The sequence below is a fragment of the Perca flavescens genome, chromosome 11, assembly GCF_004354835.1.
Source record: "Perca flavescens isolate YP-PL-M2 chromosome 11, PFLA_1.0, whole genome shotgun sequence".
Taxonomy (NCBI): domain Eukaryota; kingdom Metazoa; phylum Chordata; class Actinopteri; order Perciformes; family Percidae; genus Perca; species Perca flavescens.
In genome coordinates, this window is record NC_041341.1 from 29,695,526 (window position 1) to 29,767,614 (window position 72,089).

Sequence of the window (72,089 nt, forward strand, 5' to 3'; positions counted from 1 at the left end):
TAGGCTAATCTCGGAGATTATTCCTTCACAGCGCTGTGCAATGCGAGAAAATCTCAGAGCTGAACCGGGCAGACACAGCACTTTTCATCAGACTCACCCTGGGTTAATTAGGTCTACTGCTAACTAATAACATTACCGTCGCCAAAATGCCTACTTCTGGCTGAAATGTTAAATTTGTTAACGATCCGACACTAGACAACACCGTCTCTCTCTTTCCCTCTCTCTGTGCACACGCACATGCACACGCACACGCACACACACACACACACACACATGTACATTTTCAACGGGCACTGCACTAGTAAACCTGAATGAATCTTCACAATACCACTTTTTTGCTGTCATTTGCAATACTTACATTTTTTTTTGTCATTCACTTGTCAACTTACTGCCAGAGGCTGAATGGTTTATAGTGACAAAAGAATGTCTCTGAAAACTGTGAGATGGGTTAAATTTAATAATTTTTGTCATTTCTTTTTGGTACTAATGGTAAACACTACCCTGAATAATATATAATACATGCTTGGTACATGTGTGGCCATTTGCAGAGTGAAGTAGGCAGGATTTCACATACAACTATAAAAGGGAGAGAGCAACAAAATATAACACATAGGTAACTTTCATTAATATGTCATCTAAATATTTTCCTATCTTTTATATAGTTTGTTGACTCTTTGTTAATGTGTATATCATTTCTTCCTGATGCAAATAATGAAAGATCACAGTGCATTCTTGAGTGTCCATGCACTCCTTTGGTTTTTGAAGGGTAAATCGAAAAAGACTGCTTCAGTTTCAGAGTAAACTCCAACTCTCCACTCCACTTAAAATGGAGTCAGGGAATCAAGGTGGACCGGAGAGGTCAGTGAGGATTTTACAAACAACAACTGGAATCTGCTGTACCTGTGGAATTACACAAGGGATCCTTAACACTCTCTACTCAACGGGAAACACAGAATAACTGTAATCCACACAGAGATTGAGTATAAATCTTTAGCAGATTGTGCAGAATATCATAAAAAAAAAAAATGAAAGCAACAAAAGCCAACGGCTTTATTCTAGTCAGTAAAAACAATATGTATTTTGTCTTCATTTCACCAATACTGATAAGCCACAACTAATACCTCTCTACTAACAGGAGCAGCTTGTAGTTCCAAACGCTGTCAATAACTCTCCAGAAATGCCAATACAGGCCTTTTAAAACACCTGCTTCATCAAATCTAGCTGCTTTTCTTCCAAACACGACTGGTAATTCTATTTGAGTCATCCAAGATCTGCAGGAAATACACACTGTATGACTTTATTGTAATATTGCTTTGACAGCACCGGAGGGATTTCCTGCACGTTATGACGGGAAGATCAATTCTTCCAAACCCATGATAGCTGAGCATTCTCCAGAGAGCACAGCATTATCTTTTAGGAGATAAGCTAACGTTGGCACATTTGAACACTACAGGTTAATGTAATTCAAAGTGGGACAGAGGAGCAGAGGATAGATGCTCGGCCATGCAAATGTTGCAACCATGATAAGCGGGGGAAGTTGCTGGTACTGCAGTAAACTGTTGTGAGACAACAGAGTTTTTCTTGTAACCCTTTTGGAATAATCTAATAATGTTCCTCTTTTCCATTATCTTATTTAATTTCAAGATTTCAGCCACCCACACAAGAAGGGAAAAGGCTAACAGGGCGTGTGTTTGTGCATCCAACTAACTTAATTAAGGCCCAGGGTTTTAGTCCTGTCGTGAATGCTCAGCTCATTGATTTGGCCCAATAGTCCAGCACAGAGACAAGTTTCTTTCAGACTCAAGTGACTTTTTTTTAATCCAAAATAGTGAAAAGCCAGATTTCTGACTCGATATTGGGGCCACAGTATGAATGCATTCTGATTTCTGTAGGTGAGTTGAAAGGGTCTGCAGGCTGTAATTTGTTCTTTTGTCATTTCAGCTGTCAAATGAAAACACTTTAAGCTTAAAGAAGATAGTGAAGACTCATAGAGGAATCCATGTATCAAGGAGAAGTAAAGTCGCTACGTCTTTGACTTTGACAATTTAAAATGTTCATTTCTTTTTTCATTTTGGCTTCCTTTGACATCAAATTCCCTTTTTAAAATCACTTGCCTTTTCCATATTGTGCAATAAGATATTGTTACAATGCAGGACTAAACTAGAATAGAATAGAATAGAATAGAATGCAATGCAGATTTTACTGTGCCGCAGGTTTAAAGAAGGGATAACCAACAGGAGATAGCAACAGCTCGCTGTATATCCTTCCACCACAGTTTAAGGTGCAGTAAGTGGATAAAACAGATTAATGGTATCCAAGCCACAACACAGCAGCCAATCCTGTTAAACCATGCCAGGCGGCAATAGTTCAGATGTGTATGGCTTCAGTGATCCCTCGTGGGTCTCCTCCTGACACTGAGGATCCCCCAGATGACTGTTATTGTGTCTGCCTGCGTGTGTACCGTCTCCCCATTGTATGTTCCCCCGTGTGTCTTTTTCCTTCCTTAGTGCAGACTATTGTGGCATGACCGTGGACATGTCCATGTTTTCTGTCTTTCGTTTCCCACTTTGTTTCCACACCGATGGTCTTGCTGTAGTCCATGGCATGACGCAATGTTCCTCCTTTATGGGTTTGTATTTTGACATTCCACTGTATCTGTGTCATGACGCATTTGGTAACTAAGTGAGATAGATTTGATTCATTTGAGCCAGATAAAATAAGTTTAATCTTGAGTCGATCGCAAACCATTCCATCCTACAATCCTATTCTTCTCCCAGACCACTAATGCTTAACCCCCCCCTTTGCGATAATGATACATCACTCACTGGACTATTTCATCCAGCCACACAGATGCTCAATTCATGGCACATCCATATAGCAAAATAATCCTTCCTAGATTAATAGCAAAAACCGGAACAGTTTGCTTCTATTTCACTCAGTCCTTTATCTGATGTTTTTCATTAGATTTGGCTTAGGAGCTCAACACAAGAAGATGAAATGTGTTATTTCAGTGGATTAGGTGTAGACTTGTTTCTGGAGTCAAATAATCCCTTTCAGCAAATTTTGGTCCCCCCCCCCAACCAGGTCCTGAAACAAGAAATGCAATACATTTTGTATGTCTAAGCTTCAGAGAATATGTTCCACATTGAATGCTTGTTCACAATAATGCTGCTCAGGAACACCCGAAAGGGACTAAGGTGTGGAGAACACTTCCTGCAGCAGAGTGAAAGTCCTGTTGCAGTGTGATAAACATGCGGCTCTAATCCACCAACAACACCATACACATTAGTGCACAGAAAGAGAGCTCAGGGAATGACAGCGAGGCGGGAAAGACGCTTTGGTTCTTATTTTCACCACAGTGCAATCTTCACACCAGTTGTGAGGAGCATTACTATGGTAACAGCAGATTATCATCTATAACATAACTGGGGCCGTGCACTTAAAACAACTGGATGAAGTCACATTGTGCTGGTTTTGTTGCTAGGCAGTACAGATTAGGCTACATTAGTTTACTGATAGATCAGTTAAATAAAAATAAAAAATTGTGAATATTTAATCATAATGCGCGCATTTATTGTGCCTTCTCATATGCAATAAATGTCCCATTACAATACATTTGACAGATCCTTCAAAATAAAATGCGATTAAAATCAAGCAATAACTTTGCAGCTCTATTTGCACCACATCAGTAATCAACCTAACCCCTATGAGATAAGACTGGAAAGCATTTGCAGAACAGTACATGGATGCTCAAATATTCCATTTAGTCTTCACTCATTCCTCGCTATTTATAATGTGTTTGTTTGTAAAGCTCTCGCCTGTTGAAGGTATGGTATGTTGTGTTTCAAAATGCTGACGGCTCAAGCCAATTAAGAATGCATTTCTTTTAATTACTGCACTGGACAATGTACAGAATTAGAAGCTGAGTTCTGGTATGCTGTCTTTTAGATATATTCACATTATAACAATTGCTTACGGTCAGAGTGTTCTCTCATTATGAAGCTAAACCTGTTTCATTAAAGTCAAGACCATCTCCTACATGCATGCACAAACGCCTGCAAACACCACAAGCTGTGACTGTAAATCAGTGCCTGATTGTCTTAGAGGATGCCATTTGAATATGAGAGCCACTCATGGCCTGCATGATTCATCGCCACAGCTAATCACATAATACTACACTACTAAACGTGGGCACATATTTAACGTACACGTTTGCACCATATTACTTAATTATAAAACTAAAGGTAATTTAAACTCCCCTTACACACACACACACACACACACACACACACACACACACACACACACACACACACACACGAAAAACAGTTACACAAGCTCAGTACAAGTGCCACTAGTCTGTTGACAGCATGTGGGAGAAAGGAGCGCTCTAATTGGATACAAAGATACTTTAAACTGTGGATAGAACGTATGAACAATATTGTGATTTTAATTGAATGTGTTAAATAAATACACATGGGCCATTTTTACAGATGTAATTCTATTGGACGGATACATTCATTTCTGAATAAAGCATGTTGTGCTCACCTCAGTACACAGAAGGAGCCACACAGTGAACACCTACAGGGAATTTTACAGAGCACTCCAGTCAACAGTGAAATCCACCAGGGCAAGTGTACCCCTCACTCCTAATTACTATGTTCCCCGGTGAAATTTAAACTCATTTATTGCTTTTGTTCCCTGATAGCCCTTTTAATGCAGAGCCCCTTGAAACATCTTAATTGTGTTTTCAAAGCAAGAATAGCAATTAAGTAGAGAACTGGTTTATTGACAGCGGGGTTGAACCCCATGCTACAACAGGACGTTTCATTTAAGCAATCTGTTTGTCAGAAGTGTGCAGCTGATCTAGTTAGCTCTCTGTGTAATCATTACCATAACTAAGGAATATGTTCACTGCCATTCCTGCTGCTCGTGGCACAACATCACGTTTCCCATTACTCACCGTAAAATCAAGAGTCCACTGCCATGGTAGCGCCTCTGTGACGTTGTACAATACTAATATCACCAAGCTAACATGCTCACAATGAAACATGCTAGCAGGTAAAGTTTACCATGATGACCAACCCTGTTCGGAATGTTAGCATGCTAACATCTTTCAATTAGCAGTTTTAGCAAACATAACTAAGCATAAAATACAGCTAGCAAAAATCTAAGTATTGTGCAAAAGATAAAACAATTTTAAAAACAGATTGTGGAGCTTGGCTAGATGACAAAGTCAAGTGACCAGAGGTATTACAATTCTTCCTGAGGGGGACACGAATGTGTGCACCAATTTTGATAGTAATTTGTCCAAAAGATATTTTATCAAAAGCCAACCACTTCAACCTCACAGAGGAAGGAAAGGTATGGGATTATCAAAGTCAGTAGGACTGAATTTGTAGTTTACATGAATATCTTTTTTTTTTTTTTTTTTGGGGCTTTTCCCTTTATTATGTAGTGACAGTGGACAGGCATGAAAGGGTGAGAGAGATGGGGGACGACACGCAGCAAAGGAGGAGGTCGGATTCGAACCCACGCAGCTGCAGGACTCAGCCAACATGGGACGACTGCTCTTACTGGGTGAGCTAGAGGCCGCCCCAATGTGAATATCTTTATTGGATAGTTCATGGAAATCCTTCAATACTGCTTGAGGTATGTCACTAGTCTGGACCAAAATGGTGAACCAACCAACCAACGGACAGACAATGCCATCCCTAGTGCCATGCCGCTAATAGTGTGAATATTGCTGCGTTATGGCTGTGCTGTTTTTTTGTAAATGTCATTAAAAAACTTTTAGCCACAGATTTAGCCAGTAAAGCATTGATTTCTCCCTTTCCATTCAGAGACAGGTCCTCATACTGGAATATCTAGACACAGACCTCAGCAGAACGGAACAGAAAAGCATAACAGTTTGTGGCCTGGTTGTCATAAGCCCGTTTGGAAATGTTCAGTCCCCGACTGGGACCATTGCTGCACCTGATACCACAGCTTGGTTAAATATTGAAAAATCTGAACACGCTTTGTCTCATGATGGAGTTTCACTACATTTGACTCTGTCTCACTCAGGTACAGCAGTGGAGGCAGTGAATGGCATATGAGTCACAGTCAGTGACTCATTTGGATTCAGTTAGCAGCCCTTAAATAAAATTCTGTAAAATATGGTTTCACTTGTTCCATTTCTGTCATAAATGCATAGTGAAAGAGTTAAAGAAAAATGCAAAGAGAGAAGGCATGTGCCAAAAGGTCACAAGCTTGGATGCGTGGTTTATGGTATGAGACAGTGGCCGATGCAGCAGAACCAGAAAGAAGTGCTGATGATACAATGTTTATATGTTTTCATTCTGCACTTCACAATCACATCCATAGTCAGCTTTACATAATTAGGTAGCATTCATAAGCTGTTTGGCTACCAGCTGACTAGAAACATCCAATCTTACTCTGCATATACCACTACATCAACACCCCAACCCCCTCCCTTTGTGTTATGCTTTTGTTATCAAGCATCTAATGTCAATGGAAGTTAGACTAGACTAGTTTTCCTAGCAGAATATTCAAGGGCAGAACCTTTTCTGTCAAATATAACTATGATCATTTGTTCTAAATTACAAAATAAAAAAATGATTCTCAATTGATGTTCATGTATCTCAAATATCCAATAATCCGAAAGCATTTCTCTAGTACGATATCAATAGACAACAGTGAAGGGAAACACTGGAGTAGACTGAATTGACGTCAGCATGAAAGAAGAAGCAGTAAGCAGGCGGGCAGTTGAAGCAGAGCATTTATTGGCAGAAGGCAGCTTCAATATCATTTCTTTGCTGCCCACTTCTGTCTGGGTATGTGTGTTTTAACTCTGCAGCAAAATACCAAAACTCATTAAAAAAGGTAGTTAATGTGGCTGATTGGACCTTTTCCAGGACTGTGTGGGTGTGGTTAGACTGAGTGATTGACATCTTCCTGAGTCCACGGTTAGTTTTCTTGCACCTGTTAGGGTGGGACAAATGACACCTTTGTCATCCTTATTGGTAGAAAGAATTTGTGACCTAATAAATTCCCATCAAAGCTCTGGCCCACCTTCAAACTGAAAGTCAAACTGAAGAGTCTAATCAGCCAGAATAAATACAAAACACCTGTGTGGGTGTTCAGAGGCTTTAACAAGAAATACAAACATAACCTGTGTGCATTAATGACAATCAAAATCATCTAATCAACTTACAAGACTCAGGCATCATGGTTAGGTGGTAAAGAGTGAACAAAGGGGGCCGGTCCTTCCCATGAAGGAGTGTTTGATTTTAACTTCCACTTCTCAGGGGTGGTCAGGTCACCTCTGTTTGGGGACTTTTAACACACAGGATGTGCTACAGTATATACACCTTTATAGCCAACTCTCATAGAACCAAAATAAATCGATCTTCTACGTCACACTTGTCAAACTCAAGGCCTGCGGGCCAAATCCGGCCCCTTGCAGATTTTGATCCAGCCCGCATAGGCCTATCAATTTTGGTTCACAATAAATTTTGGCCCCCCTAGTTTTTGTTGCCTTTTCTACGTATTTGTCTCTTTTTCCAAAGTTTTTCTTGCTTCTTTTTCAAAATTTTTGTTGCTTATTTTTTTTTGGATCTTCAGGGCGCTTTTTTTTCCTGATGGCTGAGGAACTTTTTTACTGACTTTATGTCGACCAAACTTTAAGTGAGAAGACAATATGAGACATGCAATAATACAGTCAAAGATTTTTGATTAAATAAAAGCATGTCACTAAACTATACATGTCTGGCACTTGATGTGATTCTCATTTTCCAATGTGGCCTTTAGCGATATTGAGTTTGACACTCCTTTTCTACGTGATGATCCTGAAAGGAAGTCACTGTTTGTTTGTTTGTTTGTCTTTGAGTAAGGAGTAAGTAGCGCAGGTTCTACTCAGCAGGGTGAGTGAGCTCAGCAGAAGAATGGCAGACTACATCCTGTCACGGTGAGGCTGTTGCTAATTGTTTCCCGTAGACCGGTGGCACACCAGACAGCCAGACCTCATTAGAGTTTTCAAACAATCCAACCTGCCAGATGAGGATGTTCAAACCCATTCTGTGAGCGGGGACACACAATGACTTTGCAACGATCTTGTCAGAACTGTACAGTCATACACCAAAATGTATTAAAACATGTCTACACTGTTACATAATGGCCTAAGAGTGAAGGCTGTCTTGTATTTCAGTATTATCCTGTGCAATTATCCATCATGGACATATCTGTAGCTTTATTTAACTTTTTACTTTATTTATATTTTTGCCAATCACCTTTTTAACTTCCCTAGGGAGGTGTTCCAGGCACGTCCAGCTGGGAGGAGGCCTCGGGGAAGACCCAGGACTAGGTGGAGGGATCATATCTCCGACCTGGCCTGGGAACGCCTCGGGATCCCCCAGTCAGAGCTGCTCCCCCCGTGACCCGATACCGTATAAGCAGATGAAGATGGATGACCTTTTTAACTTTGCTTTTTGACTCTTGAGCTGCTGTAACAAGTTTTTATCTTATCTTAATATATACAGTGAGGAAAATAAGTATTTGAACACCCTGTTATTTTGCAAGTTCTCCCACTTGGAAATCATGGAGGGGTCTGAAATTGTCATCGTAGGTGCATGTCCACTGTGAGAGACATAATCAAAAAAAAAAAAATCCAGAAATCACAATGTATGATTTTTTTACTATTTATTTGTATGATACAGCTCCAAATAAGTATTTGAACACCTGTCTATCAGCTAGAATTCTGACCCTCAAAGACCTGTTAGTCTGCCTTTAAAATGTCCACCTCCACTTCATTTATTATCCTAAATTAGATGCACCTGTTTGAGGTTGTTAGCTGCATAAAGACACCTGTCCACCCCATACGATCAGTAAGAATCCAACTACTAACATGGCCAAGACCAAAGAGCTGTCCAAAGACACTAGAGACAAAATTGTACACCTCCACAAGGCTGCAAAGGGCTACGGGGAAATTGCCAAGCAGCTTGGTGAATAAAGGTCCATTGTTGGAGCAATCGTTAGAAAATGGAAGAAGCTAAACATGACTGTCAATCTCCCTCGGACTGGGGCTCCATGCAAGATCTCACCTTGTGGTGTCTCAATGATCCTAAGAAAGGTGAGAAATCAGCCCAGAACTACACGGGAGGAGCTGGTCAATGACCTGAAAAGAGCTGGGACCACCGTTTCCAAGGTTACTGTTGGTAATACACTAAGACGTCATGGTTTGAAATCATGCATGGCACGGAAGTTTCCCCTGCTTAAACCAGCACATGTCAAGGCCCGTCTTAAAGTTTGCCAATGATCATTTGGATGATCCAGAGGAGTCATGGGAGAAAGTCATGTGGTCAGATGAGACCAAAATAGAACTTTTTGGTCATAATTCCACTAACCGTGTTTGGAGGAAGAAGAATGATGAGTACCATCCCAAGAACACCATCCCTAATGTGAATCATGGGGGTGGTAGCATCATGTTTTGGGGGTGTTTTTCTGCACATGGGACAGGGTGACTGCACTGTATTAAGGAGAGGATGACCGGGGCCATGTATTGCGAGATTTTGGGGAACAACCTCTTTCCCTCAGTTAGAGCATTGAAGATGGGTCGAGGCTGGGTCTTCCAACATGACAATGACCCGAAGCACACAGCCAGGATAACCAAGGAGTGGCTCTGTAAGAAGCATATGAAGGTTCTGGCGTGGCCTAGCCAGTCTCCAGACCTAAACCCAATAGAGAATCTTTGGAGGGAGCTCAAACTCCGTGTTTCTCAGCGACAGCCCAGAAACCTGACTGATCTAGAGAAGATCTGTGTGGAGGAGTGGGCCAAAATCCCTCCTGCAGTGTGTGCAAACCTGGTGAAAAACTACAGGAAACGTTTGACCTCTGTACTTGCAAACAAAGGCTACTGTACCAAATATTAACATAGATTTTCTCAGGTGTTCAAATACTTATTTGCAGCTGTATCATACAAATAAATAGTTAAAAAATCATACATTGTGATTTCTGGATTTTTTTTTTTTTTTTTAAGATTATGTCTCTCACAGTGGACATGCACCTACGATGACAATTTCAGACCCCTCCATGATTTCCAAGTGGGAGAACTTGCAAAATAGGGTGTTCAAATACTTATTTTCCTCACTGTATGTGTGCTGTTGAAGCAAAATTTGTTATCACAACAGGATTTGGAGCTTAGTGTTTCTTAGCTAGACATTTTCAAAAAACATAATATCAAAATGATGGTGGATTATTTGCAATATCTTGTTTGTGCCTGGTCTCGTCTGTTCTCACATAATGTCTGTCCGTCTCCCTCTGCATGCTAATACAGAAAAAGAATAAAAACAGACTCTAGGAACTCCCATTTCTCTTTTCACCTCTAAAAAAATTAAGTGTTATAATCACCAGAGACTCTAAACTGGCTTTGGCACTCAGTAAACATTGGTGGGCAGCCTCTAAGCCACAAGCTGTATGCCAGCTGTTGTGTGCCATCCTGCCGCATGTCCTTTGAAGTGCTCCAGCCAACCAGGCCGCATGAACAATGAGCCAAGACGGGCCGAGGATGCCAAATGGCATACCACCGCCATGTCAGTGCCCTAGCAATAAAAAGTGAATCTATCTTTGAAACAGCGACAGTGTTATGGATAATATTGCATTACATGTCTGGCTAGAATTTTCCCCTCAAGGACTTTGAGCATTATTAGACAGTGCACACGTGCATCTGGTGAGTGTACGAGACTGCCGTGTTCAGAGGAAATAGAAGTAGGCACAGCGGTTTCCACAACACAACAGGACCCCTCTTTTCAATTTCCTGCTCCAGTTTCCATTCCTGCTTTATTTTTCGTGCGGGGACCTGTGAAGTGGGAATCGCGGAGGAAGAATGCAACATTTAGCCGATATGGCACCACAGAGGACAAAACAAGGAAATTGATTCTGTCAAAGGTAATATTTGTGATAATGATCTCACTAAAACCATAGGGTGATGTCAAACTGGGTTAGCAGGATTCCCTCAGGAGATTTTACTCCTAACACAGCAGTGGTCACTAACTGGCTTTATAACAACTTCAAACTTAATACCAGCCTGTTACCTGATGTGTATTTTATTTCCTTACGCAAACTAAAAGCTTGTCTTTAGTAGTTTGACATCAGGCCTGTATAAGTAGTGTTGACGTACTTTTTTATAGTTTGATTTAGCAGCCAAACAATTCACGTCTGGGTGGCAGATGTCTTTACGTCCAAAGATGATGGTATCCTGTTTCCTGGATTGTGTCGGTACGGTCAGTGAGGCCTTCTTTCAAACCAACATGTACATTTACAGGAAATTCTGAGCATTACAACAATTTAGAATAAAACTAAGATTATTGTCCTGAGTAAGGATCTTAAAGTGACTACAATCAATATTTTTTATGATAACAATGTATCAAATGACAATGTGAAAACAATGTGACAATCTGAAAGGGGAAGTTATCACCTAAAACTGCAGCATCCCCTTGTTTTCACTGAGCTTTATAGTCAGTTTCAGCTCATTGTTTACTCTCACTGCTCTTATAGTGTCGTCTTTGACCGCGAGAAGGTAGCTGTTTTCAGCTAAAAAATGTCTAAAAACCATCCGTACTCTACCTAAATCCAAACATCAACAGGGGGGCAGACACAGTCATTGACTAGCTGGTAAACATAATGAAGCATTTGACAGCTAAAGAGACAGATATTTCCCTCAGGAATTGATAGAGACCATTATCAGGCCTAAAATGCCCAAAAAAGAATCTTAAAATATATACAGTACTTACGCTGAGCTGATATTGGCCATTATATCGGGCCGGCTGATTTAGCAGTCTAGCTTTACAAAAGACAACACTCAAGGCATCAACTCAGTTTCCTTTACGTGTGTGTGTGAGAGAGAGAGAGAGAGAGAGAGAGAGAGAGAGAGAGAGCATGTGCTTCACTAATTAGACTCGTAAAAGTAACACAGCAACATGTTCACCAACCTGGATTTCCACATCTAAGGTTGCCATGGGAAACAGACACAACAACACCCAACAACCATTTATAACTAATTATTTACAGATTTTTTGGGCTTTTTATCACAACTGAAATTTTCCAATGCATTGATTGGAGTCCTACTCACAGTGACACCTTGGGACAAAGCAGTAAGTTGTGCGTATTAGGACAGGTTTTGTTTACGTTTTGATTCCCTGAACTGAAGGTAAAAATGATTGACAGAACTTTTTGTGCAGTAGTTGAACGTTCCTGATTATTTTCTATTCCTGTATGTGACTAATATTGTACTTTCAAAGATTGACACCCAGTATATTGTAACCTTATGATCTGTGTTGCAGGCGGTGCTGGCTCCAACAGCCTTAGCTCAGCTGGAAACATTCCTAAAGTATCATATTGCTATTATGGGAATGAAAATACCCCCCCCCCTCCTCCCAAATTTTGCTAGTCTCCAATTCCAGCGTCCCATCCCACACGATTCTTTAACGATAATGTTTTCCTGATCTAGTATTTCAACGAGGAAGATCTCGGCCTCTTTTCCTGGAAAGAAAGAAAGCGTGGAAAAAAGTCCCTCTTTAAAAAAGAAAAAAAGAAAAAAAGAAAACGGCTTTTGCAAAGTGTAATGTAAGCACTCGTTGCATGTCAGACTTGATTAGAATATCAGAAACAAAAACTCCAAGTCGAAATGTAGAATGTAAGTACCCGTCACACACAGCCAGAATGTAGAGCAACAACAAACACTTCAGAGCGAAGTTCTAACTATTTTCCTTGCTTTGAAAAACTCTTGACGAGAGTTAACTGCTCCATCAGGGCCTACTAGGGAGCAAGGATGGCATGCAGCAGTTTGCAATCACCATCATTCTGCCTCCATGACACAAAGGGGAGACTTCCACCCAGCAAGCATTTGATTAAAACAACAGCAGTACATCAAGTCTCATCTTTGTGCCAATACCATGGAGAGCCAGTGCAGAGCAGCAGATGTGTAGAATATTGCCTGTGTTTGTTTGTCTGTGCACATGAGATTGCCATGGACACAGACAGATGTACAACAAGTGTCTTGAAGGGCCAAAGGCATAATATTATTATAAGATGGCATTTAAATGTGATGCAAAATAGTTATTTTCAGAGGCTATGAGTGTATCATGGTTTATCTGAGGACATCTCAAACTGTACTGTACTGTTTTTGTCTTTTTTTTTTTTTTAGCAGATTGAAAACATGAGCTACTTTCTATTTGGACTGGGGTGTTCAGCTCTAAGTTACTCACTCATTGGTTGACTCTGAACTTCAATTATGAAAGCACTTCATAATTAACTGCATACATACTGTATATCATATGACGTTGTGATGTTCCTTATTAGAAAAAGTATTTTGTCATTTCTGTTTAGTTGCACTGGAAAAGACAAACACATCACTCCACTCCTCTTCTAGATCACCTGTGTTGGTTACCGGTGAAATATTTATTTTTACGTTTTGTTTTTAAAGCCTTAAATGGACAAGCTCAACAACACATTACTGACCTGCTAACTCCATATTCTGCCCCCAAACAACTCTTTTTTTGGTTGCTGCTCTCAGGCTCTGGAACAGCCTCTCGTCCCACATTAAGTCATGTTCCACAATTGAAGATTTGAACTCATATTTAAATCCCTACCTTTTTTTCCACTCACTTTCAGTTCCATTTGAGGCTGCTTGGCTTCTGCCAATTCCCCTCTTGACTTATTTTCAATTCCCTATACTGCTTTTTAATCTATTGTTGATTTGATTCCTTCTCTCCTAACTTCCTATTTCTTTACTTGACTTTGGCTTATCATGTCAGTTGTTTTATATTACATTTTGTATTGTTGCTTGTTATGTACTATGCAGTTCTTAAACCATCTGCCTTGACTGGAAAGCATTCTGGGTCAACTTCTGTTGTTTTCAATGTGCTTGATGAATAAAGATGGCTTGATTTGACAATTCAAAATGCAGATGATTGTGTCGCAACACAATATGTAACAAAGAATGGCCTGTGTTGTCTTAAAGTACAGACACACATACATCCACACATGCAAATTGTTATGTAATGCTGCTGGATTGTAATGATGGAAAAATTGTCGAGTTGAAGTTGATAGTCTGCATGCAGCCTGTCATGTTTTCTATACTGCACATTCTGGATGCAATTATATAATAACAATTACACTTCCTGAGTCTTGACAGTGTCTTGTACGAGTGTGCATAACCCACAGATCGGCAGGCACTCCTACATGTGCAAGTCATCCATCTTTTATACAAGTTAATCCACTTGACCTAAAAACATTTCATGGAACTATGAGCGAATATGTTTTCCTCCGGTCTGACTCATACCCCATCCTGACAGACTCTGGGGTTTCAGATATTGAACAGACCCCTTGTTGATCAGAGCTGTTGAGGCGCAAGCAGTGGAGCGCACGCACAACAGACATCCTCCGCGCATTACCGCGTACATCCTGGTGAGACGACGGGTTGCCCTGCAGACCAGACGAAGGAATTACAGCAGGAGTGTGGAGAAGATGCGTTGTTGCCCTGCGAGCCTCTTGTCGGAGAAGAGCTGTTTGTGTGGATCGTGTCATTGAGTGGGGGAAACATGAGTGACTGGCTCCTCCAGGCTGTGATGGTTTTCTAGCCTGATTGGTGGAACCGTGGCAACCTAAAGCCTAGAGATGTGGTCTTGTGTTCTGAGACTCGTAGTTTCCAATCCCCAGACCGGTAGTAGGAAATGTCTAGGTAAACAAAAAAGAATGTACCTTCTCTTTAAGAACTCCTACTGAGGTGCCCCCAAAGCAAAGCAATTTTCTTTTCTTTTTCAAATTCAACTCAGTGGAGCTACTGACTGCCCAGCAGTTTAAGACTGAAGATGTACCTGTAAGCTATGAAATACATTCATGAAATGCTTTATTAGTCCCATTGGGAAATTCTGTAAGCATTGCATCAGCATGAGGCAGGTTATAGGCCTAGTGTCAGGGCTCACAAACCCAACAATGTATGTATCTTTAAAGTTATCAGGATCCTTTTTTTCTTGAATACTTTACTTCCCTTGACCAAAATGGTAGTAAAAGAGCAACCTGTATGCATGCATAATACAAGAGACAATTTTGCTTAAAATGGATGCACACCCTGTTAAATAGCTAAATATGATCTTTATTTTCTTGATTTGTCTTCTTCAATGCAATCCCCTTCTTTAGCCTTAGCTTTAACTTCAGTTGAATATTAATATTTATAAATGTAGAAACTGTATAGCAACTGTCAAGTGTCCGCGTAGAAAATGATTTTCTGGCGCCATCCAGAGGTCATTCACTGACAGTGACACAAGGATCTGAAAACCTCACATGTATAGTCTTTATATTTAAAAATATATAGAAAGCAGCAATGATCACACACTATTACAATGACAAACCAGGGGACACACAATTGAATCCAATATTTACAGATTTATTTCCATATAGCAAGAAGTAAAGGCACAGAAATGGTTGCCATTACCTTTTAGAGTTCACAGCCTTTAAAATTTCACCAACCTAAAATCTTCATTTATTTACAATAACATTTTTTTTCAATCATCATTCAAGAAATTGAATCAAACCCTGAATACATCTCGGGCCTTTTGCTTTATTTCTGCACTTGTGGCAATCAGCAAATGTTCATACGTAAGTAAGTTGGTATAAAGCTCTGATCAGAATAAAGGTCAATTGACCCAAAATCTCAACACAGTTGTTCTACGCAGTGTTGTAATGTAATGAAGTAGAAATACTTCGCTATGTACTTAAATAGAATTCTCATGTATCTGTACTTTACTTGGTTATTTATATTTCCAGAAACTTTTACTTTTACTCCACTACATTTCCCCTAAGCATCTTGGTTACTTGTTACTGGAAAGTACACTGGAAAAAAGCTGGTTTGGTGAATCATTGCTACTAGATAATGCACCCTCCATTCCAGTTGGTGACCTTATGCCTGTTTGACCTATATATGATTCATTCATTTAGCACCTAAACAGGCATCCGTTCATGTATCAGATTTCACTTCCTTTCAAAACTTTCCTCACAATCTCTCCATCTTAACAGATTCCACCACTGCTCTCTTTAACTTCCTTCGTGTTTTCAGGAGACGATGTGCAACAAAGATGATACCAAGTACACTTACAAATAGAATTACAAAGATGACATAAAGTGCAACTTCAGCATCGGGAGTTGAAAGCTCCAGACCCAAGAAGTCCACCATGTACAGGAGCAGAACAGGGACGGTTGTATGTCCGGTGTTCTCTGGTGTGGTCACACTGGGGGCATTTGTCACTGTGGAAAGAGAGGAACAAGAACCAAGGAAAATGTAATGATTTATTCATGATAACCTTATATTTTGCATTTAGACCAGATCTAGCCTCCGTTTTAGAAGTGTGTTTTTGTTTTCATAGTTTATGATCTGCATGCTATAGCACGTGTGTTTCCACCATAACAAGTTTCCACGCTGCAGAATTAAAATCTAGAGGAAGTTCCCTCTTCTAAATCTTGTTTTTTGAATCGGTCGACTGAGCATTACCTTCAGGTTCAGGGTTCAAACAGTCATGGGGCCCGAGGGCCGGGTCTGGGAAGCCATTGCAGGTGATGATGGAGGCGTAGCGGGAAGCTGAGTTTTTAGGGATGCGGGGCAAGGTAGGATTGGAGCGGTTCATGTAGAAAATCCCAAATCGCTCGGAGTAGCCGGAGGCCCACTCAAAGTTGTCCATTAATGACCAGGCTGTATAGCCTCTCAGATGAACTCCATCCAGAACATGGGCTGAAAGAGCAACAGTAATAGCTACATTTAACATACATGTGCATCATTATTTATTTTATAATGGGTGAATGAAATCTCTTTCAGACTTTAAAATATATAATTTAAAATGTAAAAGGTATGATAAATAACCAGGACAATACAATTTTCATAAATCCATCCAATACTTTTTTTTTTTTTTTTTTTATTGGCTGTGGTACCTTTCAGGGCTTGGTTAATGTAATTTTCATAGTAGTACTTTCTGTGGATGTCATTCAAATTCACTTCTCCTCGTTCTGAGATCCCATTCTCTGTGACATACACGGGTGGGTTTCCATACTCATCCTTGATAAACTTGAGGATTTTCCTAAACCCAAATGGAGTGATCTTTAGCCAAAAGGAGCCGGACTCAATCCAAGTGCGGTCATGACTGGTTTGAGTGCCCCTGGATATTGGAATGGACATAAGCTCTGCATTAGTCACATATGTGATGTATATTTTGGCATCTACCTTATGTGGCCATTTAAACAGGCAGCTGAACAAAGTATGGCATTTTTTCCCCCTCTTGTGTCATCAATCTTCTGCTCATCGTATATCGTATAGTATTTCAAAAAGAAAAGACCATACAATTCCCCACACACACACATTTCACCTCTGTCTATTCTATATCAAACCAAAATGATTTATATTTAATAATTTTCATTTACCGTGATTCAGGGAGACCTGCAGCAAGGCTTCTTTTACAAATGATTGTTTTCATTAAGTCAGGGTAATCGCTGTTGAAGATGGGATGGGCAAACCAGCCAAGGAGGAACTGCAGACATTATGTATCAGAATTAATATATCATGTGATTATTAAGGTGAATTAAGGTGAAAGAAAAAAACTGTATAAAGTGGCAGACCCAGTTCTGGTGTCAACATTTTATTCTACCTGCAAGTAGCGTTTGGCTGCATCCACATCCTCCTGCTTATATGGGTTCCTTGGCTCCACCCAATCAGAATGAATGGTAATGGAGATGATGCCACCCTGTGTTGCACGGTACTTGTCATTGTAGAGGTGCCAGGCCTCAGCATGGGCCTTGATGATGTTGTGAGCTGCAATATACTGCTTACGTACAATGCCTAAAATATTTGTGGCGTCATTAAGATTGCTGTCATTCGTCGTCATACAGTGTAAGGTTTTCAAACATTTGATACATTTTAAAGAGCCCCTATTATCCTCCTTTTCAGCATCATATTTGTACTACTGGGGTCTAAATGCTTTGATGTTCAAAAAACATTATGTTTTTCATACTGCCCATTGCTGCACCTCAACTGCTTTTGGCCCTCCTTCCCAAAAAAGCCCAGTCTGCTCTGATTGGTCAGCTGGCCCACTCTGTTGTGATTGGTCAACCAAATTGAAACCATGTCCCGTTCTTGTCCCGGGTTCATTTTATAACCCCAACCACGATCTTTTCCTAAACTTCACTGTCCCGTTCTTGTACCGCGTGTCACTTAAACATACATTTTATAACCCCGCCCACAACCTTTTCCTAAACCTAACTGTCCCGTTCTTGTGCCGCATGTCAGTCAGTACGTCCCGACCCAGAGCGTCAAGGGTAGAGGAGACTTTTAGCGTGAATAATAAACGCCAAAGGACGCCAACAGTCCTGACGCTAAAGGAGACTTTTAGCAAACGCCAAAGGCACATGACCAAGCGTCCGTATTTTACGCGATGTGACAGTGAGTATGCATTGGCAGCACATATGAAAAACTGGGCTGGAATCCTCTATCAGTGACATCACTAATTGAATTTCAAATAGGAATGTGGGAGGCAGTTGAGAAAAAGGGCTGTCTGTGATAGAGAAAGCTCCATTTTATGTAACACACTAAAAGACTGGAAAAACAAAAAACAAAAAAAGCATAATTGGGGCTCTTTAAAACCAATAGAGTACATCATATGTTTTTGTATTTTTAAATGTGATTTAGTTCTGATCTAGTTTAGTTAAGTTTGATTAACTTTGTAAAAGTTTCTCACATACACTGATAGTAGCAAACAGATTTGATTCAAAAAGGGGATACAATTTTTTAAGTTTCAGTTTACATGACACCATTTTTTGTATGAAATGGTGTCATATGTCTACACCTACTCTTGTACATGAAGCCTCTTTTCACTAGTTTTGTGCGAACAAAAAAGGGAAATTATGGGATTTCTACAACTTTTAAACATACAGCAAAAAAATGTTTTCTACACTGTGGAATAAAAATTGGTTAATATTAGAAGTTTCTCAAGAGACAGTTTACCTGGAGCAAAGGTACCATATCCATAACCAAGGTTGGCTACAAAATAAGGTTCATTTATAGTAATCCAGAACTTCACTCTGCTTTCAAGTCGGTTGAATAAAACATCGGCATAATCTCTGAATCTCTGAACAATGGTTTCATTCTCCCAGCCCCCCACCTTCTGTAGAGCTAGGGGGAGGTCCCAGTGGTACAGGGTCACCTGAGAAACAGAGGAGAAGAAATGTGTACAACAGTACTTTTTATAGAGGTGATTATTTTTCTTTGAAGGCAAATGTATTTTGCTATGGCAATAATAATTTTGGTGACATTTACTGCTGATTGTTTCACTATGAGCCCAAGTTCGAACATTTTAAAATCCAGTACTACATATACAAACAACAACACTGCCTACCTGGGGCTGAATATACAGTAGGCATGTTCCAAGGCATCCAGTAATCTATGGTAATAGTTCAGTCCAGCTTCATTGATGTGGTTGTTGGTGCCATCAGGAAGCACTCTGGGCCAGGATACAGAGAAGCGATAGTGGGTCACCTTCAACTTCTTTAGCACCTCCACATCCTCGTTGATCTTGTTGTAACTATCACAAGCAATATCGCCATTCTCGCTGTTGGACACTCTTAAAGGAGTATGGGCAAACTTGTCCCAGATACTCAGTCCTTTTCCATGGGCCCTCCACCTCCCTTCAATCTGAAATGAAAAACAAGTTGTATTACAGTACAAGTAATGGTTAAGATTTCCTGTGTGTTTCCTCCCTGTGTATTGATAAAATATACCTTAAAGATAACTGACACTCCACCATGCAAATGCACTCTGACATTGTAGAAGAATGAATGTGCCACCATTGCTTACCTGGTAAGCGGCACTGGCAGTACTCCAGTTAAAGGTTTTGGGAAACTGTCCATAAAACCTCTTCTCGTCATCTGTTAACGGGAAGCCATTGTCCTTTATGACTTGGTAATAATAGTGAGCAGAGCGTTTGGGTGTCCTTGGCCGGTTTGGATTAGTAAAGTCCACATGGTGCAGACCAAATCCTACTTTGTACCCATTTAGCCACTCAAATGAGTCCATGAGTGATGTTGCTATGTATCCTTTCACCTTCACACCATCAAGATTATGAGCTGTGTGAAATATGTTAGGATGAAGATAACATGATTAGGAATTAAAAAGAGTTGAGTTTAGCTTCAGCATGCAACATTAAGCATCATAATAAAGAGTATATTCTAAAACATTAGTAACTGATGAGAACACTAACCCTTTAAAGTCTCATCAATGTAGGTTTTGTAGTAAAATACTCTGTCAGTGTCATCAACTGTGGTCTTTATGTCTGTAGCAACTCCATTCTCAGTTATGTAAATCTCTGGATCTCCATACTCCTCTTTGATCCAGTTAAGGAGTCTTCTCAAGCCCCATGCTACAGCTCTCTGGTTACTGATGGCAGTTGTTGGTGAATCACCTTCCTCAGCTTCTAGCATATCCCGGTCATATTCATAAGATTGAGGGGCAAGCCTTAATGTAGCATGGCTTACTATCTTCGTAGTGTAATGATTTACACAGAACAAGTCAGCAGTTCCCTTGATGAAGCTCTTTTCTTCTTCAGTGAAGGAAGGCAGTCTTGTCTCTGTAAGACCCTGGAGTTCACTTTTGTTTCCAACTTGCCACTTCATTGCATCAGGATAGTCCCCGTTCTTGAAAATGGGGTGTGCAAACCAGCCCAGTTGGAACTGCAAAGCGCGGTCAGCAGCCACCACTTCACGGGGAACATGAACATCTTTAGGTTCAATCCAATCAGCATTCAGGGCAATGGATACTAGACCGCCTTGGGATTTGCGATACTTCTCATCGTATGTGTGGTAAGCCTTGGCGTGTGCTTTTATAAGGTTGTGTGCAACTCTGTATGGTCCAATTCCTGGATTCTTAACATTTGGTGGGATTTGTCCAAGTCCATATCCTGACCATGCAATTGTGTGAGGCTGGTTGAAGGTCATCCAAAATGTCACTCTGTTGCCAAAGGTGGCAAAGCAGAAGTCACAAAAGTCGTTAAAAATATTAATCATCTCTACATTGTCCCAGCCACCGAGGTCTTGTAAAGCTTGAGGAAGGTCCCAGTGGTAGAGTGTCACCATGGGAGTGACGTTATATACTAAGAGGCCATTAATGAGTCTATTGTAGTAGTCAACACCTTTCAGTGAGGTGTGCCGACCATCAGGAAAGATCCTGGACCAGGACAAAGAGAATCTGTACGACTTTACCCTCAGAGCTCGCAGCATGTAGAAGTCTTCATCCAGTCTGTGGTAGCTGTCACAGGCCACATCTCCATTGGCGTTAGCAGGAATACTGCCAGGTTTTTGAGTGAATGTATCCCAGAAGCTGGGCCCCTTCCCATCAGCATTCCAACCACCTTCAATCTGATAAGCCAAAGATGATACTCCCCAACTAAAGCCTTGCGGGAAAGTGCTGTAATGGTTTTCTCTCAAAATTGGTTTGACTGGAGAATTTCTTCCAAACATCCTTGGCTTTGGAAGGGACAGTGGAGGGTGGGTTTAAATACATTTTATTTGACTCTTTGCTTTTCAGTTCTGGTTTATAAAAGAACAGTTTTTTGAAAGCAAAACCATTGTTCTCAATAACTGTGGAGTAGAAGTAGACAGACTGCTTTGGAGTCCTGGGTCTGTCAGGCAGGTCAAAGTTGACATGGTGCAGTCCAAAACGTTCACTGTAGCCTTGTGGACCTTCAAAGCCATCCATGAGCGACTGGACAGTAAACTGCTGTACATTTACTCCATCCAAATGTATAGCTGTTGAGAGGATAATGACAAACCAAAAACTAAAATAAGGAATGCAAAAGTATTTACGTGGTGTCATCCGCTAACCTTAACATATAATCTCCAATGATTGGGGCAAAAGCCTTGTCTTCAGTATAAATACATATGAAAATACATAAGCAACTACGAATTTCAACAACATACCTTTCAGGGCCTCATTGATGTAACTCTTCATGTACTCTATTCTACTGGCATCATTTAAAGTGTCCCCACTGTACTCAGTGGGCATACCATTCCCAGTAATGTGGATGGGCACTTTGGTAACATTTAAGTATTCTGCAGAAATGTAGTTTAGAAGCCTTCTAAGTCCCCAAGGTGTAGAATAGATCCATGCAGAAGCTGTAGAGGACCATGATGGGTCCACATGTGCCTGGAAGTCGCCTACCCCCTGAGGACCAGGGGTGCAGCCACCAACACTGTTGTTGACCAACCGGGAGGTGTAGTGGTTTAATCCCAAATAGTCAGCTGTTCCACGTATCCTCTGGCTCTCTTCAGTAGTGAAAACTGGAAGTCTTGCTGGATCAGAGAGGGGACACTCATTTCTTTTCTGTTCAAAAAGAAATATTGAACAGTATTGCAGGATAATCTCCATTTACAAAGATGGGATGTGCAAACCAGCCCAGCATGAACTGCAGGTAGCGATCTGCAGCTGCTATGTCTTCAGGTGTGGAGGGGTCCATGGGCTCAGCCCAGTCAGAGTTCAATGCAATGCCTATCTTCCCTCCTTGTGTCTTCCTGTACTTGTCATTGTAGACATGAAAGGCCTCAGCATGGGATTTGAGCATATTGTGAGTGACCTGCAAAGAAAAAATAAATAATGACATTAGTAAATGCAGAACGGCTGTGCATCAACATGTATTTAATATTAATATTGCTCTCACCTGATAGGAGGCAACCACATAGTCTTTTACTCCAGGGGGATGCTCACCAGTGCCATACCCAGCATGGCTCACCACCCAGGGGCTACTGAATGTGTTCCAGGTCTTGACCCTGTCTCCAAACCTGGAGAAGCAGAAGTCTACATAGTCCTTGAATGCTTCAACAATGGAAGCGTTGGTCCATCCACCATAGTCCTGGAGTGCCTGGGGCAGATCCCAGTGGTAGAGAGTGACAACAGGTTGTATGTCAGACTCAATGAGAGCATTGATCAGCTTGTCATAGTAGTGCACCCCTTTCTCTGATTGACTGCCCTGGTGGCCTGAAGGGAAAATACGGGCCCAGGAGATGGAAAACTGGTAGGTGTTGACATGAAGACCTCGAAGGAGGTAGACATCATAATCCACCTTGTGGTAACTGTCACAAGCTAGATCAGCGGTCTGATTTTCAAAGGCTAGGCCCTCATGACCAAAACGGTGCCAAATGGTCTCTCCCTTACCATCTTCTACCCAGCCTCCCTCAATCTTGAAGGATTCACTGGAACTGGCCCATTGGAAGCCAGAAGGGAATGATTCATTGAGGAAAAGATCTCGTTCTGTTGTGGACTGGGCCACAAACTTATTCCACACATTCTGATAACTGTTTCTAAATGTTTTAATTCCATTGTATTGTGAAATGCCATGACTATTGGAAAAGAGAGGGACATAAAACAATGTAAACATAAAAGTAACAAACTGTCATTACTGTACATATTAAACTGTACATTTCACCAAGATAAACAGTTACCTGGTTGGGAAATTCTCCACTTCCAGCATAGCCAACATATCCATCATGTCACATCCCACAATATTCAGGTCATTGTTGTCCAATAAGGCTGTGATGATATGCAAGACAGAGTTACTGACAGTTCTATTATCAGCATTAATGGCATATGCAGAAGTAAAAAGGCACATTCCTTTTTGATATATATTAAAAAGCACCTGCATCAATGCTAGCAGCTCTGTTAGGCTGTACTTAGCATGATGCATAGCAGATATAGTGACCATTTTCAAACAAAAAACTGGCATGCTCAACTCAATAGTTGTAGGATAATGTTAATGTGTGCCTATCCCAAAATCATACAACTGGCAAGTGAAGTTGCCACTCACATGTAAGTATATAATACTTGTACATGTTTTAATAATTCACAGCAGAAGGAAACAGTGTTTTAGCGTTAGTGACCATGATCTCCATCTTAGTTTAGCGTGCAACATTCGCTAATTAGCACTAAACTCAAAGTACAGCTGAGGCTGATGGGAATGTCATTAGTTTGGTTTATGACCAAATACCTGCCAAAGTATTTAAAATAAAGTAAGAACTAAAGTAAAAATTGATTTTGATCTTAAGATGGTGCTAGTTGAAAAGTTAAAGGATCACCAAAGTTATTGCAATGTATCCGGAGGGGGACATGCAAATCTGTACCAAATATCATGTCAATCCATCCAATAGTTTCACTCAAAATCCCAAATGTAGGCTGCATGATGGCGGTAGAGAATCACCATTGTCAGTAGGACACATCCTCTGGGCACTGAAGTTTTATACAAAATGTAATGTCAATCCAAACAATAGTTGTTGAGTTATTTCAGTTTTAACCAAAGTGGTGGACTGACTGACATGGCCATCCCTAGAGAGCCATACTTCTAGCATGGCTAAAACTGTTGACATCAGTTATTGATAGTTGACATTAATTAATTTGCAACAAATACTTAATAAATTAAACCGTACATTCTTTATCTAACCAATCAACGTTTACAATGTTCTTGCCACAGTCAAGATTAAATGACTGTTCAAACAATATGTATTGCCTGCTAAACACATTGCATTGTGTTGTATGCATTAACTTAGAATTAGAAAACAAGTCCAGGTGTGCCATGAATATGATTTTCCTTGTAAAACTTTACTGGACCATAAAGAAAAGAATTTGCACTGATCACTGCCATATGATAACACTTTAAATGCCATTATTATTGTACTGTAAAAGTTTATGATATTGCAATTTACAACAGGCTAGCCTTGATATGTCTTGTCAGTAAAACACAGAGGATCATGTTGAAAATATCCAACTTCATGTACAATTCACTAGAATTTATGATTATTAATCATAATAATAATTAATACTCAACAGTACAAGAACCACAGGCGCATTCATCAATTTAAAAAGTGGTCAATTGAATGCAGACTTTCTTTAATTTCATGTGTATAGTTCCTGTTGTAACTGCATTTTGGACTGGTTTACAAAGCACAAAAAGTGATAGTAGTTTATTAGTAAATGATAAGTAGTGTAATTTTGAGAGAGTGTAATTGTTGTTCCATGACATTTACCTTGGACGAAATTGCCAAGAAGCTGGTATTCATAGTAGGGACAACCATGAACAGTCATTTTCATTATATCAGGATAGGCAAGTCCCCACTGGACATCTACAACATAACATACATGTGGCTGCAGTGGGATACAAAACATGAAATGCAACGTGAAAAGAAACACCCTTGAATGTTTACTGTACCTGTAAGCTGCTCAGCTCCTTTGCAAAGTTTGATGCAGAGGCACAGTTATATTCAATGTGCACTGACAAGAAGTCCATCTGTTCATAATAAAAGATACAGCACAGTAAGCTATCCCACTCATGTCTTTTAATGAAATAAAAAGTGCTTGTTTAAGTTTTATAGCCATAGTGCCGACATTGATACACAATATACCAATGTTATCCAAAAGTGTTGTTGTTTTGCGATGAATGTGTGTCAGAGTAAAGATAAAGGCATGGGTAACAAGTTGCTGACACATAATCTTTGAACACTTAGGGCCCTATTTCAACAATCTGAAATGTAAAACGCAAGCAGCTTTGTGTCAGATCTCAAATGACTCTTGCGCCCGACGAAAATCAAAAATGGGTTGGTCTGAAGTAGCTAGGTGTGGTTTGGGCGTAACGTGCAATAAACCAATCAGAGCGTCATCTCACGTCCCTTAATGAGCAGGTGTGCTTGTTCCATGGCGGATTGCTATTGTGACGGGGGATTTGCCTGGCGCACCCCAGCGGGAGCTGTCCGGGATGCGGCAAAGTAATAAATGCCCGTCTTGACCGGGTGGCGATGTTGCTGCGGCCTCTCGGGCGCATCTCCTCAAGTCTAGAGAGGATTGCTGCAGCCATGGAGCGTGGGCCTCCAAACGCACCACCCGCTCTGCCAGGAGCACATCGCGCATTGCCACTCCCGAACCAGATCCCGCCGGAGTGTCCAATCCCGCCATAGTTCAACATCACGTCTCCTTAATTCCTTTAATATTTCCTCATTTATGTCATCAACACATCCATGATTCATGGAAATGTGTAAAACACAACAAGCCACAAAGAATGCTGCGGCTTTTTGTGGATTGTACTGTAAAGTGCTCCTGACCTATCCAAACACATGAAGCGCATTTTCAGTAATATTTTTCCTTGTAATTATGCAGACTGATCTCATAAAGTGGCGTATGTATGACACGCCAATTCGTATGCTGTTTTGGCGTGTTATCAAGATGCATAATCGCTTTTTAGCATGTTTATCAATGGCGTTCAGCTGCCATTGACCTACATTACGTGTGAATTTTCACGTAGTGAGTAGTATGAAAGGACATAAGTCTGCGGAGGGAGGCTGGTTTGGGTGGTGGATGGGTAAAACACACCCAGGAGATCTAGGATTGCGTCCCACGTGTGGCGTTTTTCAACCATTTTTGGGTTATTTTCTTTTTTTAAGCCTTCCCCAATGTTTCTTTCGTAAACCCAACTGTTTATTGTTTTCATTTTTTTTTTGTGTTACTAAAGCCTTTCCCAATTATTATTATTATTTTTTACACGCGTGTGACGTTCTCGCGATAGTACCGCACGTTCTCGCGTCGCCACATGGCATGTATATTTACGTTCGCTGTATACAGCGTAGACATACATGTGGATAGCCCAAAATGCGTACAGATAACACGCCATTTGGCTTTAGGAAAGTGGCGTGTATGTTTACGCAAAGTCATGATGCCATGTTGAATTATGTATGGTTTGCAAAAATGGGAACTGCTGCATCTGTATAGATGAGTGAAGCAAAGGGTTTGCGCATGTGCACTGTGCTACATTATGGCCAAGCATGTGCCCCTAAAATAGCATCTGAATAACGCGCCACTGACTTTAGGCTAGCGCCACTGACTTTAGACCAGGTTTTTCCTGGTCTGTGGCGGAATTGTTTTCTGAAACTGCAAAATAGCACCAGGGAACTTTGCGTCTGAACACGCCTCCTCTTTTCCCCAATTTAACGGCGTGCATCTGTGGAGGGAAAAGTCCGCTGTGCTTCGCGGGGCAAAATAGGAATGATACATGCATCGGTGTAAAAAAGTCAACTGCACTGAGTGCAAGATAGGGCCCTTATTGTCAAAGAGTTAAGATAAGGAGATATATGAAACATTTTCGATAGCTGACAATACACTTTGTAAAATGCTGAATCAAATAGAAAATAAGGCACCCCCGGGACCTTGCCAAGATGAGACCATCACTTCTAGATCTGTACAAGGAGGATGCTTGACAGCTACCAAGAGGTCGAAAAAACACTAGTGGTGCAGTCTGACCCCTTCATACACGCAACAAAAATCAGAACTTTATGGACAACTATTCTAGAGTACGTTGTCTATACACTTCTTGTTTGCAGGGAGATGTGCTTTGAATGAAGGACCAAGTTGTATATTTAAGTGTATTGTTTAATACCACATATATGTATTATTAATGGCCTTATGTTGATCAAGAAGAGAAACATTGCTGGTGGAAGAGATACCAGCAAGGGGAGCTACTCTACTGACAATCCATCTCCCTCAGCATTTCCAATTTAAGGTTTGTTGAAGTGTAAAAGGAATTCAAAAGGGCACCTGTAGGTTCCTCATAAACAAAACTGTCACTATTTTTGAACTTACACTTTGGCCTCTAAAATTAACAGCCTTTATATTCTCTCTCACATTTTACTGTCATGCTATTAAGGAAATACATTTTTATTTTTTTAAAGCATGTTGTAACTACATATTTCATGGTCTTCAAACATGAGTACAAGAGGGGGATGCAGTTATTTATCACTTGCCATGTGCGAGTCCAGAGTCTTTCTGACCATATCACACAGCTGCAATAAAACACTAACTTGCACCACTTACGTGTGATAATTATCTTTTAGTTATGCAACTATGCAATGAGAATAAAACAGAATTGTTTTAAAAGAGCTCGGCTATCCCATGATAATATCAGTCCATCTGTTTCAAGCCACAATGAAGTACCCAATGTGGGTTGCTTCCTTGTATGTTTTTTTTCTGTATGTTTGCCGGAGCAGTGAGCTGAATGGAAAGGAGGACTTCGTGCTTGTTGCGGGGCCTCTGACAAAGCAGCTGGTGAGAAGCTCAGGCAGTGCAGTGTTGGACACATTTGACTGCAGTCTTCTCATACCTCCAGGCTCTAAACAGTACTTTGAGCACCTCCAGATCAGAGGGCTGACTCACTTTAAAGTGCCACTCTCATGGGCTCAACTCCTGCCCACAGGCCTCCCCAGCCAACCGCAGCAGGCTGTGGTTACCTGTTACCAGACCCTGCTGAAAGAGCTGCTGGAGGTGGGCCTTCAGCCTCTGGTCGTCCTTCATGGGTCCACAGTGCCAGACACTCTGAGATCAAGGTATGGAGGCTGGGAGAGCCAGGAGCTGGGAAAGATGTTTCAGCAGTATGCAGAGTTTGCCTTCCAGGAGTTTGGAGCACTGGTGCACTCATGGGTGACCCTGAGTGACTTGGATGAGGTTTGGCATGACGGGCAGCCTTCAGGTGCTCCCGGTCCTTTGCAAAACATCCTCCAGCTCAACAAGAACATTTACCAGCTCTACCATCAACGGTTTCCTGACAAAGGTAAGTAAGACTCATAAGAGAAGGAAGAGATGAATAAATATGATTGATTGATTTAGCTTCTGTTTGCAAGACATTATTTCTTGTCACCCTTAATCCTCCAAAAATGTTTCCATTACTACATTGACTAATATAAGGTATTTTCAATGTGTCTTGAGAAGTAACTTGTAAAAAAAGATTACTTTATGACCAACTGATAAACGTTATTTTTCTATCTGAAACCCTTCACCCCATTATTTATGACACAGATTACATGTGTAGATTACCATGCCTATCTCAATAATCAGTCCAGGTGAGATCAATAAAAGAAGCTAAGCACGCATGCCAATGTAAAGCTGGGCCCAACTGGCTTTTTCTTCATACAGATTTGTCATAGTAGGAAAAGCACAGGTGTTACTAATAACATCAGTGATGGCTCGGTTCTATTCACGCGTCTCACTATTCACGTTCAGTGTAGTCTTGCGTTGCCAGAGTGTGACAGTGAGCCAGCACGCACAATACCAGGACCCTGAAACTGAGCAGCCATTGTTCATTTATTGTTTTAAACTTGTGCTTTGTCAAAATATCATCAGTAATCAAGGCTTATGGTAAGGTCCTATGATCACATTGTGCTAAGAGTGTCTTTATACACATTCACAGGGAGACGTTTGTCAATCGGGTTGAGAGCTAAAGACGTTGAAATTCTTCCCCAGATCAAAGATTCAACTACAGTAAGCTGCTTCTTCTGGTCTCTCATGGATATGTATCTTTCAAACGTTTTCTTTCTTTATATCATTTATATTATTAAATGTAGGGGCTATTGCTTTTAGGCTCCAAATGAAAACAATTTGAAAAACCGTAAATCAACATAAATAGTTGATTATTTTCAATATTGTATTTAAGGGACATTTTACCATCATGTTTGTGGATGTCATAATTCCACCTGTAATAATAATAATAACGGAGTGTCTATTTGCACCCCCGGTACGAATAGCCTCGGCCACACAGCTGAGCTATTCACACCCTGTGACATAACAAAAAAACGTTGCTCGCGTGCACCGAAATCATGGCGGACGTTCATCTTCCAGAACCGCAGAAACTGGCATATTAGGGAAGTTTTGTCTCTAAAGTTTATAACAATTGAATTCCTAGCGGAAAATGGATACTACAGTTGCGCTGTCTTCAGTGAAAGCATACAACCGTTTGTTTGTTAGTTAGTACCTATTTTTATAGTATGGTTACCTAGCAACCGAGGCTTGAAGAAACCAAGTGGTAAACAGTTGTTCAACTTCCTGAAAGAACTGCTAGGTGAGTGGTTATTACGCTTACCTTTGGTATGGGAGTTTGGAGTTTGATTCCCCTGTGTGGTGAACTTATTTTTTTAAATTTGGATTGGATAATTTGCATGCCATTGCGCAAGTCAAGACCCGCGAACGCGGGGTGGTAGGGGAAGACTCATGAATATGCCTGCTCTGGTTGGGTTGGTTAGGTTTAGGCAAGAGGAGTGGGATTGGTTATGGTTAGGGTAAGAATGTCAGGTCGCCCTGACATTCTTACCCTAACCCTAATATTCCAAAAAGGTGTAATACATGAGTAGTATGGATAACTGTGTGTAAATATATGCCAAGGTACTGTAAATGCACAGGGGTGCAAATAGCATACATTGATATTTGTACCAGACGGCGTATTAATAGAACACATTGCTGTGTGCACCGGCGGGGTACTAATAGCATTCATTTCTAATTGCACCAGGGTACAAATAGCACTTCTAATTGTAGCAGGGGTGCAAATAGCATACTGATAATTGTACCAGGGGTACAAATAGCCTCAACCAATAAATATGTGGTATTAAGCAATACACTTATATATACAACTTGGTCCTTCCTTCAAAGCACATCTCCCTGCAAACAAGAAGTATATAGACAACGTACTCTAGAATAGTTGTCCATAAAGTTCTGATTGTTGTTGAGACTGCAGACAGACAGGCTGCAAAACAAGTTTTTTTCGACCTCTTGGTAGCTGTCAAGCATCCTCCTTGTACAGATCTAGGAGTGATGGTCTCATCTTTGCAAGGTCCCGGGGGTGCCTTATTTACTATTTGATTCAGCATTTTACAAAGTGCATTGTCAGCTATCGAAAATGTTTCATATCTCCCCTTATCTTAACTCTTTGACACTAAGTGTTCAAAGATTATGTGTCAGCAACCTGTTGCCCATGCCTTTATCTTTACTCTGACACACATTCATCGCAAAACAACAACACTTTTGGATAACATTGGTATATTGTGTATCAATGTCGGCACTATGGCTATAAAACTTAAACAAGCACTTTTTATTTCATTAAAAGACATGAGTGGGATAGCTTACTGTGCTGTATCTTTTATTATGAACAGATGGACTTCTTGTCAGTGCACATTGAATATAACTGTGCCTCTGCATCAAACTTTGCAAAGGAGCTGAGCAGCTTACAGGTACAGTAAACATTCAAGGGTGTTTCTTTTCACGTTGCATTTCATGTTTTGTATCCCAATGCAGCCACATGTATGTTATGTTGTAGATGTCCAGTGGGGACTTGCCTATCCTGATATACGAAATGACTGTTCATGGTTGTCCCTACTATGAATACCAGCTTCTTGGCAATTTCGTCCAAGGTAAATGTCATGGAACAACAATTACACTCTCTCAAAATTACACTACTTATCATTTACTAATAAACTACTATCACTTTTTGTGCTTTGTAAACCAGTCCAAAATGCAGTTACAACAGGAACTATACACATGAAATTAAAGAAAGTCTGCATTCAATTGACCACTTTTTAAATTGATGAATGCGCCTGTGGTTCTTGTACTGTTGAGTATTAATTATTATTATGATTAATAATCATAAATTCTAGTGAATTGTACATGAAGTTGGATATTTTCAACATGATCCTCTGTGTTTTACTGACAAGACATATCAAGGCTAGCCTGTTGTAAATTGCAATATCATAAACTTTTACAGTACAATAATAATGGCATTTAAAGTGTTATCATATGGCAGTGATCAGTGCAAATTCTTTTCTTTATGGTCCAGTAAAGTTTTACAAGGAAAATCATATTCATGGCACACCTGGACTTGTTTTCTAATTCTAAGTTAATGCATACAACACAATGCAATGTGTTTAGCAGGCAATACATATTGTTTGAACAGTCATTTAATCTTGACTGTGGCAAGAACATTGTAAACGTTGATTGGTTAGATAAAGAATGTAGGGTTTATAACGCCTAATTTATTAAGTATTTGTTGCAAATTAATTAATGTCAACTATCAATAACTGATGTCAACAGTTTTAGCCATGCTAGCAGTATGGCTCTCTAGGGATGGCCATGTCAGTCAGTCCACCACTTTGGTTAAAACTGAAATAACTCAACAACTATTGTTTGGATTGACATTACATTTTGTATAAAACTTCAGTGCCCAGAGGATGTGTCCTACTGACAATGGTGATTCTCTACCGCCATCATGCAGCCTACATTTGGGATTTTGAGTGAAACTATTGGATGGATTGACATGATATTTGGTACAGATTTGCATGTCCCCCTCCGGATACATTGCAATAACTTTGGTGATCATTTAACTTTTCAACTAGCACCATCTTAAGATCAAAATCAATTTTTACTTTAGTTCTTACTTTATTTTAAATACTTTGGTTTATGACCAAATACCAGCCAAACTAATGACATTCCCATCAGCCTCAGCTGTACTTTGAGTTTAGTGCTAATTAGCGAAATGTTAGCACGCTAAACTAAGATGGAGATCATGGTCACTAACGCTAAAATGCTGGGGAAAGCCTGTTTCCTTCTGCTGTGAATTATTAAAACATGTGTGTGTCAACTTCATTTGCCAGTTGTATGATTTTGGGATAGGCACACATTAACATTATCCTACAACTATTGAGTTGAGCATGCCAGTTTTTTGTTTGAAAATGGTCACTATATCTGCTATGCATCATGCTAAGTACAGCCTAACAGAGCTGCTAGCATTGATGCAGGTGCTTTTTAATATATATATCAAAAAGGAATGTGCCTTTTTACTTCTGCATATGCCATTAATGCTGATAATAGAACTGTCAGTAACTCTGTCTTGCACTCATCACAGCCTTATTGAACAACAATGACCTGAATATTGTGGGATGTGACATGATGGATATGTTGGCTATGCTGGAAGTGGAGAATTTCCCAACCAGGTAACTGTTTATCTTGGTGAAATGTACAGTTTAATATGTACAGTAATGACAGTTTGTTACTTTTATGTTTACATTGTTTTATGTCCCTCTCTTTTCCAATAGTCATGGCATTTCACAATACAATGGAATTAAAACATTTAGAAACAGTTATCAGAATGTGTGGAATAAGTTTGTGGCCCAGTCCACAACAGAACGAGATCTTTTCCTCAATGAATCATTCCCTTCTGGCTTCCAATGGGCCAGTTCCAGTGAATCCTTCAAGATTGAGGGAGGCTGGGTAGAAGATGGTAAGGGAGAGACCATTTGGGACCGTTTTGGTCACGACGGCCTAGCCTTTGAAAATCAGACAGCTGATCTTGCTTGTGACAGTTACCACAAGGTGGATTATGATGTCTACCTCCTGCGAGGTCTTCATGTCAACACCTACCAGTTTTCCATCTCCTGGGCCCGTATTTTCCCTTCAGGCCACCGGGGCAGTCAATCAGAGAAAGCGGTGCACTACTATGACAAGCTGATCAATGCTCTCATTGAGTCTGACATACAACCTGTTGTCACTCTCTACCACTGGGATCTGCCCCAGGCACTCCAGAACTATGGTGGATGGACCAACGCTTCCATTGTTGAAGCATTCAAGGACTATGCAGACTTCTGCTTCTCCAGGTTTGGAGACAGGGTCAAGACCTGGAACACATTCAGTAGCCCCTGGGTGGTGAGCCATGCTGGGTATGGCACTGGTGAGCATCCCCCTGGAGTAAAAGACTATGTGGTTGCCTCCTATCAGGTGAGAGCAATATTAATATTAAATACATGTTGATGCACAGCCGTTCTGCATTTACTAATGTCATTATTTCTTTTTCTTTGCAGGTCACTCACAATATGCTCAAATCTCATGCTGAGGCCTTTCATGTCTACAATGACAAGTACAGGAAGACACAAGGAGGGAAGATAGGCATTGCATTGAACTCTGACTGGGCTGAGCCCATGGACCCCTCCACACCTGAAGACATAGCAGCTGCAGATCGCTACCTGCAGTTCATGCTGGGCTGGTTTGCACATCCCATCTTTGTAAATGGAGATTATCCTGCAATACTCAAGACTCAGATTGAACAGAAAAGAAATGAGTGTCCCCTCTCTGATCCAGCAAGACTTCCAGTTTTCACTACTGAAGAGAGCCAGAGGATACGTGGAACAGCTGACTTTTTGGGATTAAACCACTACACCTCCCGGTTGGTCAACAACAGTGTTGGTGGTTGCACCCCTGGTCCTCAGGGGGTAGGCGACTTCCAGGCACATGTGGACCCGTCATGGTCCTCTACAGCTTCTGACTGGATCTATTCTATACCTTGGGGACTTAGAAGGCTTCTAAACTACATTTCTGCAGAATACTTAAATGTTACCAAAGTGCCCATCCACATTACTGGGAATGGTATGCCTACTGAGTACAGTGGGGACACTCTCAATGACACCAATAGGATAGAGTACATGAAGAGTTACATCAATGAGGCCCTGAAAGGTCAGTGTAAAGAATTTATCTGAAGAAAACCACCTTTTATACAGTATTGAATTATTTTCAACTTTAATGTGCTGTTGTTTGTGTCCATTTTGTAGCAATATTGTTAGATGGAGTCGATGTGCAGCGATTCACAGTGCAGTCACTCATGGATGGATTTGAGGGAAAACAAGGCTACAGCCAAAGATATGGTCTTCACCATGTCAATTTCGAAGAAGCAGACAGACCAAGAACCCCAAAACAATCAGCATATTTCTACTCTGAGGTCATCAAGCAAAATGGATTTGGGTCACTAAAAGGGGATGTTCTTAAAGGGGCACAGATGCAACTTACCCGCCAGCCAACTGCTTTACCATCCTCAGAGGTTCCGTCTAAATCTAAGGTTGTCTGGGAGAAATTCTCACACCAGTCTAACTTCCAGAGAAAAGTGTACCACTACGGCACTTTCCCACAAGGATTCAATTGGGGAGTATCATCTTCTGCTTACCAGATTGAAGGTGGCTGGAATGCTGATGGGAAGGGGCCCAGCTTCTGGGATACATTCACTCAAAAACCTGGCAATGCCAATGGAGATGTGGCCTGTGACAGCTACCACAGACTGGATGAAGACTTCTACATGCTGCGAGCTCTGAGGGTAAAGTCGTACAGATTCTCTTTGTCCTGGTCCAGGATCTTTCCTGATGGTCGGCGCACCTCACTGAACCAGAAAGGTGTTGACTACTACAATAGACTCATTAATGGCCTCTTAGTATATAACATCACTCCCATGGTGACACTCTACCACTGGGACCTTCCTCAAGCTTTACAAGACCTCGGTGGCTGGGACAATGTAGAGATGATTCATATTTTTAACGACTTTTGTGACTTCTGCTTTGCCACCTTTGGCAACAGAGTGACATTTTGGATGACCTTCAACCAGCCTCACACAATTGCATGGTCAGGATATGGACTTGGACAAATCCCACCAAATGTTAAGAATCCAGGAATTGCACCATACAGAGTTGCACACAACCTTATAAAAGCACACGCCAAGGCTTACCACACATACGATGAGAAGTATCGCAAATCCCAAGGCGGTCTAGTATCCATTGCCCTGAATGCTGATTGGATTGAACCTAAAGATGTTCATGTTCCCCGTGAAGTGGTGGCTGCTGACCGCGCTCTGCAGTTCCAACTGGGCTGGTTTGCACACCCCATTTTCAAGAACGGGGACTATCCTGATGCAATGAAGTGGCAAGTTGGAAACAAAAGTGAACTCCAGGGTCTTACAGAGACAAGACTGCCTTCCTTCACTGAAGAAGAAAAGAGCTTCATCAAGGGAACTGCTGACGTGTTCTGTGTAAATCATTACACTACGAAGATAGTAAGCCATGCTACATTAAGGCTTGCCCCTCAATCTTATGAATATGACCGGGACTTGTCAGAAGCTGAGGAAAGTGATTCACCAACTACTGCCATCAGTAACCAGAGAGCTGCAGCATGGGGCTTGAGAAGACTCCTTAACTGGATCAAAGAGGAGTATGGAGATCCAGAGATTTACATAACTGAGAATGGAGTTGCGACAGACTCAAAGACAACTTGGGATGACTCTGCCAGAGTATTTTATTACAAGACCTATGTTGATGAGGCTCTGAAAGGTGCACTGACATAAATACATTTGCTAATATAAATATTATGATTGTCATGACTTTTTAGATTTTTAGTCTTGGTCATTTATTTGTGTGTGTATGTTTTATTAACAGCCTATGATCTTGATGGTGTGAAGTTGAAAGGATACATAGCAACATCTTTAATGGATTCTTTTGAGTGGCTCAGTGGGTACAAAGTTGGATTTGGGCTGCACCATGTGGACTTTACTAACCCAAACCGGCCGAGAACACCAAAGTATTCAGCTCATTTCTTCTACCAAGTCATAAAGGACAATGGTTTCCCTACACCTGATGATGAGAAGCAACTTTATGGACATTTCCGCAAAGATTTTATGTGGAGTACTGCAACGGCATCATACCAGGTAACCGTTTCGATGAAGCCCCTTTATTAATGCTGGATTGGGAAATTGCACACACATTCCTTACTCTGTTGTTTTCTATTTAAATCTCTGTTTTACATTTACTCTCTCCAGATTGAAGGGGGATGGAGAGCAGATGGAAAAGGTCTTAGCATCTGGGACAAGTTTGCTCACACTCCTCTCCGAGTGTACAATGATGACAATGGTGACATAGCCTGCGACAGTTACAATAAAGTAGAAGAGGATGTTGCTATACTGAAGCAACTTAAGGTGACACATTATCGTTTCTCCATATCCTGGCCGAGGGTGCTTCCTGATGGCACCACCAAGCACATCAATGAGGCTGGACTCAACTACTACCACAGATTGGTGGATGCACTGCTTGCAGCAAACATCCAACCCCATGTATGTGTAATTCTTACCAGCATCTCAAACAATTATTTGAAATGGAAAGTTGCTTAATTTGGTAAACTGTAACTGCTTTTCCTTTGTTGTCAGATCACTCTCTACCACTGGGACCTTCCACAAGCTCTCCAGGATGTTGGTGGCTGGGAGAATGAGACTATTATTGTCAAATTCAGGGATTATGCGGACCTCATCTTTAGCCGTCTTGGCCACAAAGTGAAATTTTGGATCACTATTAACGAGCCGTACAATATAGCCAATATAGGCCACGGCTATGGAGCAGCTGCCCCAGGTTCTCTTTTACATAATGTTATTCATCTCACACTCCTACGTCACATTAATGTATGTTCACTTGTTTGGTGTGAAAAACAGGTTAAAACAAGAAATGTTATCAAAACAGTATTGCATGGTCATGGAGTGAGAAAACAGTGTGTTAGTTAGTTATATTTTATTTCTGTGTCATGCCAAACATCTTGGCCCATCCCACATGGGATTACAAGACACCACAAATTCACTTATTCAAACATCTTCCCGTTGCATATACAAATCCTTCGAACAAATACATGAATACAAATATATAGACATACACATACATACATGTATATACACATACACACATACCACACACAAACAACTAGTTCTCATCTATACACTCGATAAAGAGCTTTTTTCCTCTTCTCCCAGGCTTTATCTAAATAATTAGCCAATCTATAGGTTTCATATGTGAACAGCCATCTCAATCTTTGAGCATCATCCATATTTACCAAATCAATCTCTGCTTTTATCCTACAAAACAAAAAAAATAAAAATCACGTTGCTCACGATAAAAAGGACAATAGAAAACAAAATGGAACTCATTTTCTACATCATTCAGTGTTATTTTATGTACTACAATCCTTAATCTGACCTTTTTAAACCACAATGACAAAAAGCATATAGCTAAACAAATAAATATGTCTGTAAATATGTCTGTTCCTCCTTGTGTGTGCTCAGGGATCAGTTTCCGACCAGGCACTCTGCCCTACATTGTGGGTCACAACCTGCTTAAAGCTCACGCTGAGGCCTGGCATCTCTACAATGACACGTACCGGGCCAAACAGAAAGGAATTATCTCTATCACCATCAACTCTGACTGGTCAGAACCCAGAAATCCCTATAAGCAGGAAGACATCGATGCTGCAAGACGTGTGGTGCAGGTACGACAAAAACAAAAACAGAGATACTTTTACACAACTTACTGTTTGCAGACTCTTCTTTTGTACACACATTTTATAATATACATGTAGGGCAATAGTTGTTTAGGTCTCTAATAGCTGTTGTGTGTCTCCTTGTGCAGTTCTACATTGGCTGGTTTGCCCATCCTGTTTTTAACGGAGACTACAGCAACATGATGAAGACAATCATTCGAGAGCGAAGCTTAGCTGCTGGTCTTTCTAAATCTCGGTATTATGAAAACTCACATTTAAGTCTGAAAAAAATTTAAAAAAAAATAATGGAAAATGTATGCATTTATCAGTTAAATTGAATTAGTTTGATTCAATCTCTCCAGGCTGCCTGAATTCACTCCTGAGGAGATTAAGAGGATTAAGGGTACCTATGATTATTTTGGGTTCAACCATTACACCACTGTCCTGGCATTCCCTGTGAACTATGGAAACCTTCAGCATTATGATGCTGATAGGTAAGCAAGTCATACATGATCACAAGGTGATGTGCTGAAGATGTAGTATCTTAATTTTTGTGAACAAAAAAAAAAAAAAAAAAGTCACTGATTGGATCTTCTTAGGGGTGCAGGAACAATAGCTGATCGTACCTGGCTGGATTCAGGCTCATCCTGGCTGAAGGTCTCTCCGTTTGGATTCCGCCGGATATTAAACTTCATTAAGAAAGAGTATGGAAATCCACGTATTATCATCACAGAAAATGGCATGTCAGAGCGGGGACCTATTGACCTTAATGATATTCATAGGAGCTACTACTATGAAAAATACATCAACCAGGTGCTGAAAGGTATCAAAGCACAACTTCCATTGTATATTTTTAATATAGATCATTGACAATATCTCAAGTAAAGTATCTCTAAGTAGTGGATACAGTTTGGTCCATGGTAATCCTTCTGTTTCACCAAATAATGTTCCTAGTATATAAAACAAGAATTTTGCATTCCTAAAGGTGTTCATTTTCTCCTCCCAGCATACTTGCTAGATAACGTGGATATCCGTGGTTACACAGCTTGGTCACTGATGGACAACCTAGAGTGGGCCACTGGCTTTTCAGAGAGATTTGGCCTTTTCTACGTCAATCGCTCAGACCCTAAACTGCCTCGAGTTGCCAAGACTTCTGTCGCCCTCTACTCCACCATCATCAACTGCAACGGATTCCCCGACCCCGCCATGGGACCCCATGAGTGCTTGAACTCTGTGCCCGAACGTACGTTGATGAACTCATAAACTGACAGTTGGAACTAAGAGCCGCACCCAATCAATAACGTAAATCGATGACGTAACGTACAGCAGTGGTTCCCAAACTTTTTCACGTCAAAGAGCCCTAAACTGACACAAATTAGACCATGGACCACAATAAGATTGTGAAGATTGTTTTATCACAGAAAGTGTATGACAGCCATTAGCCATGAGGACTACAGATGGAAAGTAGCATAATGCTAAATCTGGTGCAGCCATCTTTTTAATGTAACTGCACATTGTCCTGCTAAATAAACTAAAAAAAAGAAAAAATTACCAACATAGTCATACATTCTGTCATTGTGTTACTTATGGATAAAATTATTGTGAAAATAAATTATACCCCCTCAAGGACCCCTGGGAGTCCCCGGACCCCACTTTGAAAACCATTGACGTACAGTGTACAAACCTAAAATGTATTGTGCTATACTGACCAATGTTGCTAGTAAGCCCATAGGAGTTACTGCAGTAAGCCTAATTTTGTTAAGGCCTAAAGGAACAGTGCAACATTTTAGAGTTAGATGAGAAAATACTACGCTCATATCTGTCTGTTAAGTATCGAGCTGGAGCTGGTAGACAGTTAGCTAAGCTTAGCTAAAAGACTGAAAGCAGGCTTAAACAGCTAGCAGCTGGCTTTGTCCAAAAGTAACCATCACCTTTAAAGCTCACTAATTACAATGTTGTATCTTTTTAATCTGTACAAAATCATAAGTAAAAATAAACGGAGGTTATGCGTTAGACTATTTCTTAGTCAAGAGTCTTGTTGTCATCTTCTTAAACAAAATATATAACGTGTTAATTACTGAGCTTAGAGGTGCTGGTAGGTAGATTTTGTTCCCTTTGGAGCGAGCCAGGCTAGCTGCTTCCTCGTGCTCTCAGTCTTTATGCTAAACTAAAGCTAACCGCCTGCTGTCTGTAGCTCCATGTTAAACAGACAGACATGGGTGTGCTATTGATCTTCATCTAACTCTTGGCAAGAAAGCAAATAAGCATTTCCCCCATAAAACGTCATTATTTCTGTAAAAACACCATTCAATAGTAGAAAAACTTTAGATTTAGGTCACTTTAGGTTTTCTGTTCCCACATTTAGAATGTGTAAAACAAAAATGGTTTAGATTTATAGTTAGTATTACTAACATGACAACCTTTGTGTCTTTTCTACAGCAACGAGTGAGCCGATCACGCCCGCTCCCAATACGGTGAGCTTCCTGGGTATGAAGCTCTCTACCAGTGATGCCGAGATCGGACTCACCACCACATTTGCTCTACTGACTGTTGCAGTGTTGGGAGCTATTTGTTTATCTTGTTTCCTTTATAAGTCAAAAAAAAAAACATTTTAAGGTTTAACTTTAGAAGATATTGAACTATAAAAATGGAATGGAAGTTGAGTGGAGTGGAAATTCTAATTGCAAATCTCAACAGTTGTAATAGAAGTCTAACAAAGTAGGCTAAACTGTCTGAGCTGCGTATTCATATAAACGCCATTTTATAAAACATCCTGCATGATATTAAAGTTGAGCAGGATTCAACTGTCTTATATTTGTCATTAATCCTATAACATGAATATGTTACTGCTGTTCTCAAGTCTCCATTTATTATTATTAGAAAATAATACAATTTGCTCATGATCCACGTTATTTTTTTTTTTAATGCTAAAACTGAGCCCCTGTAACTGTGAACCACATTGAAGCCAACAAGATCTGCCCTTCGTTTGTGGTAGCACTCCGTCCTATATTCAGAAAGTTAAACACAAGTAAGTCATTTATGAAGTAAAAATACCAAATATGATCTGGTTACAGCAGCAGGTCCACAAACAAACCAGTGAGATAGTCTTCCACTTTGATCAAGCCGAACATGAAACTTAATACAACAGTGGCGGCTGGTGATAATTATTTTTGGGGGGGCACTTATTTTTGGTGGTGGGGGCAAATAAATACAAAGCAGTACTTTGAAACTGGGCAAAACAACCAGCACAACTTTATTTAAACAACTATGTATTTAAAAAGAGCTTTCAAGATTCAAGTTACAAACATAATAAGATAGTGACTCACTGAGTTTTTTATAACTCACAACAGAGTAACTTGACTTAACTGTAGGGTTATTTTTTTTCCTGTCTTCATTTAACTCGTAGCTCGGGCATGAAACAAATTGCACCAACGACCAGTACTACTTTAAAACTTGAGATTATGCAAAATAATCTTTTACCAGAAATCTAGCATGGCTAAACTAAATGATTCAGTATGGTAATCAAAATCAGTTTGGTAGACTGGCTTTAAAACACAAATCAAGCAACAATTCTCAAGGTTATCAACACCGATAGTAGTAATTTGCTGTTAGCTAGCTAGCAGCTAAGATAACTCACCGGAATATGCAATTCACCGCCGTTTGGACGGGGTCGGCATTCATGTTGTATAACTTCTCTTTCACGAATCTCTCCTTGTTTATTGTTGCTAGTTTCCTACTTTAATCAAAGTGGTTAGACCATTTCAGCAACACAAGAGCTACCTGCTGGCGCTACTATTGTGTCCACCTTCTCTCTCCAGTAGCGGCCGGGGGAAGAGTTGAATGACAGGTGTTGAGAACCAATCAGATTGGATAAAATAACATGTCTCCAATTCTGATTCGCCAGGGACGGAGCGAGGTGCGTCCGGAGGAGAATTTTTAAGAAACCAATTAGAGACCAGCTTCAGGTCACATGCTGGCCGAAAGTTAAAGGACTCACATACACATCCATTTGGCCGGCGTCCCTGCAGCCCTATGCTGCAGCCAAGAAACCGGAGGAAACATATTGAAACATAGGAAATAGTTAACCGATTAAAGCCAGTTTGTATTAAATGCTGAGGCTCTTACTACCAGTTATGAGTAAACTATTTTATTTTTCATTTTTTATTTCATTTTTATATGCATTTATATTTATGGAATTTTGATGGGGGCGGCGCCCCAGCGCCCTCTATTGACAAGCCGCCACTGTAATACAACCAATAGGGGGCTGTAGCTCTGTCATTAGTTTAGCTTTGGTTTAAGGTGTTTCCTGGAACAAAATGGTCTCCTAATCCTTAGTGTTCTCAGAAGCTGCAGGTCAAACTGCACCAGTGGTGTAGCATTACCACTGTAGATATTACTGCCACTAGGGGTCACTGTAGTTTTGTTTACATCCTGCTACAGTCACTGCCTGCTACACACAGATTTAAAACTTAAACCACCCTATAAAGGAAACATGTCATTACATTTAAAGAATTGTGACATGTGTTTCAGTTTGATGCCAAGAATATACGGATTATCTGACAAAATAAGTAAAATCAATATATTGGACTGCAGATATTACATTTGACAAATTGACACTGCCATGGATGGATTGTGTTTTTTGTAGGAGTAACTATTTTCTGCTAATTTCTAATCAAAGTGCAGCTTCTGAATAAGTCCCTCAGCAAGTAGTGTTAATGGTGGCTGAATTGCAAACTCAAAAGAGACTTTAATTTTTTTTTTCCCTAACCATTACAACGGAACCTACGCTTTAGCATTTAGGTAAAATTTATAATGGGTAATAAAACCAGACTCAAACCCCAGTGTTTTTGTTGGAAAATTTATTTTAAAAACTAACCACAAATAACTATCAATACAAAAAGTATAAAAAGTACAAAAAGCATTGTTCCAAAAGAACTTGAGATGACAATATTTGAGTTGGCACTAATGTGGCACTGTGGGTATGATTCAGCATACAAAAGATGGCATCTCACAGCACGTTCAAGGCATTGAAATGATTATGTTGTTTTACAACCCTCAATGAGATTCTGGAACATCGATAAAAAAAAAAAAAAAAAAAAAAATCAGCACATGGTACACAACAGTATTTTCCCTTATTTTAACAAATGATACAATCAAATCCAGGTTTGTACGGAAAAAGGGAACGTTTGCTGGTCTGAGACAATGTGTCAAAACTCAGTTGCAGGTTATTGATTTTTTTTTTTTGGTGAAATTTACTGAAAAAAGAAACAGAAAACAGTTGAACTAAAAGAATGCACGTCCACGGACAGGCATCAGGGAACTAAGACAGCAGACCGAGAATGTTGTTTTAAAATTAAATCATGTCTGCCACAGTGACAGTAGCCTCTTTTCAATACAACAATACTCACTAATACAAAAATAAAGAGCAGTATCAAATACATGTTTAAACGATACAAGACAATATCAAAAGTTATGTTTTTCAAGCATTACCCAGGTTTGTTTATTCCTTTGGACAGAGGCACCCCAAGTGTGTTCCAGTTACCATCAAAGCACCAGGCTTGGGAATGTTGACCGGTGCAGTGCCAACATTGTCAAAAACTATAAAAAAAAAACAACAAAAAGTGACACACTTGAGAGAAACCTTTGTATGAAAATTAACTCAAAATGTCTTCATCAGCATGACAATAACTCTAGTACCGTTTTGAGTGGTGCCTTGTCCATTAACCTTTGTTTTGCATCTCACTCCTGAGATCCACTTCCTCACAAAAGTAATTTTCTACGGTGTAAACATGTTCTTTGCACTACAACTGGCTTGGCCATACCGTTACAAAATGCCATAAAACAGTTTATATCTAAGGCAAACTTGAGATGTATTCACTGTGAACTTCCAAAAGAGGACAAATTCTCCCGTAATACAAAAATATATATATATACACATACAGATGAAAGTAAAGAAAAAAATTACAGTTATTAGCTGCCCTGAGGGAGAAGTACATGATAAGCTTAACCGTTCTTGCCGCACAACGGTAGTTTGTAAGCACTTTGGATCTTCAGACAGGCGTCTCAAGTATTGCTGGTTGAGACGACCGCTCTCCTCTTTGTCCCACCACAACTGGCCGTAATGCAGGAAGGCTTGGGCTGACTTCATCCACCTCAAGCAAGGTCACGTCACACACATACACACACTTTGATTCCCTTATGTCACCGATGTAAATTTTAGTCTTGTGTCAGCTGGTCTCATGAGAACCTATGCACGAAGACCTGTAAACAGAGAGATAGTGTCAGTAAAGCATTTTGTGTGTGTGTGTGTGTGTGTGTGTGTGTGTGTGTGTGTGTGTGTGTGTGTGTGTGTGTGTATATATATACACACATACATACAACAAACTTATGAAGAGGATGAAAAGGTTTGGGGCCTCACCTTTCTCACATGTACTGCTCTGCTTCTCCTGGGCAAAGTTTAATCTATTCTGCTCAACCGCGGTTCCGTTGGACTCTGGGCTGCTGCTGCGCGACGGGCTGCTCTCCTCATTTTGGTACGCCAGGTCCAGATGCTGCTGAGCCAGTTTCAGGTGTCTTCGCAGCCTCTCCAGCTCCCGCGATGAAGCCTCGTCGCCAAACGACTCGCGGCCCGAGTCTCCCAGGTTGTCCCTGAAGCCCATTTTCCCCGACGGGTCCTTCTTCACAGCCGTGTGGTAGCCCGGGGGTGCAGACGGCTGGCGGCAGATGGAGGACCTCTGGCTGGACAGAGCTGGGTGACGGGGGGTGGGCGGCTGAGGCCGCGGTGCGCAAAAGCAGTCCCGGATGCCGCTGATGCCGAGGTGAAGGATCTCCAACATGGTGAAGAGCAGACACAGGGCGCTGACGGCGTACATAATGAGCAGGAAGATGGTTTTCTCTGTGGGGCGCGAGACGAAGCAATCCACCGTGTGCGGGCAAGGGGAGCGCGTGCATACGTACGACGGGACCACCTCCAGCCCATAAAGGACGTACTGTCCAAACAGGAACGAGGCCTCAAAGATGGCCCGCGACAGCAGCTGAAACACGTAGACCTTCATCAGGCCGTCGCGCTTGATGCGACGGCGCCCGTCGTGCTTTTTGCTGGGCTTCTCCGCGACTTCCTTTTCCTTCTCCGGCTCAATCTCCTCCAGGATCATGGGGTCCTCCTCCCCATTATCCTCCGCTTCCTCGTAGTCCCGGTTGGCACCGCGGCTCACTATCGGCATCCTCTTCCTGCCCCGCGGCCGGTAGTCATCGTCCTCCATGCGGGCAATCTTATGCATAGCAAAGCCAAGGTACATGATGGTGGGGGTGGTGATCATGATCACCTGGAACACCCAGAAGCGAATGTGCGACAGCGGCGCAAACGCATCGTAGCACACGTTCTCGCAACCGGGTTGCTGCGTGTTACACACAAATTTACTCTGTTCATCGTAGTAGATTGACTCGCCCCCGACGGCAGTCAGCACGATGCGAAAGACGATGAGGAGGGTGAGCCAGATTTTGCCCACGAAGGTTGAGTGGTTGGAAATCTCGTCCAACAGGCGCGTGAGGAAACTCCAGCTCATTTTTGCCTCTGCAGTAAAAGGGAGGCTCTCAAACCTGTGCAGAAAAGGAGGGGAGATGCCAAGATGATGTCACTTTTAAATGCATTTACCAAGAAAGTGCTCACTGACAGTAAAAGAGCATGTGGAAGGTAATATTTAGCAGTCACTGCAGAAAATTGGTCTCAACTACAAATCAATATTCATAACAAATCAATATGCCGTATGAAGGACAGCATTTCACAGATATGATTGTTCGCAAACACTATTAAGAATGATACAGACGATACAGAAGATATTTCAATGACTTCAAATTTAAATATATTCAAAAATTTTCATTAAAACCCAATATAATGATCAACCTAAATTAACTGAGTTAATAATTTTGGTACATTGCATTTCACCATTGCTCATATTGACTGTGTTCTTGCACCAGGGAGCCACAAGATGGAGCCATTGTGTCACTGTAGGAAGGCTCAGCCTTCCCAGATCAACCACCACTGCAGTCACAAAGGGCATGCTCAGGCAACGATCCTGATGCCATTACCAAATCACGCAACAACAACCAGACAGCCAACTAAAGAATCAAGTGAAATCATGTTAGCGGAGTGGTGCTTGAGGCATATCACACTAAACATTAAACCCGTTATGAGCTGTAGTGTTCAGAGACCAAACATTCAAGTTGGAACCAAATGTGTGAAATGTCTAGGACTGTTGATTAATCGGTCGTTTTGGTCTTAGTCAACTTAGATTTCTTTTAGTTGATTAGTCATGTTTGATGCTTTTTTCATGCTGAATGACTTATTTCCAAGAAACGTACGAGCACATCTCTGGTATACACAAGAATTAAAGTGGTGCTTTTGCAGGACTCTTTGCAGAGAAACTCAGATTTACAGATCTGTCGATTAAATCAACTAATCGATTAGTCGATACAATTGAATGAGTGTTAGTCGACTAAGAATTTCTTCAATTGAGCACAGCCCTAGAAATGTCTAGTCATGGTTTAATACTCCAAAGCAGAGATCCCGAAGGGTTCCTCAGAGTTACTGCAGGGAGGGCCTCCAAATTGTAAATTTTTCTTAAATGTAAGTGTCTTAACATAATTCTAACTAGAGCTTGCCTCCACATGCTGATTCAGATACCTGAACTTGCGTATCGCCCGATACTGAGTTTATTTTCCAGTTTGACAGTCAGTCATAACGGAAAAAGAACAAACTACTTTAACGTAGATTTTCTTTAGGGCTTCATTACGTGGTATCAGATCGGTGCATAAACTCCAGTACTTCCCGATACCAATACCAGCATTTTAGGCAGTATCGGAGCAGATACCGTATCGGAACATCTCTAATTCTAACATATTAGCAAATATAAATCCCCACCGATACGTTTACTGGCATAAAGGTAAGGTGGTCACTAAGGTAGCCACACACAGATAGTTAACCCCTAAAAAGGAGTCACTGTGCCACAGGTAGCCCATGTGTAACATTAAAACATCATTTATAAAATCATGGCAACAATTATTTTAATAGCTTAGTATTTCTAAGCTAAAATGTATAAAGACTTTAGGCTGCTCTAAAGATTGTCAAAACAGGGCCGATAGTAAAAAACAAAAGAGGCAATGAAGAGCTTCTGTGGTTTCACACCATCTGTGACCAACCTCATAACTTATGCTGAGTAATTACACACTACCATAAACTACCAGGCTTGAGCAAAGTAAATAAGCTACAGTGTGGTTGTGATTTTGTAGATTTATATCATTCCAGCTCTCATTTTAAGACTTTCACTACTTTTACATATTGAATTGTCTTTTAGATCAACAAGGTGCATGTCATCATAGACCAATGATGACAGGCTTTCAGGCCTGTTTGGAATGTTTTTTGTCCACTCAAATCTAAATCCAATGTTTAGTAATTGTTGAAATTCTAAATTTCATTGTAAGCCAAAATGCAAAGTGACAAACTTCATAAAGGAAGTAGCTGAATGTGAATAAAAGATGCAAATGAGATAACCAATTTGATCACAAACTGTCAATGATGGTGAACTAAAAGTCCAAGAATGACAACTCTGAACATCTGCAGGTTTAAGAACATGTTTTCACCAAACCAAATTATTAACCAGATAACGACACCAAATACCTATACTTGTTAGATGGCTGTTGTAGTGTCTAAATTTAAGTTGTAGTGTTTCCTCAGTTTCAAGGGCAGCTGCTTTAACAATCTTGCTTGCTTCAACTCTAAATGAATCGTTAATGCAATATGGAGTCAAACAAATAGTCTGTGTAAATAGGACATTTTCATATAGTTACTAGAGCTGGGCGATTTGTTTCCCTAAAAAGATTTCTGCGATTTTTTTTTAAAAAAAAAAAAAAAAACTTGATTTACGATTTGATTCCCCCCCCCTTCCATTTAAAACAAACCTATTTTAAATATATTTATTGTATTTAATTAACGTGCATCAACAAACAAAATTGCAAAGGCAAACCCTTTCTCTAAGGGAAAAGTCACTGTGCAGTGTGCAACAAAGATTGTTTAACATCCAAATTATTTATACTGTATTTGGATAAAAAAAAAAAAAAAAAAAAATCGATTTGACCTACCAACTCGATTTTTTTTTTTTTTTTTTTTTTTTTTTTTTTTTAAATCAAATCGATTTTTTTCCCCCCAGCCCTAATAGTTAAAAAACCTGCTTTTAAGCTTCACCTCATCAACCAGCAACCTAAAACACAAAGCCCAGCGTTGGCCTCCGTAGTACCGGTTCTTCAGTCACTCCCAGGACTTAAGCTGCCTACACACGAAAGGTGGCAAAACCGCTTTGTGCTGGCCGTTCCATTGATTTCCTAGTGGGGAGAGTGGTGCCGCCCAATTATGCGCTGCGGTACCCCTGGCGTCGCGCACTTCTCCGATTTGCTGCTTTGCGCTCAAACTTTAAATTATTTCCAACTTTGACCAAGTTGCCGCTGACCTTTCGAAAGCACAACCAATGAGATAACAGCGGTTGTTACCTAGCAAAGGGGAAATGTGTAGGCGGCTTTAGGCAGCAAAGTCATTAACCGAGTTCCTTTTTTGAAAATTAGAATTAAGAATACTAACAATACCGTTAGATCTACACTACCACGCAATTGTGTGCACTTCTGCGAAGTTAAGTCTCGAATTGCCAGACCTTCCTCCACATCGCTGCAGAGGAGGCTCTGGCTAGTCCACAAGGCACTCATCGATCAGAATGTGTACATCTCAAATCTGCAATGAACTTTTAATTTGTCAGTTCGCAGTTTTGATTAAAGAAATGCATCGACTGAAAAACATTAAATAAGGGGGATAAGAGACCATGTACTGTCAAACAATCCAATGAACTAGCACTGAAAGCCCTTACAGATGATACACCACCCCCCAAATGCTCCAGTAGAGACCCTTAAGAGAGTTGTGCGTCAGGGCTCTGCTGTCTTCATCGGTAATGTCAGTATGCTGTGAAACTAATTCCTGCATATTTCTCCACAAATGTCCCATACATAGTTGTTGTTTATTGCTCACAAAGACTACCGCTGTTATAATAAAAATAATCCTTTGACTTTCTGTAGTGCTGCCTTGCTTTAAAAAAATAAATAAAAATAGAAAAACACACAGAGACAGCTAATCTAACATTCAATCTAAACTTCAAGCTGAAGCCTGTAACTCCTAACTAAAATATTCTAACTGTTGTCATTCCCATTGTCTAGTGTTAAGGCTGGCACGCACCTTGGATTGGTTATGTGCGTCAGAGGAACTGCAACAGCATTTGTGTAGTTTCACAGAACAGTGATGAAAGCATTAGATCATGCACTTGGCTACGATCACATTTCATCACTGGCTGACTCAAGTAAGCAGCAGGATTTGTGAGGGTGTGTATACTGTGTTTGGTCTTGAAACATCCACTTAGCCACACCTGACACCGAAGATAACTTAGTATAACTTAATATAACCATAGTGGCCACAGATGATACAGGTACGGTTAATTTAAAATCTGATAAAAATGCATTGGCTTATCATCTTTCACACAAACTAACATTGTTGATATATTGAGGACTGAAATTTCTACTACCTCAAAACTAATTTACTGTATTGTCACTTACTAGACAATTATAGGCCTATGTGAATGTATCAGTCCCAACCTAAATTAATGTGTAAAACACATTTAAAAAAAAAAAAGAAAATTCTATGAGATATAGGCTAGCCCACAAAAAACGTGCCAATCAATTATGTTTAAGTCTTTTTACTCTCTTACTTCAGTGTATGTCGATTTCATGGTCCATCTACTGAGGCAGCCTCAGCCTATCTGTGGCACTCCAAAGAAATCAGTCGGTTTCCAAGTAAGGACCAAAATAATGCTGCAGCCTCAACACTGCAGAACAGAGGGGCTATTGTGGCTCTCACATCTGGGAGGCTAGTTATGGTTATCCCTCCCTTATCCCAAAGCCCTAAAGCTAAGAGGCCCCGAGCTTACGGGGGAAAAACCCCATAAAAATGACCGACATGTGTGTCAAACTAAGGGAGTGACTTCCGCTGGACTAGGGAAGAATACACTAATCCGCCCTTCGTATCACCAGGAGCCATAATACCATAAAACCTCATTACTGGTAACGTTACTCAAGTTCTTGAGTCTGCATTTGAAATAAAAAAATAAATGAAAGCAGAGAAAATTAGGAGTAGACCTAGCTCTGATAAAGCAGTATATTTGAACACTAATATCAAATGGAAAAACTAAAATTCATCCAATTTGAACGGAGCATTAAAAAAAAAAAAAAAAAAAAAAAAAAAACCTCCGCGTGGCTATCTGGATAGCGTCACCGCGCCGCTCCACATGCTTCCACACAGCACAGCCACAAATCGATGGATAATTAAGCTAACGGTGTAGGCTACACAGCTGCGCCACATTGTTTGGACAAAGTCAACTAGTGACTAGAGTAGCCTAGTGCTTTAAGCTAAAAAGAAAAAGAATAAAAAACACACACACAACATGGCTATTCTCCATAACATATTTTGTAGACGGTGGGGGGCACGGGGGTGGGAGAGACATGGTCCCTGCGCGTTCCTCCATCACCAAATCCAGTAGATATAGTCATGCCCAATCAAATTAGCCAAATGTTCTGCATACCAGCAGAATTACACGGCATGTGGTGCTAATGACGACAAATGCTGCGCCAATTTACCAGAAATCAAAGTATTCCTCATAATGAAATCAATTTGGATGATTTAATTGGCGCTGCGTCCAGCCAGCTTGTCCGCGTGAACTAAACGTGAAGTTGGTGTTAAAACAATACATTTACCGACCCTGGCTTTGTGGAAACGGGTTATTAAAACGCCGAAATCACCCCAGAAACCTTAAAAGCAACTCACGGTTATCCCGGCGCTAAAGTTAAAGCTATAACTTCAGCCAACGCACTATTGTTAGCAAAAGCTAAACCGCTACCTAACGCTAGGCGCTCTAATGTTTGCGTGTTATCTTACCTTCAGTTGTGATTTGGGGTTCTCTGCTTCCGCCCGACGGCTCCTCGAAGTTGTCGCTTATTTCAAGAGCTTGTTTTCCCTTTATTAAAATAAAGCCCTCCCGTTCTAATATCAAGCCATCCAGTTTTTTTTCTTCTTCTTCTTCTTCTTTCCTGTGGAGAGCCTGCGTCCTTCTCCAGTTGTGTGCTGCAGCCTACTGCGGGGTGAGGACAAAGAATATTCCCAAATCCCCCTTTTTTTTTTTTTTTTTTTTTCCTCCTCCCACTTTCCACCGAGCACCCCACCCCCTGTCTGCGCAGAGTGGAGGAAAACTGCCAGCATTCCTGATGCAATCCTTGCTTCGTCTTTCGCCCAGAACTTTACCCTGGACTCAGAGACGGAGAACATAACTCTGCAATCTGTGACACTACAAGACCTCAAAAAAGTAGCCTAATACAGGATATTTAGCTAGTGTAACAAATATAACGTTGTTTCAATTCAAAGACACTGTGCTCCCTACTTGAAATAGGCTACCCAACGTGTAAAAACATGAAGTATTGTAATTGTTACCAACACGAATAACATAAAAGTCGTTTAATGGTGCTTCATGTTATGATCTGCAAAATGTGTTATCTGCATGATCTGCCCACAGTGCTTAGAGCAGCAGGTGAAGGTAGCATCAGTTACACAATGGTTTGTGTGGTCTGTGAGGCAGCAGCTCTGTCATCATTGCATCTTTTGGGATGTGCAACGACACGCAGCCAACTGGTAGGTAGTGAGTGCACGATGGGCTGCTTCCTGCTGTTACAGATGTTCGAAAGTAGTTGCCATCAGGAAGCCCCTTCCTCCAATGTCACACTTTCTTTGGCAAGGGCAGCACACACATTTCCTCAGCCCCCCCTTAGCATCTCTTTGAAGCTACATCTAAATGCTTATTAATAGACAAAGGTGTTGATGGTATTTTTTTTTTAGCCAGGAGTTATGTCCCACAGTGCTTGAAGGGTTCTGGACCAGCATTGTCATGAATCCCAAAGTGAATATGTTGTCTTAACTCAGCACTATGTGGACTATTCAAAGAGAAAAAAAAAAGCAGCATCTACCATCTGCGGTATGGCATTACCCTAACACTCAATCAAAGGTGAGATTTCCTTTAAGCAGTTGCATTTCCAGTAGGCTTACACAGCACTTTCCCCAGAGAAGTGACTTTAATGAGATATGTGTGGTTACCCAGATTAAATATTGCAGGCATCCAGTCCGCATCAGTCTCCCGAGGTAGTCACTCAAATTGAATGATTGCATTGTTATGCCCGGATCTCCTGAAATGCCTGTCTTCATTGCTTACCCACCTCCAAGCAAAAAGGCAGACAAAGCAGATCTATTCTACTTTCCCATTATTGCTTGTTGCAAATTGGCGGCGTGGATCGGGAACTGGTGTACTTCGTCTCGTCTTTATGATAACTGGTAAAAGCACAGATATTGTTTCATATCTGCTGCAAACAGGAGGTCAGTAGAGGAATGCAATGCCCTTCCCCCTTCTCAGGGGGAGCAGCAAAGCTCTATTGTGAACCACGAGCATGTTTTTATTCATAGGGTGTAATGTGGGGGGCTGGTAAACCACAGTCCAAATGACAGAGAAAGATAATCTGGAGACTGAGCAGCCCAGCCTTGTGGTCCCTTCAGACCATGAGCTGAAGTTAGCTTTCTTGTTGCTGACACAGAATATATTTGTATGTAGGCCTAGGCATGTGTATTAAGATACAGTTATTCTTGAAATTGACGCTGGTTGGGATAATTAAGGACTGAACATCAACACTCAAAACACCACAAAGTTAGCATTGTATTTTATACAAGACAATGTTGTTCCCAATGTACAGTAACAGGCCTCTTGAACCCAAGGCTGTTTTTCCACATCCTTTGTGTTGAGGCATAGTGTATGGACTCATGGTCATTTTTAGAACAGGTTAGTCTACTCAGAAGTGCCACATTGCGAATGGGAGTGGTGCTATTCATGTTAGGATACGTTTTATGACGAATTTATATTGATGTAGTTTGCATTCATTGGTTAAAATAAAGCCACTGTTGCACACACTATTAGAGAACATTTTTTTCCCCCTCCAGCTTCCATTCGCACTATAAGTGGACAAAACCAAAAACAGATCTTTTCAGAGAATGAAAACAGCTCTTCAGCATTGACGAGTTGATCTTTGTGCAGATGCTGATGTATGACATACAATCTGGTTTAAAGGGACTGTACTCTTAATCCTGAGAAAAAGCAGCCGGTTGGGATCGCCTCCACATGGTTCGCAGTGACCATTTCCCTATGCTGTACGTGAAATATGTATGTTTTTATCACGGCCACATGCACTAACATGCACACGCGGCTGGACTGGCTACTGGAGTGTGACTTCGTTCTCTGCTCGGGACGCCATCACTCCACTATATCTTTTCAAAGCAAATATTTGTTAGCGCTATAAATAATGTTCTGTACAGTCCCTTTAAAGCTGCCTCTGATTACCTAATAGAGCAGACTTAGACATTCTTAAATTGTTGTGGTGTTAAAGTGTGGGTGTCAAAGTTTAAAAAAAAAAAAATCCACATTGGTGTGGATATGGTCTAACCCTAATTGTTTGTTACTGCTTTTACTCAATATTCCCTATGCTATTTACGTCTCTGTTACCACAAAATACATTTCCTGTACTGGCCGGTCTTTCTGACCTTTTGACTAACTGACAAAATGTTCCTTTCTGGCGACAGCTCCACAGATGTTGCAACATTTTCTAAGAAGGGAAAGGGCTTTGCCCTCTTGTTTGTTTCAGAACCTGACCCACTGTGAATCATCCCCTTGTGATTTTTGCTTTCCTGCCAAAGACACTCACAAAACACACACACACAAACTTTTGATGGAAGAGTCAGCAACTGGTTTTGTGCCCTTGTGCAAGTTCTAGATAAGCCATATTGTCCATCTAAAGACAGTTGCTGTCAGCTCTTTTGCCAGCAGAAGGAACTGAAATGCTTGACAGAGCCATGAAGGTGGAGCAAAAAAATACGCTGTCTTGATGCATGATAATTGTATTAATCATCATTAATTACACACATTCTGTGAAGGGATTCCCTTTCTCTCTATATTAACTACTATTTGCACTACCACCATTGCACACAGTCTATCTTAGCACCTTTAACTCTTAAAATTTCTGTGAGTGATTTTTATGTATGTGAGATATATGTTGATATATGTGTTTGTTGTGTTATGGTTGTCTAAGCTACTGGATGCCTAGAATTTCCATCGGGATGAAGAAAGTATCTATCTATCTATCTATCTATCTATCTATCTATCTATCTATCTATCTATTATGGTAGATGAATTACACAAACACACAAATGCTCAGTGACAGTCACTTTAGGGTGTTTGAGTTAGCAGAAATGCTTGCTGCATGCTCTTGCTGGTTTTAATCTTTCAACTTGCATTCTTGAGGCAGTCTCCCTGCCAACACACCCAGGAAAGAGGACATAGCTCATTTTATTGGATGGCATTAGCACAAGTTTAACCATGGCGACCATCCAAAATGACTTTAGAAAAATGACCAGCCGTGTCTTCGCTGTGAGCCAGAAAGGAATTCCTTTCTCTTGCAGCCTGGCTGTATTATTAGTAATTTTCCACTTCTGCAGCTACTTATTTATTCATTCCTGTGCTCAATCATGCATGCAAATGGGACCATTAATCTGAAAGATACAGGTAATGTTCAGGTGGCAAATATACCTGCACCTGTAAGGTTTTAGGCAATAATTCACTGGACTCTGAATTAAATTCAGCAGTAAACCTAGCCCACATTGTTACATTTTAATTCACAGTACAAGAGGCAAGTTGAGTTTCCTGCCAGTACGACTAATGCTTTCCATCTGTGTGTTGTTAGGAGTCTGTGTTTCCCAAATAGTGCCTAATACGGTTCTGCCTCAGATCACAGTGGCTCAGTTTAACTTAACCCCACAATTTAACAGATACAGAAGGACTGGACATGTTGTCAGTGATAGAGACGAGTTTTGGACAACATGATCTCACAAAGGCCTACGTCACAACAGAATTAAAACAGTATAGACAATTTCCAGGGCTAAACTGTCCGGCCTTGAAAGTCTGACATTTATTCTTTATCCAGAAGTCCTCTGTGTATACTATGTACTGACTGTACCAGATACAGTTTACAATGTGTATGTATTACAATGTATTGTGCAAGGAGCTTAATTTTCAAAGCAATATAAGATACTTAGTATCATATCAGATTCAATGATTGCTACCACAGAAGTAAAGATTATGGCTTATTAAGATTAGGGCTAAAGTGTTTTTTTTAAGTTGTGATCTGCATTTAGAAATAGTGGCTTTGTGCTGGGAAGGGGGGGGGGGGGTGGTTATCCCTCAGTAAGAGGATGAATTCTTTCTTCAGTGCAGTCTCTGAATTTTTCTTTTTTTTTTGGTCTACTGCTCCTTCTTTGCTGGTTTACTGCTTGCTCTTCCTTCCTGGCTGGGACAGTCCTTAGAGGGGGACAGGGTGATAAGGCAAGGGGGTGGGTGGGTGGGCTTAATTTGCAAGGTTACCATGTTTTGCATGGGGGAGGGGGACTGATGCTCCCAACAATGACTCAACTCTTTCCTGTGCTGTTTCCCAAAAGCATCTAATCTGTGATAACCACAGTGATGGTGGCAAAACACTACTGTACATTCTCTATGGGTGCAGAAAAGCCCTTGTATCTGTTATGCAGTAACCACCAGCACCCCTCAGTCGCATAGACGGGGTACAGTCGTAACAGACTGCACGTGCGCAGGACACACAAAAGACACCTCAGCACTTATAGGGAGGAGGGGGGTGCAGGAGTTACCATGGAAACAGACAGCCCTACCCCCGTAGCAGATGGTGGTGGTGAGGGTATCGGGGGCTGGGTGTAGTGATGGCGGGACCCAGAGATGATTATCTTGTCCCGGGTTTTTTTTTGTCCTGAAACAACGGCTTTTGTTTGTCTTCTTAACGAAACAGGTGGCTTCAGGTTGTGTCCATTTGTTTGTTAATGTTAAAAGGCAAGCTTTGTTCCGTGGGTTACAGGCAAATATAAGTTATCTCTCCGATCAAATTCAAAGAATTTGTACATTTGCAACCACATGATTTTAATAAGTTGAAGCTTGATTAAAATCTTTAATTTAGTCTTCGATTTGAACTTAACATATTGACATGGTTGGCTCTAAAAGTCACTGGTAGCACCATATTTAGATTTACAGTCTAAATCCACGTTTCCATCTAAATGCAACGCAAATTTCAACAGAATTTCTAGAAACTCATCTGTAGAAAATGCATTGGTGTTTGTTATGTCATTTTGGAGGAGCACATTGAGATAAACAGTTGGTGTGGGTAGGTTTTTTCCCCCCGATTTTTAATACAAAATTCCCTCTTAATGTTTCCCCAGACAGTGTTCTTTAGCTGCATTTGAGGGTTAGTAACACAAATGCAGAATTTCATAATTTAGAAAAAGGTAACTTTGGAAGATATCCACTATTAAGCTGTTGAAGCCACATATCAGCTTTACTAAATTTTATAATGCATTTTAACATAGAACAAAGACTATTTGTCCTTCAACTATTGAAGCTGCGTTTTGCTAACTGAAATTAAGCCCTGCACAAAAAAATCCAGCAGGGTGCTGCAGTGACATATTGTCTTGGTTGATTACTTTCTAAGACGAACATTGTTTTTCTACAGTTTAGATCTCTGGTTGCGGAACCAATTGCAACCATGATAACTTTTCCAGACTTGTAAAATCCTATCTTAGAGTATTATAAACTGTTGCAGTGCAGTGTTTTATCATCTGATAAGCCCTCAAACTCATGGAACTGGACTTTCTGGATCATATTTTATGTCCTGCTGGTATCTTAAGCAACAAGTCCCTACAAACACAGCCCCCTGTTGTTTCATTACAGTTCTAAAACTGTCCTCATAACCACAATCACAATGTAAGCCAGAGAGCTAACTCTGCTCATTTTATCTCAGCTGAGCAGCATACCGAAAAATCCAATACCTCAACCAAACCTTATCCTTTTAGTCCACATTCTTACAAGGGCGATTGAGTTTTCAACTCCCCTAAATCTTCTTAAATCAACAGTTTCAAGTTATAAAAGGGGCAATCTTTGATGCCTTGGCGTAAACATCCTTGAGGCAGTCTTTTAAAAGGAGAAAAAGGAAACACTTCAAGGCACAGGAAATGTGGTTATTGAGGATGGCCTCTGTGCCCCGCTGCCCCCGCTGCTGACAACATAACAAACGTCATTGTGATATGTTTAACTTGAATTCTGGAAAATGACTGTAACACCAAAACACTTCGTTAATGCTGTTTTCCTTTTTTTTAAAGGCACATCCAAAAGCAGCAGCAGCTGTCCGCAGTTCATTAAAAACATATCACCTGCTTACAAATGTTGAAATAGTTCCATACAAAGGTATTAAAAGAAATCATGTTTTACACCAGTTATAACAAACTGGATGGGAGTATAGACTCCCACACAATCTTTGCGTGTGAAATAATTCCTTGTTATTGTGTAACTTAGCTCTCCAGTTGCTCACATCTGGTTTGGAGGTTTTGTAACTTTGTACTCACCCAAGCTCGTCTCCCTAGTTCTTTCCATTTCTACCCATTCTTGTGTCTTGTCAAAAAAAACATTCTACCTATGTTTAATCTCTATACAGAGTGTTCTCTGCCTTCCAGAAATGCCATCTTATTAGCTCGTTGAAGGACTAAGCATAAAATAATCTGCAAATTATAAAAGTAATTGTCCTAAATTCAGACTATGAAACCCCTTCAGCCTCTTTGTCATAAACACGGTACTCTGGCGATGTCAGCATGACCGCGCCAAAGAGCCATAAATGAGTAAAAGTGTTGGCAGCCATATTGGCAAGTCTTGGCGTGAAGTTGGACAGAGAGGAATTATGGGCTGGGTAAAACTGCTAAGATCACCATTGATTCAGCATGTACAGCACTGCTCCTCTGGATGACAGGAAAATGAGATGATCTATCAAAGCAGCAGTAAGACGCTGCGGAGGAAGGGGTGATTTGTGTGTTTGGAGTCATGAAAATACGAAGTAAAGGCTAAACTTCAGTTTCACTTTAGAACGGAATCATTTGAATTTAAATCCAAATTTGAGTCCATTTGAATATCCTTAATGGTCTTAATGGTATATCAGGGTCGGGTGTGGCTCTTTTTATCCATCAATCATCTCTAGGGCTGTAGCGATACACTAATCTCACGATACGATACGATACGATACGATACACGATATTCAGCTCACGATACGATATATATCACGATATTCAGCCAACGAAACGATTCGATATAATTCGATACACTTACATCATTTTCTGAAAGATTTAAAGGGGACCGAGTGATTTTGGTGACATCTTGTGAGTGTTCCATTTAATTGGATTTAATTAATTGAACTGAAAACATCAATTACACAATATATGTCTCTGACTGGACAGAGAGTCTACAGCAGGGATCATCAACTAGTTTTTTTTCAGAATTTTTCTAAGCACTGTGGCGGCCGGACTTTCAAATAAAGTAAAATAAAATGAATTTATAACTAATACGCCTATTCTTTTTCACTTTCTTACTGAATTAATGCTTTTTTTTTTAACATGTATTAGTGTGAGCAAACTCCTAAAAAACATGGAAACTCCCAAATAATAACTGGCTCTTTAACTAGAAAAAGATCTCAGACTAGGAGGCAGTTCACTGAGGAGTGATGGTTAAAGTCTGTGATTATGGAAAAATTACTGTAGTATGCAGCATCCTGATTGGTGGAAAATGCTTGCAGAAAGAAAGGCTGTTGTCAGGTAAACATGTCACTGTCAAAGAGGCTGAAGCAAAAAGTTGAAGTGGAAAAGCCAGAAGCCCAGCTTTAATGATGAATGGACTGATAAGCAGGCTATGCACTCGTCATGTATGCCTCATTTGCAATGAAACGATGTTGTTGCAAAATAATACAACCATCATCATCATCATCATCATCACTCGAACATAACGATCGCGTCATTCACGTGCATATTAAGTAGCTCCAGAGTTTGGTTTGTTCAGCCAGCAGTGAGGTTTACAAGAATTTCTCAAAATTTCCAGATTCCCGGCAACCTAAGATAAACAGTTAGACTACAAACCGACAGCTTTTATTTTAGCTTGTTTGTAAAAAAATTCGCTATTTGCAGAGTAGAGCTGTGTTTGCGTAAAACAGCGCGGTGGACTGAGCAGATTGAAATATCGCTTTCTACATGTTGATGCCGGTCTACACAGGTGAGTGCATTGATAAGTGTTGACTTTCTACTCACGAAGGTTTAATTGTAGCCTATTTACAGAAAAGAGACTAGCGAGTTCATCTGCCCCAGCGGCCGTTGGTATCGTTCCCAGTCAGGTGCTGCGTGTTTTAACCTTTAACACACACACATCTCGGCTCAGCGGTGTGTGTGGAGCTCGGTCATCGCTGTAGAAAATCCCAGCATGTGAATAGAGATGTAAATACAGGGGGCTGGGTTTTTGCTCTAAATGCTTGAAATGATAAATAACAGAACGCATTTTTTTCCTCTTTACATTTTGTGAATTCATGATTATTCTGGGGGCCAGACTAAAAGCTTTGGCCGCGGGCCGCCAGTTGACGTTGGCTGCTCTACAGCGACACTAGCGGCTGGCTGACCAAATCGCTCTTCCTGCAATGCGAACGGGGGTAAACAACACGGGGGATTTGAATGGGACTTATGTATCGATACTCGCGGCATAAAAATCGATACTTTCTTGGGGAATAAAATATCGATTTATATCACAGAATTGATAAAATTGCTCAGCCTTAATCATCTCACACCACGGGTGGCTTTACCTTTTTTTTCCTTTTCATTTTTCAAATCCATTTCCAAGTAACTGATGGAATGACGAGAGCTATTAAGTTTCAAAACGTGCATTTGAATGAAGAATTTATTCCATCAGGCCTGCCCTCTCATATCTGAGTGGTGATGTCATGATGTCTCACAGCTTAGTAAGCCACAGTTTACACATTAGGTCAAAGTTAGACTTAGTATGTCAGGATGTTACACATACCTCCCCTTTATGGTCGAAATTACTCTCAGCCAGGGAGCCATGACTACAGTTATGAGCAACAGTTTTGCAGTGACGCTTGTTGTTGTAATAGTGTGTCACGATACAGCAGGAGGACCCAAATGCAAGACTCTTCCAGGCAGAAGTTCAGCCAAACATGCTTTATTCTGACTCTACAACTTACAAACTTACAACTACAAATGGACAGGACTCTCACAGGACAAACAGAGCATATAAGGGGATGAGACAAAGACACATGACCGGCAGGTAACCACAGAGCTCATGGGAAACAGCAACAAGCACAAAACACAACACAAAATACAAAATGGCCACCAGGGTGGCACAAAGGCAGTCAGCACAGCAGGATCCTGACATAGTGAGATGACTTGCTTACACAAAGTGTACTGTATCATCCTTGTGGGAACAGTGCTACCAACTTTTGGAGGATATGAGTGGTTACTAAATCACCGTGTGCAGATTTGAATCCATTGGCTGCTTGAATACAAAATGCTGATCCGTAAACCGAAAATACAAGCAAGAAAGTTCATTCTTGACCTTAGCAGTAGTAGATGTAGTTGAAAGCTTAAGAAAAAGTAAGCCGAGGCGAGACCCTGTGTAAGGATCATTTTGTCAGCAGAAATAGTTTGCAGATGAGATAAACAAAACAAATTTCTTAGTAAGACATCTTGGGTAAAAAAGACTTAATCTTTATGACCATACAAGCACGGGCAATGTGACAGTGACTTGTAGGTTTATAGGATTTGGGTTCTTTACAACATCTCTAGCCTGTTGTGGGCCCATTGTGTAAGGGTGACATAAAAATACTTCTGACTTTGCTCTTTTTAAACAAACCTTACAGACATTTTACACTCTGACTGGAAGAAACTGCCCACAAACACATAGTGCTGATAGTGCTAATAGGATAAGCAGCCTTAAATGACAAAAAAATGACAACAAATGCTGGCTGCTGGAATAAGATAATTACTTCATCCAAGCTTGTGATATAAACTTCTGGATATCCAGTGGGAAGTGAGAATAACAAGTTACTACAACTATGGATCAATGTTCCATTGCTCAGGGAACAGTAGATTCAGTTTACTAGGGACTACATGACAGGAAACAACTGCACATGAAAGTTAAAATAGTCAGATTTCCACACTTTTTTCTAAGCGTAATCTTCTACAAGAAGCCAGTATTCATTCTCTACATGTAAGACACAATAGGTAGTTCTTAACCTTTGACCATAGAAATAATTGTATCACTCCAGAAATGATGTTGTCTGAATTATGTTACTGTTGTGACATATATATTCACAGTCAATAAATCCTCACATGAGGGCCCTGGGTACTCACGGTGCGTTCTTTTTGTCCACCGAAGTCGATCTACGAGTTGTTTTCCAGAGTTACGAACCGGAAGTTGCAAAAAGAACGCCACCGAGGTCGTATATACGACTCGTCAAGTCGTCTGAACTCAGAGGACCCCGAGTTCACTTTCAAAGATGGCTACGTCGTGCATCACACGTAGTAAACATTGTGGTTTTCTACAATTGTAAGCACTTTTGTCTTTGTTGTAACCAAATGAAGAAGTGGTACACATAGCGCTGTATACTGCTACCTATAGGCATGTCGCTACAGTCTTATTAAGAGTTAAATACCGCCTGATTAGATATTTTGTAGCTTGTGCAGCTGAAATTGGCTAGAGACGCTCGGTTGCTATATGACAACAATGGCTTTAAGCCGAGCCTTGAGCAGAAAGCAGAGCAGTAGCCTAACGTTAACGTTAATCAAAACGTAATTTTCATGTATCAAACTGTGAAATATATGTGTGTAATATGTCAATAACTAGGTGAATAGAATCCTAAATGTTACTAAAAATGTTACAAAAATCCATCTTTTCTCCGACTCGTAGTATTGTGTGACAAAAAGAACGCCACAACCCACGGTTACCTGTTTTCCGACATGGATGTGACGTCACACTCGAGCTACTAGTCGCGATTACAAGACAAAAAGAACGCACCATCAGTCCCATCCCTCAGTCCCATCCTCCCCCCCCCCCCCCCCCCCCCCCCAGTCTGACGCCCCTGGATCACAGTGAGCCAGTGTTGTTTTCACCATTGTTTGAGATTTTAACAATCCCTTTATCATAAACGAGCATTTAAAATTGGCATCGCCACATTCTCTGCTGTTATGGAGACGTATTACGTTTCTCAGCGGCCACATGAAGTAAACAAACACAGCTGCGTTAATTTCGTCAATTTCTTTTAACGAGTTAAATATTAAAAAATTAACGCAAAAATTAACGCGTTAATTTTGACAGCCCTAATTTAAAGTCTTGGGTGCCTGGGAGTCTGGTAGAAAGTCATTTCTCAAAAAAATAAATTAAAAGAAATTTCATATATTTGGAGCCAACTCTCATTATCAGGGAGCATATTGATGAATATCCCTTTTAAGGACAAAAGCTTAGCCCGCCCCACAGGGCCCTATAGTGCACTACCCCACCTCCACAAAAAAACACTTTTCTAAAGGCCATAATGACTATAATAATGTTATATTAAAATCATACCTGCAAACTCAGAAGGGCTGAAAAAGGTGACACATCTCTTTTGTGTTCTTCAGACAACGGCAGCTACAGTCTGGTGTTAGAATCCTCTCCAGTAAAATACAGACACGCTTTTACACCGTTTAGCTGTCAGCATTTTAACCGTGTTTACTCCAGCTGCTAGCTAGCTGTAGGCTAACGTTACCTGCTGTGGAGTGTAGTGTTAACTAGCGTCCCGTGCGGCGATGATCAGAGAGAAGCGCAGGCATTTTAAGTAGCACCTAAATAAGGCACCAAAATCCGCGTTGCTATTTGGTGCGGTAGATAATGGTCGTTAAGACACCGGTGCCGTATTAGCACCAGGTCTATTCAGGTGCGATGGATTGCGTGTCAGAATGGTATATGTTTATACTTCTCATCCAACCACAATCAAATTCACTCTCTCCGGATGGCGCGATTTATCTGGATAGTTTTTTTTTTGTGTGTGTGTTTTTTTGAACGATGACAAGCCGGAATGAAAACGAGCCAAACTGAAATAGGAGTAACGAGGCTATTTTTAAAATATAAGGAGTAGAAAGTACAGATAATTGCGTGAAAATGTAAGGAGTAGAAGTAAAAAGTCTGCTGTAAAATAATTACTCCAGTAAATTATAGATACCCAAAATGTCTACTTAAGTAAGGTAACAAAGTGTTTGTACTTCGTAACTTGACACCTTTGATTAGCATTGGGTTGAACAAAGACCATATCAGAAAAATTCTAAAATGTTGCGTCACCAACCAAGGGAGGATCTAGTGGTTTGGCTCAAGGACCAAAACATGAAGGATGACAAAGAGTTCAGAACGCCTGAGCAACTAAAGCAAACTATGTCTCGCCAGCTGACTAACACAGTGGGACCATACTGTTTGAATAAATCCATCCTTCTATTTATCTGTGTGGTGAGTTTACACTCGTGTCTGATAAAAGAGGGGTTGGGGGTGGTTGTTCATAAAAACATAGTGGCAGATTTATGGTATACGCAACCGCTGTGTCCGCCTCCAAAATAATTTATTTTCCACTTCTTTTTTTTCCAGTCAAGCCACAAAACAGCTGTTTAAAGTGTAAGACTCAGGCCTATTTGTCAAAAGAGCCATGGAAGAACCCAAATATCTGTCTACTGCTTCCAAAATCCTCTTCAAGACAGCTCTGTGTGTGTCCTAAACCGTCACCAGGCAGCACGGGTTAAAAGCAGACACTCCCCTAAACACAGATAACATTAGCATAAAAAAAGTAATTTTAGTGCTGCTGAACATGTTAAGAGCACGATACACTGTGTCGGTATTATATTAGTAACATTATGTATAGTCGCATCAGGTACTTTTAGCTAGCATGGTTAGCGACGACCCCTAGGGCACTTTCGCCACAAAAACATATGAGGTGGCGGATCTACGATTGCTGGACAACATTCAAAACAGCGGTTTCTTTTTAATTATATATATATATATATACATATAATGCAGATGAGAGAAAAAAAGACATACTGCGTGAATCCCTCAGAGAAATAAATGTTCTTCACACCATCAAACTAAATCTATTGAATTGTAATGCTCAACATTAATTACATTTAGACTAAAAACTTTCAATAAATGACTAACTGGAAATCTAAACCCAGTTTGATATGTGCACTGGGCTGTGTGCCCTCAAGTATATGAAATTTCTTTTAATTTCTTTTTTTGACAAATGACTTTCTACCAGACTCCCAGGCACCCAAGACTTTAAATATAAGCGTTTTAATGTTGAATCACATCATGTCGTTCTATAAAATAAATCTCCTAGAAAAGCTGAAGACCCAGATGGTTTTGACTATATCCCAACCGTTTTGACCTCACTGAATTGCCTCCAGCCTCGAACTTATAAAGCTACTTATTGAGGAAAATGTGGCAATGCCAATTTTAAATGCTCGTTTATGATAAAGGGATTGTTAAAATCTCAAACAATGGTGAAAACAACACTGGCTCACTGTGATCCAGGGGCGTCAGACTGGGGGGGGGGGGAGGATGGGACTGAGGGATGGGACTGAGTACCCAGGGCCCTCATGTGAAGAGGGCCCATAAAGATGCTAGAATGAATAGCTGTGGATGGGGGGAGGGGCCCATAGAAAATGCCTTTCTACAGGGCCCAGAATGTTATTAGTTAGACAATAACTTTAAATTAAACTACAAAATACATTGGCCCTCATTTATGAAACGTGCGTACGACCTAAAACAGGTGTACGACGGGCGTACGCCGATTCCTACGCAAAGCTCGGCATTTATCAATTTGGACGTGAGCGTAGGCTGCGATCAAATCTCACGTCTGGTCTGAACTCGTGTACGCAAGTTTCTGAGTCAGCGTGGCTTTGCGGTGCAGCATCAGTTTAACAGGAGAAGGAGAAGTCATTAGTTGATCACTTATCACCAATGGCAGATCTGGCTCTTTTAGAAGACCTCTATGAGCCGGTACAATAGTGCACACGTACGCACACGTGCCACGGTGGAGCGCTCCATCGGATTGTTTAAGGGCAGATGGCTCGCATCAGTGGGGGGACCCTATACACGGCAGAAAAAGTCTGCAACATTGTTTTAGCCTGGGGGGTTCTGCACAACATCTCGAAGGGAAACTGGGTGCCATAAATGTAGCGATGGATGCCATTGACCAAGTTATTTCGGCTTGTTTTTCCAGCCCCTCTGCTGACAGCATGGGGGGGGGCGGAGGACACGCACTCTCCCTCAGCTGTTGTCTCGTTCTGACTAATGAAAAAAAAACACGAGTAAAATAAAAGACACTGCATAAACTCCACTACTGTGTATTTATTTAAATATAGGTACACCATGTAGGCCTAAGAGATTGCAATAAGCCTGTATATTATTATTAGGACTATAGAAAATGTGTCAAGGATGTATAAATTAAATAGGCTAAACTTCAGCTGGAGTCCGATTTACTACGGCAACACTGTTGACCGCATCAGTGATCTCTTTCCATTCCGCATTCTTTCTACAGCCTTTAATAACAGTTTTCAGGCTGCCAAAAATTACAAATATTATAAATATATTGCCAAAATATTAGTGCAAATGAACCAGAGATATCAGGGTTTCAATCTCCACCTCTGAAAAGTTCCGCTTCTCAGCAGTATTACATCTCGCCATGTCGTAAATTGTAGGGGCGAGGCCTCAAAACCGAGAATATATTGGGGCGTGATATTTAAATTACGATCGTTTCCAGCCGCTGCATTTATCATTGTACGACCATTCTTACACTCTGATTGGTGTGATACGAAGATACGTCGTAAAATGATTTCTGCGCTCATATCTGCGGTGTCTGTTCCTTGACTAAGATCAGTTAAATCAAAGGTAACCAAGAAAGGGGCAATACTTAACAACCTAATTGGAATTAAAACTACCGCTGCAATGATAGAAAAGGATAGGAAAATTAGATGTGGATTACTAAATATCAGATCTCTGTCTTCTAAAACAGTACTAATAAATGAATTAATATCTGATAATCAAATTGATCTATTCTGTCTTACTGAAACCTGGCTGGGCCATGAAGAATATGTGAAGCGACTCCTCCCAGTCATATTAATACTCAAATTTCTAGAGGCTCAGGCCGAGGAGGGGGAGTTGCAGCCATATTTGATTCAAGCCTGTTAATTAATCCTAAACCTAAACTAAATTATAACTCTTTTGAAAGCATTGTTCTTAATCTTCAACATCCAACACAGAAATCAGTACAGCCAATTATATTTGTTGTTGTCTACTGAGCTCCAGGTCCGTATTCTGAATTTTTATTTGAATTCTCAGAGTTTTTATCATGTCCATCCATCCATCCATCCATCCATCTTCGTCCGCTTATCCGGTGTCGGGTCGCGGGGGGAGCAGCTCCAGCAGGGGACCCCAAACTTCCCTTTCCCGAGCAACATTAACCAGCTCCGACTGGGGATCGAGGCGTTCCCAGGCCAGGTTGGAGATATAATCCCTCCACCTAGTCCTGGGTCTTCCCGAGGCCTCCTCCCAGCTGGACGTGCCTGGAACACCTCCCTAGGGAGGCGCCCAGGGGCATCCTTACCAGATGCCCGAACCACCTCAACTGGCTCCTTTCGGCGCAGAAAGGAGCAGCGGCTCTACTCCGAGCTCCTCACGGATGACTGAGCTTCTCACCCTATCTCTAAGGGAGACGCCAGCCACCCTCCTGAGGAAACCCATTTCGGCCGCTTGTACCCTGGATCTCGTTCTTTCGGTCATGACCCAGCCTTCATGACCATAGGTGAGGGTAGGAGCGAAAACTGACCGGTAGATCGAGAGCTTTGCCTTCTGGCTCAGCTCTCTTTTCGTCCTGGCGGTGCGATAGATTGAATGCAATACCGCACCCGCTGCGCCAATTCTCCGACCAATCTCCCGCTCCATTGTCCCTCACTCATGAACAAAACCCCAAGGTACTTGAACTCCTTCACTTGGGGTAAGGACTCATTCCCTACCTGGAGAAGGCATTCCATCAGTTTCCTGCTGAGAACCATGGCCTCAGATTTAGAGGTGCTGATCCTCATCCCAACCGCTTCACACTCGGGTTGCGAACCGATCCAGTGAGTGCTGAAGGTCGCAGGCCGATGATGCCATCAGGACCACATCATCTGCAAAGAGCAGCGATGAGATCCCCAGCCCACCATACTGCAACCCCTCCCCACCCCGACTACGCCTCGATATCCTGTCCATAAATATTACAAACAGGATTGGTGACAAAGCGCAGCCCTGGCGGAGGCCAACCCTCACCTGAAACGAGTCCGACTTACTACGAGAACCCGGACACAGCTCTCACTTTGGTCATACAGAGATTGGATGGCTCTGAGTAGAGACCCCCTCACCCCATACTCCCGCAGCACCTCCCACAGTATCTCCCGGGGACCCGGTCATACGCCTTCTCCAAATCTACAAAACACATGTAGACCCGGTTGGGCATACTCCCAGGCTCCCTCCAGGATCCTTGCGAGTGTGAAGAGCTGGTCCGTTGTTCCACGACCAGGACGGAATCCGCATTGTTCCTCCTCAACCCGAGGTTCGACTATCGGCCGAACCCTCCTTTCCAGCACCTTGGAGTAGACTTTACCAGGGAGGCTGAGAAGTGTGATACCCCTATAATTGGCACACACCCTCTGGTCCCCCTTTTTAAAAAGGGGAACCACCACCCCAGTCTGCCACTCCTTTGGCACCGTCCCAGACTTCCACGCAATGTTGAAAAGGCGTGTCAACCAGGACAGCCCCTCCACACCCAGAGCCTTGAGCATTTCTGGACGGATCTCATCAATCCCGGGGCTTTGCCACTGTGTAGTTGTTTGACTACATCAGTGACTTCCGCCTGGGAAATCGACGACAATCCCCTATTATCCTCCAGCTCTGCCTCTAACATAGAGGGCGTATTAGTCGGATTCAGGAGTTCCTCAAAGTGCTCCTTCCACTGCCCTATTACCTCCTCAGTTGAGGTCAACAGTGTCCCATCCTTACTGTACACAGCTTGGATGGTTCCCCGCTTCCCCCTCCTGAGGTGGCGAACAGTTTTCCAGAAGCACTTTGGTGCTGACCGAAAGTCCTTCTCCATGTCTTCTCCAAACTTCTCCCACACCCGCTGCTTTGCCTCTTTCACGGCAGAGGCTGCAGCCCTCGGCCCCTTCGGTACCCTGCAACTGCCTCTGGAGTCCTCCGGGATAACATATCCCGGAAAGACTCCTTCTTGAGTCGGACGGCTTCCCTGACCACCGGTGTCCACCACGGTGTTCGTGGGTTACCGCCCCTTGAGGCACCTAAGACCCTAAGACCACAGCTCCTCGCCGCAGCTTCAGCAATGGAAACTTTGAACATTGTCCACTCGGGTTCAATGCCCCAGCCTCTACAGGGATGCACGAAAAGCTCCGCCCGGAGGTGTGAGTTGAAAGTCTGTTGGACAGGGGCCTCCTCCAGACGTTCCCAATTTACCCGCACTACACGTTTGGGCTTACCAGGTCTGTCCAGAGTCTTCCCCCACCCTCTGACCCAACTCACCACCAGATGGTGATCGGTTGACAGCTCTGCCCCTCTCTTCACCCGAGTGTCCAAAACATACGGCCTCAGATCAGATGAAACGATTATAAAATCGATCATTGACCTTGGCCTAGGCTGCTCTGGTACCAGGTACACTTATGAGCATCCCTATGTTCGAACATGGTGTTTGTTATAGACAATCCATGACTAGCACAGAAGTCCAACAACAAACAACCACTCTGGTTTAGATCAGGAGGCCGTTCCTCCCAATCACGCCTCTCCAGGTGTCTCCATCATTGCCCACACGTGTGCGTTGAAGTCCCCCAGCAGAACAATGGAGTCCCCCACTGGAGCCCCATGCAGGACTCCAGTCAAGGTCTCCAAGAAGGCCGAATACTCCGAACTCCTGTTTGGTGCATATGCACAAACAACAGTCAGAGTTTTCCCCCCACAACCCGCAGGCGTGGGGAGGCGACCCTCTCGTCCACGGGGTAAACTCCAACACAGCGGCGCCAGCCGGGGCTTGTGAGTATCCCCCACCCACCCGGCGCCTCACACCCTGGGCAACTCCGGAGAAGAAAAGAGTCCAACCCCTATCCAGGAGTATGGTTCCAGAACCAAGACTGTGCGTGAGGTAAGCCCCACCAGATCTAACCGGTAGCGCTCCACCTCCCGCACCAGTTCGGCTCCTTCCCCCACAGAGAGGTGACGTTCCACGCCCCCAGAGCCAGCGTCTGCCGCCCGGGTCTGGTCCGCCGAGGCCCCTGACCTTCACTGCCACCCATGTGGCATCGCACCCGACCCCAACGGTTCCTCCCACAGGTGGTGGGCCCATGGGATGGAGGGAGTTGCCACGTAGCTTGTTCGGGCTGTGCCCGGCCGGGCTCCGTGGCAAACCCGGCCACCAGGCGCTCGCCGACGAGCCCGCCGTCTGGGCCTGGCTCCAGACGGGGGCCCCGGGCTTCCTCCGGGCAGGGTCACTCCATCTCTGCTTAGCTTTTTCATTGGGGTTTTTGAACCATTCTTTGTCTGGCCCCTCACCTGAGACCACTTTGCCTTGGGAGACCCTACCAGGAGCACAAAGCTCCAGACAACACAGCCCTCAGGTTCACAGAGACACACAAACCTCTCCACCACGATAAGGTGATGGTTCACGGAGAGGTGATGGTTCACGGAGAGGGTTTTTATCATGTGTAGTCCTTAAATCAGACAAAGTACTTATTGTAGGTGATTTTAATATCCATGTGGACGTTGACAGCAATAGCCTTACTACTGCTTTCAACTCACTACTAGATTCTATTGGCTTCAGTCAGAGTGTGCATGAGGCCACGCACTGTTTTAACCACACCCTCGACCACGTGCTGGCATATGGTATCAAAATTGAAGATGTATTAGTATTCCCGCAAAATCCTTTATTATCAGACCACTTCTTAATTACTTTCGAATTCGTAATACCGATTATACGAAATTAGATAAAAGCTACTATACTAGATGCCTATCTGACAGTGCTATAGCTAAATTTAAGGAAGACATTCCAACAGCACTAAACTCATTACCTTGTTTTAATACAACAGAGGAGCTTTATGTAAACTTTAGTCCCTCTCAAATCGACAATTGTGTAGATGGTATTACGGCCTGCCTACGGACTACTTTAGACTCTGTTGCTCCACTCAAAAAGAAGAAGATGAAGCAAAGGAAACTAGCACCTTGGTATAACTCCCAAACTCGTAAATTAAAGCAAAACTCGCGAAAACTTGAAAGTAAATGGCGCTCCACCAAAATGGAAGAGTCTCGTTTGGACTGGCAAGACAGTCTGAAAACCTATAGGACGGCCCTCAGACATGCCAGATCAGACTATTACTCAGCATTAATAGAAGAAAACAAGAACATCCCAAGGTTTCTTTTCAGCACTGTAGCCAGGCTGACAGATAGTCACAGCTCTACTGAGCCATCTATTCCTCTAGCTCTGAGTAGTGATGACTTCATGAGCTTCTTTAATGATAAAATTATAACAATTAGAGATAAAATTCATCACCTTTTGCCCTCAAATGGTTCACCTTTCAACGCAGGACTGCTAGAAAGAGCGACTAGACCTGACATATACTTAGACTGTTTTTATCCTATAGACCTTCAACAACTAATGGTAAAGGTATCTTCAGCAAAGCCATCTACCTGTCTCTTAGACCCCATCCCAACGAGGCTACTCAAAGAAGCATTACCCATGGTTAACACCTCTCTACTAGATATGATCAATATGTCTCTATTAACAGGTTATGTACCGCAGTCATTTAAAGTAGCTGTGATAAAACCTTCTGAAAAAAACCACCCTCGATCCTGAGGTCTTAGCAAACTATAGACCTATATCTAACCTTCCCTTTCTCTCCAAGATCCTTGAGAAAGTAGTTGCTAATCAGTTATGTGATTTTCTCCATAGCAACAGCTTATTTGAAGACTTTCAATCAGGATTTAGAAAGAATCATAGCACAGAGACGGCACTGGTGAAAATGACTAACGACGTTCTAACTGCTGCAGACATAGGACTTGTCTCCATACTTGTTTTATTAGATCTTAGTGCTGCTTTTGACACTATTGACCATACAATCCTGTTACAGAGATTAGAACACTTAGTCGGAATTATAGGAATTGCACTAAGCTGGTTTAAGTCTTATTTCTCTGATCGATCTCAATTTGTTAATGTTAATGATAAATCCTCTAAGTACGCGAAAGTTAAACATGGCGTTCCACAAGGCTCAGTGCTTGGACCAATTTTATTCTCCTTATATATGCTTCCTCTTGGTAATAGCATTAGGAAACACTCAATTAACTATCACTGCTATGCGGACGACACCCAATTATACTTATCAATCAAACCAGACAAAACAAGTCAGTTAGCTAAACTTCAAGCATGTATTAAAGATATAAAATCCTGGATGACCTATAATTTTCTGATGTTAAACTGTAACAAAACTGAAGTTATTGTGCTGGGCCCTAAACACCTCCGAACTTCATTATCTAAAGATATAGCTACTCTGGATGGTGTTGTCCTGGCCTCCAGCACTACTGTCAGAAATCTAGGAGTTATTTTTGATCAGGATATATCCTTTAACGCCCATCTAAAACAATCATCAAGAACAGCCTTTTTTCATCTTCGTAACATTGCCAAAATTAGGAATATCCTGTCTCAAAACAATGCTGAAAAACTAGTCCATGCATTCGTTACTTCCAGGCTGGACTATTGTAATTCCCTACTGTCAGGTTGCTATAAGTCCCTTAAGACTTTCCAGCTGATCCAGAATGCTGCAGCACGTGTTCTGACGAGAACTAAGAAAAGAGATCATATTTCTCCTGTTTTAGCTACTCTGCATTGGCTTCCTGTGAAATTCAGAATTGACTTTTAAGTCCTTCTCCTGACCTACAAAGCCCTAAATGGTCAAGCACCATCCTATCTAGAA

General features: G+C 41.4%; 3 protein-coding genes across 3 annotated transcripts; 1 reads left to right on the forward strand and 2 right to left on the reverse strand.

The window, feature by feature from the left end:
* Window positions 1-15,596: 15,596 nt before the first annotated feature.
* On the reverse strand, window positions 15,597-23,569 carry LOC114564430 (lactase-phlorizin hydrolase-like). The gene is given in 15 exon segments (XM_028591761.1): window positions 15,597-16,299; window positions 16,544-16,780; window positions 16,978-17,262; window positions 17,402-17,570; window positions 17,688-17,878; window positions 19,040-19,238; window positions 19,431-19,445; window positions 19,448-19,726; window positions 19,889-20,157; window positions 20,292-21,502; window positions 21,504-21,834; window positions 22,006-22,426; window positions 22,428-22,658; window positions 22,743-23,421; window positions 23,524-23,569. Coding segments are annotated over 15 exon segments (4,812 nt in total). The 5' UTR covers window positions 23,568-23,569; the 3' UTR covers window positions 15,597-16,048.
* A 4,470-nt stretch (window positions 23,570-28,039) lies between these two features.
* On the forward strand, window positions 28,040-41,912 carry LOC114563686 (lactase-phlorizin hydrolase). Its single transcript, XM_028590480.1, has 18 exons — window positions 28,040-28,661; window positions 29,298-29,368; window positions 31,030-31,107; window positions 31,194-31,287; window positions 32,775-32,862; window positions 32,965-33,643; window positions 33,727-34,375; window positions 34,471-36,009; window positions 36,115-36,383; window positions 36,495-36,785; window positions 36,879-37,077; window positions 37,779-37,981; window positions 38,122-38,228; window positions 38,335-38,466; window positions 38,572-38,795; window positions 38,979-39,215; window positions 40,412-40,446; window positions 41,877-41,912. The coding sequence occupies exons 1-18, from the start codon at window positions 28,040-28,042 to the stop codon at window positions 41,910-41,912; spliced, it is 5,553 nt and encodes a 1,850-aa protein (XP_028446281.1).
* Window positions 41,913-42,814: 902 nt separating this feature from the next.
* Window positions 42,815-51,203, reverse strand: gjc4b (gap junction protein gamma 4b). The gene is made up of 3 exons (XM_028590989.1): window positions 50,994-51,203; window positions 44,391-45,571; window positions 42,815-44,233 (listed from the first exon to the last, which is right to left on the reverse strand). The coding sequence occupies exons 2-3, from the start codon at window positions 45,535-45,537 to the stop codon at window positions 44,220-44,222; spliced, it is 1,161 nt and encodes a 386-aa protein (XP_028446790.1). The 5' UTR covers window positions 45,538-45,571; window positions 50,994-51,203; the 3' UTR covers window positions 42,815-44,219.
* Between the last annotated feature and the right edge of the window lie 20,886 nt (window positions 51,204-72,089).

What these genes read in the sequence shown, in the direction of transcription:
- LOC114563686 (XM_028590480.1), top strand. Translation starts at nt 28,040, where the DNA reads ATGAAGTACCCAATGTGGGTTGCTTCCTTGTATGTTTTTTTTCTGTAT. An exon ending in TGTTGATGAGGCTCTGAAAG is followed by an intron (nt 36,010 to 36,114) that starts GTGCACTGACAT and finishes TTTTATTAACAG; the next exon opens with CCTATGATCTTGATGGTGTG. An exon ending in CAGCATTATGATGCTGATAG is followed by an intron (nt 38,467 to 38,571) that starts GTAAGCAAGTCA and finishes GGATCTTCTTAG; the next exon opens with GGGTGCAGGAACAATAGCTG.
- gjc4b (XM_028590989.1), bottom strand. Translation starts at nt 45,537, where the DNA reads ATGAGCTGGAGTTTCCTCACGCGCCTGTTGGACGAGATTTCCAACCAC.